This window comes from Coenobita brevimanus, chromosome 56 (genome assembly GCF_032717465.1).
Source record: "Coenobita brevimanus isolate Jiangsu-jjx chromosome 56, ASM3271746v2, whole genome shotgun sequence".
In the NCBI taxonomy this organism is placed as follows: Eukaryota; Metazoa; Arthropoda; class Malacostraca; order Decapoda; family Coenobitidae; genus Coenobita; species Coenobita brevimanus.
This window is the reverse complement of record NC_137009.1, coordinates 14,767,890-14,839,978: the sequence shown is the minus strand read 5'-3', so window position 1 is coordinate 14,839,978 and position 72,089 is coordinate 14,767,890. Positions and strand designations below refer to the sequence as shown.

At 41.3% G+C, this 72,089-nt stretch overlaps 1 protein-coding gene across 1 annotated transcript; it reads left to right on the top strand.

Moving 5' to 3' along the window:
- The first annotated feature begins 21,143 nt into the window (after positions 1-21,143).
- On the top strand, positions 21,144-43,690 carry LOC145401653 (glutamate receptor ionotropic, delta-2-like). Its single transcript, XM_080273844.1, has 4 exons — positions 21,144-21,656; positions 35,066-35,255; positions 38,384-38,565; positions 43,496-43,690. The coding sequence occupies exons 1-4, from the start codon at positions 21,144-21,146 to the stop codon at positions 43,688-43,690; spliced, it is 1,080 nt and encodes a 359-aa protein (XP_080129970.1).
- The last annotated feature ends 28,399 nt before the right edge of the window (positions 43,691-72,089 follow it).

Here is a 72,089-nt window from a genome sequence, read left to right as displayed (position 1 = left end):
TATTGCTTTTCTTTCCGTTACAGGTGGCTTTACATTGAGTGACAAGCCAATTGGTTTCCTGTAAGCCAAGAAACCATTTACAACGCTGGGTGGTAACCATATAACCAAACCATACGTGCTCTCTACGTGTCAAGTGGGTTGGTGGAGGGTTAGTGCCCCTACCTGTAATACAAATAACTCAGAGTCAAATAGCCACCTCGTACGGGATTATGGCGTGTGGCAATATATATATATATATATATATATATATATATATAAACTTATATATTTATATAGATAAATAAATAGATAGATAGATCGATAGATAGGTTTAGATGAAGATAAATAGATAAATAAATAAATAAATAGATAGATCGATAGATAGATGCAGATAAAGATAGATAGAGACTGATTGATATAGATATATAGATATATACATAGATGGGTAGAAAGATACTGTCAAAATCCTATCCTTTTCTGCACCATTAGTAGCGTGGAAGCCCGGGACTAGGCTCCTTGTTCTGACATTGAGTTCCCAGGGTTCATGTGCTGGACTGTGCTGGAAGGGTACAAAGCGTACCGCCGTCTGCCTATCGGCTCATAGACACGAAGCTCATAGGTCCCTATCCCGGGGTTCCCTTCTCAATTAACTTTCAAAAATGCCCAGCTGTGTCCTATATTGAGGACACTGGGGGCAAATAGGTTTAGGTGAGGGTGATCAGCCTCACTCGTCACTGAGTAGTGTTATGTGTGTAGTAAACCCCAACCTTTCCTGAAATGTTAACCCTTGCGGGCTGCACGTAAATAAACTGACTAATTTATGGCAAAATCATTACCATTGAAACAGCTCATCATGGTACAAAGCCGTGTAACATAACAGCTTCACACAGGAGTACAAGAGTAACGGTAAGGGAAAATAAAAATTAACATAAAGGATTGAGTGACATGGTACGGATACCTACGAAATACTGCAGGCACTAAACTGTGGGCAACGACCTGACAAGTAACAAGACGAAAACAATGCCACTGAGAAGCGGATGTCAGAGAGCTTGCACGGTGTTGCCCATTAGAGTTTATCTTCATAGTTTTCTATAGGTAAAAACAGGTCTATCTATCTATCTATCTATCTATTGCCAGACGCCTCAATCTCGCACGGGGTGGCCACAAGCAAATCGCCTCCACGTCACCCTGTCCTCTGTCATTTCACTGCCCTGCTCCCTACTCACACCCCCCTCTCTCATATACCTCTCCACTCCATCCCTTCATCTCATCCTCAGCCTACCCCTCCCTCTCCCCCCCTCCACCTCACGCACATACACTCTCCTCGTCAGTCTCTCACCCTCCATCCTCTCCACATGGCCAAACCACCTCCGTGTGTTCCTCATAACGCTTCCTATCACATGCACATCTACACCACAACGCTCCTTTATATCCTCATTTGTCAGCCTGTCTCTCCATGTGACTCCACAGGCTTCTCCTAAATAACTCATTTCCACTGCTGTTACTCTTGACTTCTGTCCTTCCAACAACGTCCAAGTTTCACTTCCATCCGTCAGAGCTGGTATCACAATAATGTCATGCAGCAACTTTTTTACTTCCATGCTCACTTCCCTGTTTCTTATCACTGATTTCATGGAACCAGCAACCTTTTTTCCTTGTTGCACCCCTTTCAAGCACTTCACCCTCCAAACGTCCATCCTTACTCATCACACTCTCCAAGTACTTAAACTTACTCACATTTTCCATTTCCGCACCAGCCAACCTCACTGTACATTTACTAACTTTACATCTCTCAAAGATCATCATTTTACTCTTCCCTACATTCACCTTTAGATTCCGTTTCTTACACACTTTCCCAAACTCATCCACCAAGCCTTGCAGCTCCCCTTCGTTTTCACTTAACAACACAGTATCATCTCCAAACAACAGTACAGGGAGTTTCCAAACACTACCCTCTCTCACTAGGGCCACTCCAACATCCACTGCCCTACCTTTTATCTCTTTTATTATCCCATCCATGTACAGATTGAACAACCATGGAGACATGACACATCACTATTTCAACCCAACCTTCAAAGAGAAAAATTCACTCAGTTCACCATCCACACGCACTGCAGCCTTAGCACCATCATACATACTCTTCACAGCATTCAGTAACTTCCCATCCACTCCATATATTCTTAATACTTTCCACAATCCTTGTCTACCCACCCTGCCATATGCTTTCTCCAAATCCATGAATGCCACATACAACTTCTTTCCCTTCTCTAGAAACTTTTCCACTAAAGATCTAAGAATGAATATCTGATCTACACAGCCTTTTCCCTTCCTAAATCCTCCCTGTTCTTCTCCAACTAATTCCTCTGTTATTTCCCTAACTCTGTCAATAAGTATCCTACCAAACATTTTTCCTATTACACTAAGAAGACAGATGCCCCTATGATTACCACACACTTCTTTTTCCCGTTTTCCTTTGTACAAGGGAATAATTATAACTGGCATCCAATTCACCGGGACTCTACCTTCCTCCCAGGCCAATCTGCACATCTTCCACATCCATTCTACTACTATCTCTCCCCCATGCTTCAGCATTTCACCACACACTCCATCAATTCCTGGGGTTTTCCCTATTTTGACTTTCTTCATTGCTTCCACAACTTCTGTCCTACTGATTTCTTCCTGTCTTCTCACCTCTCTCCTTCTCCCAGTCATTCCCCACCCACTTTATCTTTCACCCCCCCACTAACTTCACTGCCACTCTGTCTTACTCTCTTCACCTCTTTCCAGAACATTTTGTTACAGTCCCTCCACTTTACACTCAATTACCTTTGAAATTCCTCATCCACTCACTTCTTACTCTCTCTTACTAATCTTTTCACCTCTCTCTTCCTTTCTACATATAACTCTCTCTTCCGCCTCTCAACTTCTTGCGTGCTCCAGTTTCTCATCCATTCATTGTATACTTTCTTCTTTTGTGCCACAGCCTGTTTCACCTCTTCAGTCCACCATGCTGTTCCTTCCTGCACATAATCTTCTCTGAATATCTTGCACACATCTTCCACGTCCCCCATCTGCTCCAGTTCATATTTACCCAATCATTCCTCCACTTCTCTCTTATATTCTGCCTTTTTCTCATCCTCTTGTAACTTTTCCACTCTCCTTGCAACTACTCCTCCCTCCCGTCCTTCCCTTATTCCATTTCTCCATCTTACTTGGATCTTGATTCTGGCCACCACCAAGTAGTGGCCAGAAAGTCCACTTCCCCAACCTCTATAAGCTCTTGCATCCATTACGCATCTTCGCATCCTTTCATCCGCACACAGGTACCACGTTATATTCAATGAGTAACCTGTTGATTTTCAAAGTTTTATATATGTTGGAACTGGTCCCACACTGTGTTCAAAATGTAAACTGATCCAGCGTTATTTCACACGGGGTTTATGTGTCTGGTCTTGTTTGTCTGTTTGTCTGTTACCATTTTAGGAAAGTCTGTTAGGCAGAATTGTACTAAGTTTGGAATATGATTTAAGACAGAGAAGCAGGTGATTAATTTCGGAGAGCTAAGTAGTTCAATGGTCATGAAGCAAGGACCGTATCATCTTAGACAGTTCTGATCCGATTTTGATGAAACTTGGTCAAAGGGGTGATGGACATGGAATAGTTAAGTGGTTCAGTCTTGAGAACAGTAGGTCGGAGGCAAACATCACACTGCACTGCCAAAGCTGACGCTAAAACTCTGAATGGGACTTAAAGGAAAGGCTCAAGGTTAGTCGAACATGAAAACAGCTTTTATTTTCATAACAACAGAGAGAAAATCAGTGTTGTACGGTAAAGTCAAGTTCAGCTCTCTTCATCTGATTTAAGCCAAACTTGGTGGATGGGGTGAGGGTCAGAAAAATATGAATTCAATCGATTTTGAGGGTAGTTTGTCAAAGGTCAAGGGTACGGGATTGGGTTATATGACCAAACGTGATGTCCTGCCACACAGAGCACACCTGTCTTACCAAAGCACGTTACTAGTTTCCAAGCATGGTGACGAATCGTGCCCGATGCAGTAGGTCAGACTCAAGGAAGATTCTCCAATTCACTGCATATACGCGATTGTTTGCTAGCATTTTTCATTGCCAAACTCCAATATCATATGTGCCCACTATCAGTGTGAACGGTCTTTTTGACAGATTGTATGATGTAGGTGATACACTTTTTGAGTCTTCATGTTAACTTGTACGTTCAATCTCATAATATGCCAAGATTCTCAAATTCTTAAACGATCACTGACGTAAGAGTCAGACTAATATATTTCCTGATAGAAGCGTAATAGTTGAGGATTTACAGGTTTCCCGTCCTACTAAAAGGAATGAACCGAACAGTGGACGGCCTATTCTCGCAGGCTAACCAGAATGCATTTTAATCTGAGTGTTCAGCGACCGCATAGTGCTAATCATAGTCTTATGATGTGGTACTGCCTGATCAGTTTTTAGTACTTTTTACTCTAAGCTCAGCTCACAAAATCTCACTGCAGCATGCATTCTCCCTGTTATATACTTACATTAATCTCGGTATTGAAGGTTTGTTTTAACGTAAACATATTTATACCACAGAGGATTCGCTGTACACTTGTTGGAGTAAGTAAACAACAAACCCTAAAATCGTAAGTATATATCAAACTACTACTTTCTGTAGCCAATAAAAAATTGGTTTAATTTCACATTCCATACCTCAGTGACATGTCTCGGCAGAGGCAGTAATGTTGCGCACAATGGATGCCTGTGTAATGAAATAATTATGTCCTTTTTCTTCAGTTTGACGCGCTGATGTTTTACATTTGTTTAAACGAAGAAACATATACCAGTGGAATGCTCGTTCCGAAGAATTATCCACATTTTATAGAAAACTTGCATGCCATCTGATTAATAGTTACCATCGAGAGAGAGAGAGAGAGAGAGAGACAGACAGAGAGAGAGAGAGAGAGAGAGAGAGACAGACAGACAGAGAGAGAGAGAGAGAGAGAGAGAGAATGTCAACCAATTACAGGTTCCGTGCGTCACGTCAGGAAGGGTGAGTCAGGGTCAGCTACTATATAAGCTGGAAGGGGCGTGGGGAGAATCAGTTGAGGCCACACCCACGCCTTGGCCACCACACGTACACCTGCTGTTCTTGTGAGTATAGATGTGCGTCACTGCCACAAGTGTTACAGCACTAACTTATTGCTGCCCCCGGAGATATACAGGAGTGGGGAAAAGTACTGGAAATGACAGATCAGGGAATGCTAGGCAGCAGATGCAATAGCAACATTCGTCCAAACAACAGTTACTGATTCCTTAATGGGTGAATTACGCAGAACACCATTTTACCCGTATGATCATCAGTATCTGTAGCCCTGCAACGGTTGGGCTTTTGATCGATATTGACATAATCTTTTTTTATTATTATTATTAAACTCAGTATTCACTCATCACTCCCGGGCCATCCTATAAATAAATGGTTCACACCGATAACAAACGACTTCGTGGATTCATCAAACTATGGCAATTACCTTATATTCATTGAATTAAAAGTATTATTTGCTTTTAAATCTAACATTTTGGTATATACACAGAATAAAAATATCCTTGAAGTAAAACATTTTAAAGGGTAATTTATCAATCAATCAATCTATCTATCCATTTATTGCCAGAAGCATCAATCCCATAAGAGATGGCCACAAACAAATCGCCTCCACGTCGCTGTGTCCTCTGCCAACAAAGATATAGTAAGTAATGTTTCTTAGAATTATTTCAGAAACCCTTTGGAGATCAAGTGATAAAGTGAAACTCTTCACAGAATGCTTTACTGGTCCAAGCAGTACCCGCAGCATGAAAAACATGTCATTCTGTCTCCTTCATATAGTCGTCTACGTTAACCTTATTTCGATTATTCTTTAATTTCTTGGTATCTTTAGATTTTTATGCAGCTTAGGGGAGACATCTTGCAGTAGAGCAGTTAATGAAGGTCATACCTGTCCCCTAGATGTCGATAATCCTATCTTGACGTGAACACAAAATTATCTATAGAGAGCAAAGACAAAACCTTAAAGGAATACATAATCGAGCTAAATGAGTCAATATGTATCATATTAAAGACGTTAGACCATTACAGCAAGTCGGATTTTGCAGTGGCTTTTGGGTATGTGACCATATTCCACTTACTGACCAAACATCTGAGGGGACTAAAAATTAAATTTATAAAACTTTAGTTACTACCCTAGTTAATGAGATAATTGATAACAAAATCTGATTAATCGTACTGATATTACTAGCAAAATGATTGTAAATAAATAAATAAACCTTTGTCCATATCAATCATTGCCTGAAAAAAAGTATTTGATTCAGATGAAACTTCTTGTGGTAAGAACAGTTCCTATATTATCCATCAGACTATCCAATGCTAGACGCCTTAATGGTGGAAGGGGTGACTACAAACATATCTTCTGTAATACGCACAGTGCTACCCAATCAGTCTGTCCTTCTCCAACCTACACTATCCTCAATCACATGCCTCTCAACTTCATCCGCGAATCTCATTCCTAGACGAGTGCCCATTTGCTCTTCAGATAAACATGCTCCCGAACACATTCTTCCCTTCCACTGTACATCTGGCATGACAGGTTGAAGAACCCGTGGGCGTCCGTTGCATCAGATTCTTGCTGCTGCCAGACGATATTCCTCAGCTTGGGACAGGCTTCATTGGAGGGATTGGATATAGTCTTCATTAACTCCTTCACTCATAGGTGGCTTTCAGAGGATGTTAATGTTTTTGTTGTTGATGTTGTTGTTGTTGATGATGATGTTGTGGCTGTGGGTTCATCGAAAACTTGAGCCTAGTGGACTGCAGGACTATTTGGTCTTTCCCATTCAGTCAACCATCTTCCTTTCAGGGCACCAGGCAGTTAAATCGCGCAATAATGAAGGCGCACATCTCCAGGACCTTTCAAAGGATAAATGATAAAATCTGTAGATATTAACAACAAAGTAGATGAATGCGTTATCGTAGTAAACGAGGTAATACTTACTGTTTTTAACTGTACATTTTTCTATTATCTGTAGGGCCAATTTCATTTAAAGAATCACACTTCCAGTTGCGGAAATTCACTTGTATTCTTTTCAAGCCAACGTCATACGATTTTATTTTCGTAACAGTTCCCATACATGTATGAAATGGCATAACTATACAATTTTTACTCTAAATGGGCCTGAAAATGACACTTCACGATCTTGAATACCGAACTATAACAACAGATTACCACTGGAATAACATGCTAGTCACGAAGCAGTGATATGGGCAGGATGTAGAACAGTAGGACTGTCTTTGTGTCCTGCTGTGTTACGTGAAGTAAATTGAAGGAAGTATGAAAATCTTGGCTAATTTAAGGTGAACAAATAATAGTGCCATTAACATTCTCTTCGTCAGGAAACCTCTGGTATCATCATTTAAATAACCCCATCTGGTAGTTCTCATGACTGGAATGTCACACAGACATTGTAGAACTTCCTCCTATCAGAAATCTTTTATTCCCCGAATTGCATGTTTTTGGAGCTCGCTTCCCCGGTGTTGTTTCCCATAAACTTCAACCTACAGCTGTTCAAGTCCAACTGTTACAGATTATGTTATGCATGGAGGACACCAGTGATCTGGCGTATGAATAATATCTTTATTCTTTTTGTTTTTCCTTCCAATGTTGTGTTACTTATTAAAAAAAAATAAGTCACTTGAAACAGAGAGAGATGAGATCCTGAAATTGTTACGAAATTGCAACAGGTCATTTTCAATAAATTTTAGATAAGCCTAGTCTCAAAAGCAACAGCATAAAAGACGTGTTAAGGAACCTGCTGCCTCGGGGAGAATATGGCCAGATTTCGATAACTGTCTGAAATAGGATTGTTTCTAACAATATGAATTTCCCAAGAATTAACCTATTCAGTGCGTGTCTTTTACCTCATATTCTTTCTATCGATGTATTTATGCTTTTATTCATCATACCAATCATCTCTCAGTGATGAGATTAGAAAAATCTTTATTAAACATTCCAACATCTTAATGATACATTGTTTCGTATCATTCCACGGACCAGCAGGTGTCCCTTATCAATCTGATTCTCTGTGGCTGGCAAAATATTATTTTTTCTTAAACTGCATTAAAACACATTAAAACTGTACGAAGACCGTGCAGAATAATTGATAAATAATCCATTCCAGCCATGTGCCATACAAAGCCCTGCATTAAGTGGCCATGCCTGCCTAGTTGACCGGGAAGGTTGCCGTGATGCCGCCGCCTTATTTTATTGTCATGATTTTGTGTTCAATCGACATCTTTGGGAAGTCGGCGACTTCCCAAAGATGTCGATTGAACACAAAATCATGACAATAAAATAAGGCGGCGGTATCACGGCAACCTTCCCGGTCAACTAGGCAGGCATGGCCACTTAATGCAGGGGCTTTGTATGGCACATGGGTGGAATGGATTATTTATCAATTATTCTGCACGGTCTTCGTACAGTTTTAATGTGTTTTAATGCAGTTTAAGAAAAAATAATATTACAGATCCCACTTGGTACTCATGATCAATTCAAAGTAAAAGAAAGATTAAGTAAATCAAGGATTTGGGCAGCATCTTGGCCATGACTGAATGAGTGTGTTAATACTTTAGTCATATTTTCGTATACTGTAGTACATATTTTTCAAAGTATTCACTTCGCACTGTTTTCACAGGTAAAATATTTTTCTGGGAATCAAAAGGCACCTTTTGAACTATGCATTTATGACCGAGAGAGATTATTGACCATGTCAAAGAGTATTTCGCATGTTTGTGATGTCATTATCGTAGGAGAGTTTGCTGATTCACCATATTCGAAAAGAAAAGGTTGCTTATCCTCACACAGTCAAGAAGCAGTACGTGTGGTATGGCACTGCAGTTCTCTCTCTCTCTCTCTCTCTCTCTCTCTCTCTCTCTCTCTCTCTCTCTCTCTCTCTCTCTCTCTCTCTCTCTCTCTCCCTCTCTCTCTCTCTGTTCCAAGATAGTCTTTGAGATGGCTAAAAAATTGCAAAGTATGGTATACATCCCAGTAAATTAAGCTGAAATTGTCATAACGACTTACCCATTTAAACGACCTTTTGTAAACCTTCCTGAAAGAAAAGTACAACCGCTCACTATTATGATGACAGATTTAGACTAGCAAAATAATATTACGCTTTCAGTACAGTACTTTAAATTTATATGTGTCAGTAACCCCGATATGAAACTGTGCTGTTAATTAACTTTATGCTGGAACTTTAATATTACCCTCATGGCATGGCAAAGAGGCAGTAATGTCGCTCCTAGAATAGAGTGAACTGAGAGAATAGAAGAGTATCAAGACACAGTAAGTCGGAAGAAGAGTAGGAGAAAGGATAGGACGAGTGACTGGTAACTCGCCTTAATCCATTCAGGCCAGGGAAATGTTCTTCATTCTATTCTTCCCATTTCCTGGCGATTTTATTCAGCGCTGGAGAGACTCTTCAAACTGGGGGAGTCAGATACAGCTTTCATAACCCCGTGATCACTAGGAGGTCTTTTCTTATTTAAAAAAAAATCGTTTGGCATTAGCATGGATAAATTAGAAAATACAGTCTTGGACTGAAGCGATAGAATGTCTAGACTGAATGGCATACTTCAGGGACCCATATTCACCTTGTAGGGCATTGTAGGATTCGATGATGGAAAGCTAAAATAATCATAGTATAAAACATAATTTCTTTAGTTTCATATCCCTTTGAAAGTCGACTTAAAACATTCTCTTTCCAGCTCATCAACCATTTCATGTTGTTTCCTCCCACATTATATGAAAAAAGCTGTGCCACTAGTAGATGCAGACATTATCTATTCTGTCACCAAGCATGAAAATAAATTATTACCATATCCTAAATTATGACTGCGTAACGCTGAATGAAATTACTTGGAGATGAATCAAGAACATAAAAGAAGTCCACATTGCATTATTAAATGAGCTGAATGTGGCAACAATTGCAACTACAGTTAGCACAAACTTTAGTCTGTAATGATTACCATCCTACAGCTACAAGTGTACATCTTGATTAACACAGACAGAGAGGAAATGGAAAGACGAGCGAGCAGGGCGAAAACAGTGACGGCGAATCGCAAGCTGATCATCTGCCTGTGGCTGGCAGGTCAGTCGGCGATGGAGGTTGCCCTTGAGACAGGCGCCAGCATCTCAACCGTCTACCGCTGGATCCGACGCTGGCAGAGGGAAGGACCATTGGCTCTGAATTCTTACTCCAGTTATCGAGCCTCCCCAGTCGTATCCTATGACAGAGGCACATCTACTGCGTTCAGTGTTGTTCAGCCTCATTGTATAGGAGGAGCTGCACAGGGGTTTTATAGTTCAGGAAATCTCCACTTTTGATCGAGTTTCCAGTTTGAATCAGGCCTCACCATTTGTGATTTTACTGTTGGTTCTGTTGCTGGAAGACTGAGTGAAAAATGGCACCAATGTACTTCTCTAAATGCGTCCTGGGACGGCAGAACATCAGTGGCTTCGAATCACTACGGCAACTGTCAAATTTCTCCAAGTGTTGCCCGGAGCAGCAGCGCATCAACAGCTTCTGGCATCTTTAAGCCCAAATTTTGGCCAGGAGTGTGGCAGACATTTCATACATCACAAAGTCTCTAACGAAATTCAGTTTCCATAATTAACCCTAGATTAGTCAATTAGTCAATGGTATGTTTGGGACACAGGCTCTGAATCCCTAACCCAAATCAAGTTTATCCTGTCGTGTCCCATGAGAGCAATATATCAATGGCTTTCTGCCTTCACTACAGCCATGGGTCTCACCAATTGTGTAATGGGGCAGCACCACATGAAGGACCTTCATTGTCATGCATACTAAACCAGGAGGTATACAGGAGTTTTATACCGCTGGAAGTCCCCATTAATGCCTTAGCACATATGCAACCAACTACAGTAGAAATGGTAATGTCAAAAACATTCCCTTCAATGTAGATGTGCTCGCGCGGTGTTTTAAACTGATAGTGTTTCAGCCACCGCGTGCTTAATGTTACATACTTGTACATTCGACATGAACGAGTATAAGATTTTGTATAATGCCACGCACCCTAACAAAACGTTAGAAAACCAACGTAGGGTCTAAAAATGAGTAATGAGTATTTTTAGTAGTTCATTAAAGGCTATGTTACGATTTCGTATGACAGTAATACTTTTTTGTTAGATATAGCTCCATCACTAACAGAAAAAAAATGTTGATTAGACGTTCCTTAAATATGCGATATTGTTCTTAATATATACAGTATATAAAAAAACACGGACGAGTTAAATGCATGGAAAAGCAACTAGCACAATAAAGTAAATTTCAATTTTTGTGAATGAATTCCTTGTTAAAGTTTCTGGTACTCAGTAGCTGGACCAGAGCTCCTAAAATATCCTTGGTCACCTTAGTGGTCTCCCCAGATTTTTGGGAGAATACCTTTGATACGCCCTGAAGAGTTCTGCTTGATGCATCCCATGATTAACCTTGACCACCCCGGACAGACTAGTAAAAAAAAAACAATAACTAGATACGCCTCTTCACATACTTGATTAACAACTTTAGCAAAAATTTGCCGTTAAATACCAGTGTTTTCTCTCGGTACCTTTGCACATAATGTACATAAAATTTGATGTGTTATGATTTTTGTGAGGTGTCTGTACGCAACAGGAAGCAGACCTATGAATAGAAGCCTTAAAATTCGTCAGTACTGTTTTCCTGAAGCAGCAGTATACTCTTAAACCCATTTATCTATGATCTTAGTTCTGCTCTTACTTCCAGTATTTTCGTGGTTTGGCTTTTTTTTTTTTTTTTTTTCCAAATACAAAGCAGCTCTCATCATCTCCATGTTGACAAACACGGCCTCATGAAAGTTTGTGTATGTGCAGTCAATAAATAGGTACATAATTCCCATGTACTAGCTGTGGTATGACTTCTCAGCACCTAATTTATGTGAAATACGTGATAGATATGAAGTAGAAACATAACTTTTATCTCCTAAAAGCAACAGTTATTACTCTTTTACGATCCTCCATAAGAATATCTAGATATTTTGATAGATAGATAGATGGATACATATACAGACAAATAGACAGACAGAGAGGTATATTGATAGATAGATAGACAGACAAATATGTTTAAGGCTCTAACATGTTTACATTTATGAATTGTCGTGAAACTTAATTTGATATAAAAAGTATTATTGTGGTAGGTGGGGGCGCTCACAATCCATTCACTCGATGTAGTGCTGCTCTCGGGTGTCTGCCCTTTTCTCTCCTCCATCCTTCTTTCCTTCCATCCTCTTTTGTCTTTTTTTTCCTTCATTCTTTCCTCGTCCTTCTGCCTACGGGTGACTTTACACTCCCTCTTCCGTCTTTCTTTTCTTCATTCTTTCCTCTTCCTTCTGCCTGTGGGTGACTCTGTACTCAGTGACAAGCCAAATGATTTCTTGTACACCAGGAAACTATTTACCAAGCTGGGTGGTAACCATATAACCAAATTTTGGCGCCTGGTGGTTTAATGGGTAATTACGGCGCTCCAATCAGATTGAGCAGGTGAGGGCTTATATCCAAGGGCTTGTTGGGGTTTATTGCTCACGTAATGCCACTCAGGCATGAATGAAGCTGGTCACTTATCTTAAATGTCAGGACCAACTTGCCTAGCCCCGGGCTCCTACGCTTCTCATAGGACAATGTAGGATCGGATGATGACTGAATGAATGAATGATTGAAGTATACATATGTGAAGATACAGGATTGCTTAAAAAGGCCTATTGTCACTCTTCATTTTCATAATTTGTTTTCATCACTGGCGATGACACCCTCTTCATAAATGAACCGTAACTCTTTTTTCTTTTTCTTTTTTTTTATAGTACAGACTAGCCTCAATATCCCGTCACCCTTCTGGCATTTAATGGTGAAAGTGAATAAAGCTCGTACCTGCTTATTCAGTGATTTGCTGAGATACCTGTCATCTCCCTCAGGTAACGAGAGTGTGGCAAGCCATGAATTCCTTTAGAATGAATAACCACCGTGGTCATGAGACTTAATGCATGGACCTACAAGTACCTTTTATTGTTGCTGTTGTAAAACCCTAAATAGTTCTGCACTTTCAGTTTCATACAAAATATCCTCTTATTTGTTAACTACTATTAATGTTAACAATGAAATATTGTGAATATGTAAAAAAAAATGTAATGTTTGCTTATAAACAATGCAAAAACAGGCACAGAATACTGATTGACGTTTACAGTGTTAAGGGAAGAGAACAATGAAAGACTTTTTTTTTTGACAGCACAATTATTCAAGCCATGCAAATGTTTTTTTTTTTAGTCTGATTTCCCGCTTTGAACATCTTTTTTTATTATTATTATTTACTGACTGCGAAGAAAGATAAATATTGAAACTTGGCATGATGCTTTGCATTAATTCTAGGGCTAGACGGGCTACTGTTATTACAGATATATAATACGAGGATGTTTCGTAAGCGTTTCCCTGTGCATGACTCCTCCGTTTCATTGCTCTTTGTTGCTATGGGAGTGCTTAGGAGACGTCGACTGGGACAGCTCTTCTCAGTAGGGTGGAGTCAAAGGCTATTCGTTTCATCAACTCTCCTCCTCTTTCTGGCTCCCTTCAACCTCTGTCTCTTGACCGCACTGTTGCAACTTTATCTCTTTTCTATTGCTACTTCAATGGTCACTGCTCCTCTGAACTGTCTGCTTGCATCCCTCCACCTCTATGGTGGGCACGTAGCACCCGTCTAGCAACAAACTTTCATCCCTTTGCTGTCCAGCTTTCTAATGCAAGAGTTAACCGTTTCTCCCGGTCCTTCATTTATGCAACAGGTCAACTCTGCAACTGTCTCCCTCTGTCTGTATTTCCTACTCCTATGATCTCCAGTCTTTCAAACGCAGTGTGTCCAGGCATCTCGAAATGAATGGATCTTGAATTTGGCTCTTTTTTGTATTGTTTTTTTTTTCTTCTTGGAAGAAACGTTCATGCAAGCTCAGCCTTTGGTTCCCTCTTCCTCGCATAAAAAAAAAAAGTGTTAGGGAACTCTCATAGGCTACCTTGGTGGGCTCTGCAATAGAGTGGGGAGGTTAGGTTATTGGGTGGACGTTGCATTTGCGACTCTCGAGGTGGTTCTGCTTTCTCTTTCCTCCCTAGGAATCTGTCACTGCCTCGATTAATTTTGCAAGGTCTTTTTCATTTGCCTCTTCCTTCCCATTTCTCCTATGTTATCTATCATGTCTTTAGCATTAAATTGTGTAGACATTTTCAGCAGAATTCTAGTCGGTGGCCCTTACAGTGTTGCAACAAGAAGGCCTAGAATGTGCCCGTGGGCAGTTGATTTGGCCACTTGTTGGGACCATGGTGTTCGACACAACTCCAGGGTGTGAAGCTCTACTGAGTTGCAACTGCGAATCCATGGGTGCTGTGATTTTGATTTAGGACTCTCGGCCATCGGCTGCTAGCCCAGCATGGTGATGTGGCACTCTGCTTACCACAGTGTGTTGCTATCCTCTTCAGTAGGGTTGGGAATATTATGTTCGGAATCTGATACCTGGTTGGGTCATTGGAAAGCCCTTTTGACTCCAGGTTCCACCCACACGGTCCTTTCTGTTATTTGACAGTCACGATGAGCCTTTTTCTTTTAATGTATGATAATGCAAACTGTCTCAAGTTCCCCCTCACCTGATCCTGCTGATCTTTTGACTTCGATGACGACCCCGGGTCCTCTTCGTGCTACTTCTCCGATTCTCACTACTTATTCAAAACATCCATTAATATCTACTGTTCACATTTACCTACACCAGCTCCTATCTCACGACCACTTACATCCATGACTGAGAAAGGACAAGGTGAAGTATGCCAGGGAAATCAATAAGTAGGTGGAAGGCTGTTTTCATGCGAATGACCTTCGACCAGCTTTCTGAGCCCAGAAGCTCCACTCTCAGTCTGGATGGCAGAAAAATGGCTCTTGTTGGGAGCTAGTGAGTATAGGGATCGTTGGGCTGAGTGCTTTGAACAGCTGTATTTGGCAGAACCTCCCAGTGATGTGCTTCCATCAGCTGATGTACAACCACTGACTGCTCTTCCACCATTTTACAATACTGTGCTGTCTCTAGAGGAAGTCAAGAAGGCAGTGGATAGGTTGAAAAGTGTAGACTATCTAGTGATTGCAGCATCCTGGCAAAACTGATCATAGTTGTGGCCATAATGAAGGCATTATATGCAGTCGTAAAAGACATTCGGTGGACTGATATTGTTCCTTCTGACTGGACAGGGGATTCGGTTACCCCTATCAAGAAACGGGAGGGAGACCAACACTTTTGTACAGTAGTAACTACAGTGGTATTACAGTCCTCTGTGTACTGGGCAAGGTACTTGCTCACATTCTCCTGATGCATATCCAGGACCTTTTACTAAAGTTTCAAATGCCTGAGCAGTCTGGATTCACGCTCAAGAAGTCTACAGTTGACTACATCCTGGCTCCTCGAGTTCTCATGGAACACCACTTTGAATATCGACAAGGTCTGCTTGTAGTGTGTGTCGATTTCAAGAAGCTGTTTCACAAGCTATGTTGGGAGGCACCATGGGATCTTCTGTGATTGTATGATCCCCGTGGGGCTAATCTAACTGACTGCTGGCCTGTATTCAAACACTGTTGTCAAATGCTGAGGCAGAATATCGGACTTCTTCCCAGTAAGTACTGAAGTAAGACAGTTATGTGACCTTGCTTCCGCTCTTATCAACACATGCACGGAATGGGTACTTGGCCGAACTGTGAGTCAAAGTTACTGTGGTGCATCAGGTGGGAATTTCAAACTTACTGACCTTGACTTTACAAATGATGCAGTTATCCTAGCAGAGTCGCAGGAGATACTTCTCAGTGCCATTAAGGAATTTCACGACAATGCTTTGGCATTGAGATTAATGGTCTCTTAGACCAAAACAAAGGTCCAGGCATTTGGTTTCATGTTGGATGAAGCAGTTCAGTCTGTCCAAGTATATGGTGAGAATGAGGACGTCTTGGTAGATTCACATATCTTGGTAGTATTGCAAATAAGAGCGGTATGTCAGACAATGAGATTGCTCATTGCTTCAGGCTGGCCAATGGGGTTATAAATTTACTGAATTCGGGTATTTGACAGTGCCGTTATTTGTGTAGAGGTGCGAAAATTCTCATCTTCAAGACATTGGTGAATGCTGTTTTACTCCATGGCTATGAGACGTGGGCACTAAACAGTGACTTGAACGGGTGAATTATCTCCTTTAATGTTAAGTACCTTCGCATGATCATGGGATATCACTGGTACGATCAGGTACTTAATGAGTGACTACTCTGTGAGACTGAGCTGAGGCGTTTTAGCCACATGATACGTCAGTGACAACACCAGTTATATGGGCATGTGGCCCGTTTTTCTGAGGCTGACAAAGTTTGTCTTGGGTGGAGATCAAGCGGAAGGCCAAGATCTGGTGGCTGGGCAGGATGACCATACATGTTGAGAGATACTTAGAGGGGGAAGATTTACTCCCTGGAGGGTTGCACCAGTGGGCCCTTGTGGTCGGAGTCAGTGGCTGAGTGAGACTGTGTGCACCACCATGGCTTTTTCCCCCTCCCTCCACTGCTAATGAACAAACATCATAGTATTAAACCCTCAGTTTTTCCTTGACACACCTCGACCTACCTCAGTCGTTGTTAGGAGACTGTCCTTGCTAGTCTTCGATTGGTCTTTCCCACTTCACTCAGGTTACTTAATGAGCCAGAATCTTCAGCTGCCTCATTCACATTGTAACTGTCGCATGCCCATCCGTCACTTTTCTTTATTGCTCTACTGCTTTCCAGCACTGCCTCTCAGCTATTCCCTTCCTTTTCTCACTACTTCGACCCCCACTGATTATTGAATTCCTAGATTACTCTTCCACCATTTCTCATTCCAGCATTATCACTTCTCTTAGTGCTCTTCAAATCATGCATTCAATATATTTTCCTGCTACTGCCTTCTACCATAATGCCATACAGCCGTGTTATGGCCGGATGATACTTCTTCATTATTTCTTCCTTCCTTCCTTCTTTCCTTTTCTATGCATGAGAGAGAGAGAGAGAGAGAGAGAGAGAGAGAGAGAGAGAGAGAGAGAGAGAGAGAGAGAGAGAGATTCTTTCCCCCCTCCTCATATAAATGTTATTACTTTATTATTTCCCACCTATTACATAGATGGAGACTATTGTTTTTGCTGGTATTATTAGTATTCCGGCTTCAGAGTCTCGGGACGATTTCAGGAGAACCGGAGCCCGTGAGAAATCTAAAGGGCCAAGGTTATGTGTCATGGCATGGGTCATTGCTGATAGGAAAAAAAGTCCTAATCCTTTATGCACACTGGAAGGGCATGCCAGAAGATGTCATACCAGTAATATGATGTAAACGAGATAACTTGGTCATGTCTACTAGAGATATTAATGGACCTGCACAAGGAATCTGAATTACCCTGGTTATGTGTCCTGGTATGGGCCATTGCTTAAAGAAAAAATCCAAATTTCCCCAATGGGGTCAAGGTCATTGTAAGAAACAGTAGATGGAGACTAGTGACTGTCTGCAGGAGAGTTATCGAGATCTAGTTATATATTCTTTTTATCTAGCTGTCAAATGCATCGATTTATACAGAAACCAATAGAAATAACATATGACTGCAAAATATTTCTAGTTCCTATATTTCTATTATAACGCTAAATACCTGGTGAGAGAGGATAGTGTTTGGAAACTCCCTGTACTGTTTGCAGATGATACTGTGTTGTTGAGTGAAGACGAAGGGGAGCTGCAAGGGTTGGTGGATGAGTTTGGGAGAGTGTGTAAGAAACGGAATCTAAAGGTGAATGTAGGGAAGAGTAAAGTGATGGTCTTTGAGAGAGGTGAAGTCAGTATATAATCATCATCAGCCTTTTGAGTATCCACTGCTGGACCGGCCTATCCTGACCGAAGTCGGGACGATACAGCCAATGTATCTCTACCAAATGGCTTATGCTGTCTAGTAGAGATTGTATGTAGGGTGAGAAGCCCTTGTAAGTGTAATTGTAGTGTTGGAGTGGCTTTGGATGTGTGTGTAGTCTGTGAACCAAGTGTAATCGGCCCACGCAAGCCGACTGGGTGCAAGCATACTTTACAGCATGCGACACTGGTTCAACTACAGCACCCCTTGTGTCCGCCAATGCAGTAAGTGGCCGGGTGAACACTCCCAAAGTTTATTACCCTGGCGGGGCGCGAACCCTGGTTCACCCGTGTACGAAACGCACACTCTACCACCGTACCATAGAGGCTCCATATATATATATATATATATATATATATATATATATATATATATATATATATATATATATATATATATATATATATATATATATATATATATATATATATATATATATATATATATATATATATATATATATATATATATATATATATATATATATATATATATGATGAATAATCTACTATTTTATCTTGTTTGTTTGGCTTTCTTTTCGATGAGTGTTTGTGTTAAATTATCTTCTTTACAGGCTATTTTATGTCGCCATATGTTATTGCTTTGAATCGAGAATAGATGCACCTTGGAAACGACACACAAATATTAAGAAAAAACCAGGGATGGCCTGATCGGGGGGGGGGGTGTGGGCCCACCCCCCTAATGTGTGTTCTGAGTTGGTCAAAAAATTACTGAGTTGGTAAAAAATGGAGTGTGGAGAGTTTTTTTTTTCATACATAAAAGGGGAGGTATCCGAGAGGACAAAATATTTTTTTCCATAAGTTTTTCTTTATATATATATATATATATATATATATATATATATATATATATATATATATATAGATATATATATGGACAGAGAGAGAGAGAGAGGACAAAATACAAAATAATCTAGTTTCCTTCCTATCAGGGGAATAGTCTAAGCCAAAATCAAGTACCATACAGTAATTAATCAAGGTGACTGGACCTGGACCCCCTTCACCCATGGAATGGTGGCAAGGAGGGGGGGGGGTCATAAATTTGGTTTGTTTACATCTTTTTAGTTAGTCAAACCGTAACGCCAAAAGGATCAAGTTGGTCACACTTGTCCTCCCCCCTCCCCCCGATCACATATTCCTAGGGCCATCCCTGGGAAAACTACAACTCTCAACCTATTCTGATAAACAAAGTAAAATAGTACACCTGAGTATATGGCAGACATACTATCCCAAATGACAATATCCTGCACCGATTATATTTTTCTAACAAAGGCGTCCCCTACACCAAATAAATGATAAGGTGGTATAAGGAATTAAGCAAGTAAAAAAGGCATATTATTAAAGGGGGATGACTTTTTCATTTGTCTGTGTATAGTATGCTTGTTCATATTTGTTCAAATTGAATTTTTTTATAAGTATTTTTTTTTTTCATTCCTTGCATATTGTAGGCGTCCATTAATAATTTACTGTTCTAAATTATTTCAAAGGCGATATAACCTGTACCCACTAACGATAATTACGCGCTACAACATAATCATTATCCGTTACAGAGAATGCCAGCCATTTTCTTGAGCAGGAAAACCTTCACTATATTATAATTATATTGTACAGTAACGTATTCTGTTGGTGATAAATTTCTTATGCAATGCTTCTTCTGTGGAACATTGTCATATGTCCTTTATTACAACGCTAGCTGGAAAGGGATTGGAAGTTCGTGCTTAGAACTGAGGTAGAAATATGAGATCATCATTGTTAAGTGCGTCTTTTATGGTCTTCCTACTCTTTCAGTTCAAAATGTTAAATTGTAAGACATGACTGATTAGATTTTCTTTTTGTTAGATACACCCTGAAAATACTGTTACTCTGAGGCATCCCTGATGCAGAATGGTAACAAGTCCGTACATATTGTACTTTAATAGTTCAGGTAGCTAAAAATTTCTCGGGTCAGGTCACTTCAACCTTGTAAGGCCAGCTTGAGTAGTTTTTAACAACTTTACACCGAACCTTGTGGGAGGGCTGTGGATAAGAACCAAGGATTCGATTTTGAGATTACAGAGAGAGGTCAAAGGTCGAGCCATCTTTCGGTGATTTGCTCCAAAATTGATGGAAAGATTCAGTATAAAGAAGAGTTTGACCTTCTTTTTTAATTTAGAACAGTAGGTTAAGGTCACGTACAAAGGTCAATAAGTTAACAAAATGGTAAATTTATGTAAAATGGTTGTTTTCAAATTGTATATACCATTCACGACTGACAGTAGCAGTATTAGTTTGGGATGTAAAAACACTTAATTAATTACCAAATCTTGTCACATAACATTTCAGTTTTGATGTAGTGACCAGACAACACACAGTGCCGAGGCTGAACTGGTAGAAAAGTGGTGTACGTAACTCACCTCGTTGGGGCTCATTACTTCAATTAATTTTGTAAGGAAAGATGGCTAAGAAACACATCAGTTTATAAAATGATATTCTTTTAACTAATTCTGATATAATCACGATAATTAAATTTCATTAAGCACAGTGAGTTAATATAATTTCATTAACTGTAAGAACTCACATGGATGCTTAACTTTTATCTTGCTTACATTATACAGCTGTAAATTTCTGCACTTTTCAGCCTTCATATTGTCATGGGAACACCGACTCATCTGGCAGTTGCAGTAATGATTTGTCTACTTATAGTCAAATCATCAGCAGGGCAGCGGAGTCTTGCAGCTACCGTGGGTAAGGTGGTGGATAGATCTGGAAACAAGGAAGCCATCCAAGCATCAACAGCAATGAACCTTCTTGCTGAACAGTACACCCCAAAGTGTCTCAGAGCTGTGATACTGCCTGAAGAAGGTAATGAATCAAACCCTTGGTCAGATAATGGAACAAGCATATATCCAGAATATATACTACTTTCCCGACAAGTCAACCCTTATACAAAAAATTCAATTGATAACATAGCTGTAGACCAGGCAAAAACAGATGTGAAAATTATCCTCAACCAGAAAGTTTCCCACCAAATTCATGAAACACTGAAATACATAAAGAAATATACAGCCAGAGTGACTCCATACTCCTGCATAACGTACATGATGCCAAAACCACCCGACTCGCAACTGCTGGGTTTACTAACAGACGCTTCCTCCAACAAGCTAACACAATACTTCCTCGTCCACGCCAATGACACCACTGAGGCTAAACGTTTCCTCCTGGACCAACGCCTGCGGAAGGAGCAAAATATGGCAGCCATCATCCCACAAACGAATCAAAAGAGTACCTACTGGCGTGTATTAATCCGCCAACTCTTGCACCCTTCAGGCTCCCCCAGAATTATCGATGTAATCAATTGGTCCAGTGACACGGGCCATGCAAATACCAATGACATATTCCCAGACCAGATGGCTGATTTCTACGGAAGCAATCTCATAGCCTCCGCTTTGCAATACAGACCACTTGTGGACTATGAAATTGTTGAAGGATCCAGGGTGGTGATACCTAAACCATCCATTGACATCAACATTCTCGACGCAATCTCTTACAAACTGAACTTCACCTACGACATCATCATGCCTGCTGACGGTGAATATGGAGTTCTCAAGGAGGATGTGAGTACTGGAAAGTCTCTCTCTCTCTCTCTCTCTCTCTCTCTCTCTCTCTCTCTGTGCGTGTGCGTGTGCAAGAGTCCTCTGTTTCATTAATCTTCTTTTGATCACTTACTTGTGAACATTGTCCTCATAAAATTTTAGTGTTTTATAGTTTCGATTTTCTTTTACTTGAATACCGTAACATTCTTAGCACATTTTGATCAATATTGTTTCAATACTAGGGTGAACTGTTGTCTGTACCTTCAGTATTGACTTGCTATAAATATAGTGGTCTAATGACAAAAGAAAATTTCGAAATGTTGATAAATTTATGTAATAATTTTTTGGCTTTGGGTTTACTCTTTAGTACTTTTATATTTCGTCTCCCACATGAAAGGTCTTTTGTATATTCAGTATGGGCAGTTTCTGTAGAGGTAGTTACATCACACACAGCATGTAATCAAGTTCATTGATTCAGATATATTGTCAAAACAGGGGCAGCTGTCGTCGACAACTTATCTTTCATCCTACGTTCGTGTGTTTGAAAAGTAAATACCCGTAAGAAAGACCGTAAGCCAAGGGCGACAGGAGTGGAAATGAATTATATGAAAGGAGCAAATGGAAAGATACATATAGACAGAGAAACAACTGAGGAAGTGAATGAGCAATGTGGTGTTGATGTGGATGTGATGGAAAATATCAGAAGTACCATGAGATGGTTTAGCCATGTACAGAGAATAGAAAGTGTTTGTGAGTGAACTGCATAAGGGAAGGGCAAGAGGAGTACAAAGGAGGACAAAGGAAAGCAAACAGTAACAGATCTTACGGTCCTTTCGAGGCTGTTTGTTACAGAGCAGACTATGACTGTGGGACCTGATTCTACATGCTGAAAGATAAGGGTAATAAAGCAAGAAGGCTCCCCCCGCCTCCAAACCCTCCAGTTAAAACTGGCAGGAAAAGGTGAGAAAAACCACCATGCAGCATGGAAAAACTGCCAGGGAAATTTCATAAGAAAGACTGAAAAGGAAAAGTTACATATTATAATACTTTATCTACTAGGTACCAGTCTGAATAACCTGAAAGAGAAAGTAGTAAAGTAAAAGGAACAATCAATAAATAAATACTAACGCTTGACATAATGTACAGGTACGTTGAGTTAATGCGGCTTCTGTAGAAACAGTGTGGAAATTGCACAGTGCACAGTGTGTATGTTCGGGGTGGTGCAGCAGCCTTGCCTGGCGTTTTTAAGGTAGGTAGCAGTCAATCAGGCCCCAGCTCCGTTCACTCCACTGAGACAAGGAACTTTCCCATGTGGGACAAGCACATAAGTCACCTCCTGAAGCAGTAACCCTTGGTACATTAAAAACAATTTAGACGGTGGTTCTATCAGGGACCCTCAGGTCGAAAGTAAGAGTAGTGACCATTTACTCAGGGCTATCTGTGTATGTCCTAGTCTGTGCTTATACTTTATTCACGTTTAATAAATTGATCCAGGCTTGAGGGAGGAGGAATTATATATAAACAAGCATTTTCATCAGGAATGAACATATTACGCCATATTACGCTGGGGTTTAGACGACATACTTATCTTTTAAGGTTAATATTGCATTACAGTTTACCACACTGGAGGGCAATTTGTTCCATATATTCACAACTCAATTAAAGAAGAAATTCTTAGCTTCATGTGACTGGAATCATTTGCCAGTTATTTTATGCTCATTGCCTCTAGTATAATTCGAGTGATCAACTGTGAAGTATTTATCGACAGCCACGTTATCATGTCCTTTGAATATTTTGAAAACTTGAATTATATCACTTCGTAACCTCCGTTTACTTAGAGTATAGAGATTCAGGGCTTCTAAACTTCCTCGTAGGGTTTATTTCTCAATTTAGGTATCATCTTTGTCATCCTTGTCTGTACTCCTTCAGGTTTCTCCATATCCTTTTTAAAATATGGTAACCAAAATTGAACGCAATACCCCAAGCGCTGGCGTACTAAGGAATTTTACAAAGTGAGGACGATATTTTCGGATTTATATTCAAATGCCCTACCTATGAATTCAATAAATTTATTGGCTTATTTCACAGCTTCTGTACATAGTTTGCTTGGTTTCAAATCGTTTGTTATTATAAATCCTAAGTCTTCTTCATGGGTTACCCTATCAAACTGGACGTTATTCATGTTATAACTAGCTCTTACATTTTTTATTGCCAATGTTTAGCACTTTACATTTACTGATATTGAAATCCATTTGCCATGCTTGGTCCCAGTTAAACAGTTGATCAAGACCTGTCTGAATTGCCTGCCTTTGCAGTGCTGTATCTGCTCTGTTACCTATTTTAGGATCGTCAGCAAATTTTTAAGTCTTACAGCATAACCCTTCATTATTATCATTTATATATATTCAAAAAAGATAGGACCTAACACTGAACCCTGTGGCACTCCACTTGTAACGTTTATCTAGTTTGACTCTTTTCCATTTACTACAACTCTTTGCTTTCGTCCGGTGAGCCAATCTTCTATCCACCTGAGAACTCTGCTTCTGAAGAAGTCTTTTGTGTGGCACTGTCAAAAACCTTTTGAAAATCGAGGTAGACAACATCAACAGATTTAGTTTCATTGTTCATGTTCAGTACATTATTGAAAGAGTCCAACAAATGCGTGAGGCAAGAACGATTATTTTGAAAACTGCTCCGAATCTTTAATGTGATTGTTTGTTTCTGTTTCATAACCTTGTCTCTGATAATAGTTTCAAGCAATCTGCAAACCACCGATGATAAAATAATTGGGCGGTAGTTTTCTGGTTGTGCTCTGTTGCCCATTTTGAATATTGGGGTTACATTAGCGATCATCCATTCATGTGGCATCTTGCTGCTCTTAAGTGATAAGTTAAAAAGTTCTGATAAAGGCTTTGATACTTCATTATGCAATTCCTTTAATACACGTAGAGATATTTGTCCGGTCCTTGTGTTTTATTCTCTTTTAATTTGCTAATTACAAGTAGCATGTCATGCTCACTAACTTTAATATCACTGATTATGCTGCCCTCTTCTAAAGGAACTGGGGAAAATAGCAGGAATCGTATGTATATTTTCTGTTGTAAATACTGACACAAAGCAAGTATTAAGAATTTTCGCCATCATAGTTTCATCATCAGTGTGCTCACCGTTATCTGTGATTAAGGGACCGATTGTTGGAGATATCATTTTGCTTCTTATGTAACTGAAAAATTCCTTGGAATTTGATTTACTGATACTTGCAATAATATGTGCCTCAAAGTTTTTCTTATTGCACTTGAAAAAATGTTTTGGCTTTCCATCACAGGCCATTGAATTTATTTTTATCACTTTGACTCTTTGTGTTATAATTTTTATATGCAAATTTTTTTCTTCCAGACAATGTTTAATGTCAGAGTTCTACCATTTGGGCCGAAAAATTTTGGCAGACCTTCTGTTGTGCATTTGAATACATAATCTAACAGAACTGTTGAGAGTTTCTGTAAAAAAAATTCCACACATCATTGATATCTAAAGTTTCGACGATGGGATGCCAGTCACCTGCCTTTAATTTCTTTTAAATTTGCCGTCTTAAAGTCAGGCACTTTCTCGCAACTGGTCCTGACATTGTCTTCACTGAATTTTATGTTAAATATAACTATGGAATGATCACTTGTACTAAATTCTTCTGCAATAACGTTACTCGCTAAATTTTCTGATGTAGCTAAGGCAAGATCTAGGATGTTAACTCCACGTGTTGGGTAGATTACAAACTGATACAAGGAACTTTCCTGCAAGTTTGTATATAGGTCTAACCCTGTGTGTGAGGTAGGGCTGCTCTCCATTTTGGAGGTGGCAAATTAAAATCACCAAATATTTCAGTGCTTTGCATACAAGAGATTTCTGCATTTTGATTGTAGATTACATTGTCGATGTTGAGTGGCTGACCAGGTGGACGATAAACAAACCCAAGAGTGATTTTATGATAAGATTCATTTCTAAGCTGAATATATATAGTGTCAATGTTTTCATTATATGGCTTGGTAATTACGACTGGATGAAATCCTGATTTAATGTATAACAACACACTGTCCCCTGCTCTGTTCTTCCTTTCACTATTGAAAATGTGACGGCCTGGTAAATTAAACTATGCTAGAAAATATCTTTCCTCAGTATTTAGCCACGATTCTGTTATACCAATTACATCATAATCTTCAGTAACGACAAGGGCCTCTAAATCAGAAAATTTATTATGCAAACTGTGCATTTACCAGAAGGGCATTAATGTGTTTATGATGATGGAAGCCTCCATTACATACTGATTTACTGGATCACATGATGTCTGCGTTCGCCTGCCATAATGCTTTTTTTTTTTTTTCACCAGAAAAAAATTACTGCATCACCAAACAAACGACCGAGACGGGCAGAACCAACAACATTCAGGTGTAATCCATCATTTGCAAATAGTTTGTGCTGCTTGTAAAACTGGTTCCATATGTCGATGAACTCAACTCCTTCCTGTGAGCAAAGTGACTTGACTCTTTTATTTATACTAAATGATCTGTTGAAGAAGGCATTCCCTGTATTAATCCATGGGATTATGCCTGAAATTAAAATATGGTTAGTTTTCTCCTTGTAATGTCGGATCAACTTTCTGTACTTCTCCATCAGCTCCTCTGATTGGGTTCGCATGACGTCACTGGGAACTGTATGAATGATAACAAGGCTGTAATTTTCCACATTCTCAAAAACATCATCCACAGCCTCTGTTACATCATCTGCTCCTGCACCTGGATTACACAACCGCTTTCGTTTACAGGATGCCCTGCTGCAATATTCCACCAACTGAACAGGGATGATGGAGTCCCCCACATGGGGTTCTTCCTCTTCTTCTGAGAATCTGAAATTTATTGTATGTGGTTACTGCAATGATGCTCCTTTTTCTTACAAGCCTGGCACCATTCTGTACTGGCTGGAAGTCATTCTTTATTGTGGGGGTAGAAGTAACTACAGTGGGAGAAGGATGGTCAACCTGGACAGTGGTTGGCCAAGCGGTGGTGCTATTATCCACTATGTGTCCAACATTTTTCGCAATGAACTCCAACACTTGTTGAACGAAAGGCAATGATAGACTACGTGTGTGTGGATGAGCGAATGAGAAGACAAGTGTTGGATGCAAGAATGTGGAGAGGGTGGGGGAATGGAGTCTCGGACCATCACTTAGTGATGGCCAAGGTAGAGCTGCAAAGAAAGTGGTTGAGGAGACGAAGGGGAAGACAGGAGGAAGCAGCTCCAGTGAGAAGAGTGGAGAAATTGCAAGATAATGAGAAAATGATAGAGTATAAGAGCATAGTGGAAGAAAGATTGGGAAGGTATGAGCTAGAGCAGATGGAAGGGGTGGAAGACGTATGTAAGATATTCACGGAAGAGATAGGAGCAGCGTGTGAGGCGGTTTGTGGAGTGAGGAGAAGATGCAAGGGTGTGCAAGGGACAGCATGGTGGAATGATGAGGTGAAACGAGCTTTGGAACAAAAGAAGAAGGCATATAGTGAATGGTTAGCGAGTAGAGGTAGGAGAGAAGATGAGAGAGAGAAGAGAGAGGTATATGTGAGCAGGAGAAGGGAGGTTAAGAGACTGGTGAAGGAGAGTAAGAAGAAAGTGGATGAAGAGTTTGGGAGGAATCTGAGTCTGAAATGGAGCGAGAGTAAGAAATTGTTTTGGAAGGAGGTAAAGAAAGTAAGGCAGTGTGAAAGGGGAAATAGTAGGGAAGTGAAAGATAGGAATAATAGATTGTTGGTGGAGAAGAGAGAGAAATTGAGGAGATGGAAGGAGCACTTTGAGGATTTGTTGAGTGTAGAGAGTGAGAGCAGTGCGAATATAAGTGGCTGGGGAATGGCTGGGAGAAGAAGAGATGAGAGAAGGGAGGAAGAGATCAGTAGGGTGGAAGTAGTGGAAGTGATGAAGAACATTAAGTTGGGAAAGGCCCCAGGAATTGATGGAGTGTGTGGTGAAATGCTTAGGTATGGGGGTGAGATTGTTGTGGAGTGGATATGGAAGTTGTGTGGATTGGCTTGGGAAGAGGGAAGGGTTCCAGAGGACTGGAAATCAGGTATAATTGTTCCTTTATACAAAGGAAAAGGGGAGAGAGATGTGGTAACCATAGGGGTATTTGCCTTCTTAGTGTGACTGGTAAAATATATGGTAGAATACTCATTGATAGGGTTAGGCATATGACAGAGGAGCTAGTTGGAGAAGAACAAGGGGGATTTAGGAAGGGAAAAGGGTGTGTAGATCAGATATTTGTTCTAAGATGTTTAGTGGAGAAGTATCTAGAGAAGGGAAGGAAAGTGTATGCTGCCTTCATGGACTTGGAGAAAGCTTATGACAGAATAGATAGGCAAGGTATGTGGAAGGTATTAAGAATATATTGAGTGGAGGGGAAACTGTTGAGTGCTGTGAAGAGTATGTACGAGGGAGCTAGGGCTGCGGTGCGAGTGTATGGTGAGCTGAGTGAGTTCTTTGATCTCAATGTGGGACTGAAACAGGGTTGTGTGATGTCTCCATGGCTGTTTAATATATACATGGATGGGGTTGTAAAGAAGGTGCGCGGTAGGGCAGTGGATGTGGGGGTGGCTCTAATGAATGAGGGTGAGATTTGGAAGCTTCCGGTGTTGCTGTTTGCTGATGATACAGTACTGTTGAGTGAAGATGAATGGGAGTTGCAAGGTTTGGTGAATGAATTTGGGACAGTGTGTAGGAGGAGGAATCTGAAAGCTAATGTAAACGAAAGTAAAGTTATGGTGTTTGAGAGGAATGAAGTCACAGAGTGTGCAGTGAGATTGGATGGTGAGGATATGGAGAATGTGAGTGCATTCTAGTACTTGGGTAGTGTGATGAATAAGGATGGAACTTTGGGGGATGAAGTGCGTGAAAGGGTACAGCAGGGAAGGAAGGTTGTTGGTACACTGAAAGCAGTGATGAGAAGTAGGGAGGCGAGTATGGAAGTTAAGAAGTCATTGCATGATAGTATTGTGACCCCTACCCTGACGTATGGAAGCGAGGCATGGACCTTGCAAGAGGGGAACAAGTCAAGAGTGAGAGCAGTGGAAATGAGTTACTTGAAAGGAGCATGTGGAGTGATGTGGAGGGACAGGTTGACGAATGAAGAAGTGAAGGAACGCTGTGGGGTGGATGTGGTTGAGAAGATTAGGAGAAATACACTGAGGTGGTTTGGACATGTGAAGCGAATGGAGAATGAAAGACTGACTAAGAGGGTGTATGTAGGTGAGGAGGAGGGAGAGAGAGGGAGAGGTAGACCGAGGATGAGGTGGGGGGATGGAGTTGAGAGGTACGAGTATATGAGGGAGGGGGGGAGTGAGTTGGGGGGAAGGTAATAAAATGGTGGGTGACATAGCGACTTGGAGGCGTTTTGTCTGCGGCCACCCTTTGCGGGATTAGGGCGTCGGGCTATAGATAGATAGATAGATAGAACTCCAACACATCAACTTTATGGGTCAGGCTGTTAATTTTGTTTGTGGCCTCGGTCTGCATATCTTCCAAGCTCTGACGTAATTTACACATCCTCCAAACAAGGAATGGCCCGTATAAAAGGATCCAGTGAAACTACCAGAGCAGGCTACGCAAATAATGTTCCGCGGCATTCTGAGGTTCAAACTTACTGTGAAGACTTATAAGAGAAGCAGAATCAAATATTGCTGATTAGCACCTGGAAAAGATACTGGAACAATAATCAGTTACTTTTACAAAATCTGCTAGCAAATCAATTATAATTTATGCAATAGTTACAGGTGATGGTTTTGCCGGTGGGGGTCTTGTTGCTGTTTAAAACTGTACATGAATGACTACCTTACTGGTTAGTAGTGTACATGCAGAGTATTTATCAGTAATATGTTACAGTGAATGAGAAGCTAATCGTTACCTGGAATGAAGAAATAAAATTATACCAGAATCTGAAATATAACAACAATAAAGTCACAACACAGTCATACGCAACACAAACAAGTTTATTATCTCCTGAAGAGTTACAACATACGAACATACAATTATATCTTACCTTTAAAGACGTGGAAAAAATATATCACTGTAAAAATTAGTGCAAGTAGAAAAAAAAGACTGACTAAGAGGGTGTATGTAGGTGAGGTGGAGGGAGGGAGAGGGAGGGGTAGACCGAGGATAAGGTGGAGGGATGGAGTTGAGAGGTATATGAGGGAGGGGGGGTGAGTTGGGGGGAGGGGAGTCAAATGGTGGGTGACAGAGTGACTTGGAGGCGTTTTGTCTGCGGCCACCCTTTGCGGGATTAGGGCGTCGGGCTATAGATAGATAGATAGAAAAAAAAATGTTGGGCAATAACAGCAAGACTTACCTGGTGTTGAAAGTGTAAACAAAGGCTGATGTAATCCCCTGTTTTGCTAAGTTATCATTTACAATGAGACTTAGGAGACCGAGGATGTGGGGGCGTGATGTGGTGGAAAGTTATAGGACTGAGGGGGTATTGAAGAGAAGGCAAAATGATGACGGAGTACAAGATGACATGGAGGCGACTCGTTTGTGGTCAGTCCTTCCTGGATTAGGCGTCGGGAGATAGGTCGATAAATGGATGAAAGAATAATGCATGCCGACACATGAAAATAATCACACACACTGAGGTGAAATGAGCATTTTAGAATCGTCAAAAATTTAACTGCATAAAAATACCGTACCATCAATTTCCCCATGAAAAGAGAGAGGTTGAATGTTTAGAAGGTAATCGGGTAACCTAGTTAGCACAAAGTATTTTTGTATTCATGGCACCTTTGAGAGGACATTTTGAAATGCGTTTCGTATAGTACCGTTTTTGTCAGGCTACCTTGTGTGTGTGTGTGTGTGTGTGTGTGTGTGTGTGTGTGTGTGTGTGTGTGTGTGTGTGTGTGCTAGGAAGAAGGAACCAAAGGCCATGAGCCCGCAATAACTGTTCCTTCCAAGCGAAAAACAGAATACAAAAGTGAGCCAAATTCAAGATCCGGTCATTTCGAGATGCCTGGACACACTGCGTTTGAAAGACTGGAGATCATAGCTAGCAGGAAATACAGACAGAGGGAGACAGTTCCAAAGCTAACCTGTTGTATAAATGAAAGACTTTGAGTAACGGTTAACTCTTGCATTTGAAAGTTGGACAGGAAAGGGATGAGAGTATGCTGCTAGACGGGTGCTACATGCCAGTCGTAGAGGTGCAGGAATGCAAGCAGACGGATCAGAGGAGCAGTGACCATTGAAGTAGCGATAGAAAAGAGATAAAGATGCAACATTGCGGCAAAGAGACAGAGGTTGAAGGGAGCCAGTATGAGGAGGAGAGTTAATGAGATGAAAAGCCTTTGATTTCAGCCTATTGAGAAGAGCTGTATGTGGGGAGCCTCCCCACACATGAGAGTTGTACTCTACACAGGGGCAGATAAAACCAGTGTACAGAGTCAACAATTGTGCAGGGGTAAAGAAGGAATGGAGTCTGGCTTAGCACACCTAATCTCTTGGAAGCAGATTTTACAAGAGATGTAATGTGATCTTTCCAAGATAAGTCCCGAGTGAATGAAACCCCAAGCATGTTCAAGGATGATGCAGGATTAAGCTGAATATTATTAAACATTCGTTGGTACACCTGTGGAAGATTTTGTCAGGTTGATAGGTGTAAGAACTGAGTCTTTGATGCATTATAAATAACAAGATAATTTTTACCCTAGTCAGAGATACGAGCCAAGTCAGACATTAGGTGTGCCATAGCCTCATCCCTTGTTTGCTGAAGTAACTGCTGAGATGGACGTTGCCGGAACCGAATGGAAAGGTGAAGGGTGGAGTCATCAGCGTATAGTGGATAGAGTTAGATGTACAGCTTAGAAGGTCATTGATAAATATAAGGAAGAGAGTTGGTGATAGGACAGAGCCCCAAAGAACACCACTTGTTAATAGATCTAGGAGAAGAACGATGGCCGTCTACAACAGCGGCTATAGAACGACCAGAAAGGAAGCTAGAGACGAAGGCACAGATAGAAGGATAGAAACCGTAAGAGGGCAGTTTGAAATTAAAGATATATTCCAGACTCGATTGACGGCCGTTGAGATGTCAAGCGCAATGGCAAAGCTTTCGCTAAAGTCCCGAAAGAAGGATGACCAGGAGTTTGAAAGGTAGGTGAGAAGATCGCCAGTGGAACGTCCCTGACGGAACCCATACTGACGATCAGAAAGAAGTTTATGTCAGGAAAGAAGCTTTAAAATTTTTCTATTAAGAATTGACTTGAAAACTTTTGAGATACAGGATGATAAACCAATTGGACGATAGTTAGAGGGTTGGGAATGGTCACCCTTCTTTGCGACTGGCTGAATGAAAGCAAACTTCCAGCAAGAAGGAAAGGTTCAAGTTGACAGATAAAGGCGAAAGAGTTTCCCTAATCAGGGTGCAAGCACAGAAGCACAGTTCTTGAGGAAAACAGGAGGGACTCCATCAGGCCCATATGGCTTGTTAGTATTGAGGCCTGTGATGGCAGAAAATACATCAGCTGAAGAAATTTTATTGTCAGCCATGAGAAAGTCAGAGTGGGAAAGTGATGGAGGAAGAGCACCGGAATCGTCTACGGTGGAATTGGAGGAGAAAGTCTAAGCAAAGAGCTCTGCTTTATCAGCAGAAGAAATAGGTACACTGTGTGTGTGTGTGTGTGTGTGTGTGTGTGTGTGTGTGTGTGTGTGTGTGTGTGTGTGTGTGTGTGTGTGTGTGTGTGTGTGTGTGTGAAGATATCAGTTAAACGAAATATTCTAGCAAGTCCTGATTTTCAGCATATTTAGTACAAAAGATATCAATAAAGACAGTCTTGTTTCATGACATCGTACAGGACATCCTGAAGCAGCAGTTTGGCTTGCTTGACCAGTTTCTGGTAATATATTTAATTCTCCTACATAGTTATAATGGGGAAAGCCCCGGGAATTGATGAAGTGTGTGGTGAAATGCTGAAGCATGGGGGAGAGATAGTAGGGGAATGGACGTGGAAGATATGCAGATTGGATTGGGAGGAAGGTTGAGTCCCGGAGGATGGGAAGTCAGATATAATAATTATTCCCTTTACAAAGCAAAAGGGGAAAAAGAAGTGTGTGGTAATCGTAGGGACACTTGTCTTCTTAGTGTAATAGGAAAAGTATATAGTAGGATACGTATTGACAGAGTTTGGAAAATAACAAAGGAATTAATTGGAGAAGAACAGCGAGCTTTTAGGAGTGGAAGAGGTTGTGTAAATCAGATATTCATTCTTAGGTATTTAGTAGAAAAGTTTCTAGAGAAGGGAAAGAAGTTTTATGAGCCCTTCATGGATTTGGAGAAAGCATATGACAGGATGGATAGACAAGGATTGTGGAAAGTATTAAGAATTATGGAGTTAATGGGAAGTTGTTGAAGGCCGTGAAGAGCATGTATGAGGGTGCTAAGGCTGCAGTGCGTGTGGATAATGAACTGAGTGAATTTTTCTATTTGAAGGTTGGAATGAAACAAGGATGTGTCATGTCTCCATGGTTGTTCAATCTGTATATAGATAGGGTTATAAAATAGATACAAGGTAGGGCAGTGGATGTTAGACCGGCTTTATTGAGAAAGGGCAGTGCTTGGAAGCTCCCTGTACTGTTGTTTGAAGATTATACTGTGTTGTTAAGTGAAGACGAAGGGGAGCTGCAAGGCTTGATGAATGAGTTTGGGAGAATGTGTAAGATGTGGTTTGGCCATGTGGAGAGGATGGAAAGTGAGAGACTAACGAGGAGAGTGTATGTGAGTGAGGTGGAAGGGGGAGAGGGAGGGGGAGGCCAAGGATGAGATGCAGGGATGGAGTGGAGAGGTATATGAGAGTGGGGGAGGGTGAGCTGGGAGCAGGGCAGTGAAATGGCGGGGGACAGGGCGACATGAAATGCGATTTTTGTGGCCACCCCTTACGGGATTAAGGCGTCTGGCAATAGATAGATAGATAGATGGGTAGAGAGTTAGCCTCAGTGCATACAGTGATGAGTAGTTACTTAAAGGTGTACCTTGATATTCGAGTAAATATTTACTATATAGTATAACACAGCAGCTGCATCATACTTTAGGTGCACCAAACAAACTTTAGCTCCACCAAACATTAAAGACAACAAATATGCATTAGTGCATCAAACTCTACCTGCACCAAAAATTAACTGCATCAAACTGTACTTGCACCAAAATTTAGCTGCACCGAATTAATATACATCAGCTGCAGCAAATAATAACTGCAGCAAATAATAACTGCATCAAACATTAGTTGCACCAAACAAACATTAGCTGCACCAGACATTATCTTCACGAAACATTATGGTTGGTGTTGAGTTCGCATAAGCCGACCCTTGCTTGTACTTTGGTCATGAGGCCAAAAGAAGCAAATTCAGTGGATCCCATTATTTTCTTTCTTCTGTTACTTGTCCAAAAGAGTAACTGACTTTTGAAGATGGATGACACAAAGTATGAATAAATCATGTGTCTTGCTTAGCCATTGAACGATAAAATCCTAACGTTCTCAACCGGCCTCCTTTCTTTATCTCAAGGCCAGTTGAATAGTCATGGTTGATGTCGACCTCGGAGGAGCCACCTTCTCTTTATGCCTGGTTATGGTACAACAACGAACAAATTCACTGGTCCCTATCTGAGTTGTTGCTGATGTTCTGTCTACGTTAAGCACTCGAAAATTTTACAAAATACTAGAGGCTTGCCTTCTTCTTAATTCAAGTTTAAGGATACGGCCATAAGACCTGAATTGGTCTCTTCCTTCATTTTCGGGGCCAATGGATCGACATTATAAGTGACGATGAATGTTATGCCACAAAGTAAGAACAAACCATGTGAGTCAATTCCATCATTCTCAGTCTGTATGCTCTCTTCTCTCATTTAACAGGTCCAGAAAATGTGTTTCTCACATTAAAATCATTTCCTTTGGCCTGGCCATTATTCAAAAGCGACCCAGTTCATCGGATCTTGCCGTGTCTCATCTCCCATTTTCAGACTTTACTTTCCCTTTCACTGTTTAAGTTTTAAGTGTTTGGTAAATAATTCCCGTTCAGTCTTGCCTCACATAAAGAATGGCCATTGCACTGGCGTGACGGGTGGCTCTGAAGCAAGGTTTTACTTGTGCATGGCATGATATCAGCAAATTCACCATACTTCTTTCGCCTTCACAAGGTCCAGATTTATCGTCATTTTTCGGCTTATTTCCAGTAGCTCAGTTGCTGAAGACAACACTACGCTTTTCCATTGCACTTTTTCGTAGCTAGCACCATATTTCAGCATTAATCTGCGGTTACAGTTCAGCACTCGAAATAAAGCTATGGCAATTTTAGGCCAAGTTAAAGTAAAACATGCTTAGATCCCATCGTTCTCTACCTATCTCGTCCATTCCCAGGGCCATTGGACTGGAATAATGGGTGCCGTTGAGTCTGGGAAGGCAAACTTCTCCTTAAGCCTAGCCATGACCCAGGAGCGAGCCAGTTCACTGGATCCTACCAAGATGTACTTCATGGACGCCCTCACCTTCATCACAGCCAAAAGTCCCCCAAGTGCGCCCTGGCAGAAGCTCATCACTCCTTTCCAGCGTGAGTTGCAGTAGGATGTTCAAAATAACCATTATTGTGGATTGTGCCTCGACTCGTATTCATTCTGGAATTCACCAGCTAATTCATCCTCTATTCCTCTCTATCCTTAAGACTCAGCAGCAAGTCTCTCAGTACTCTGGTGCTCTTCTTTTCAGTCACGTGTGTCAAAGTAAGTAGTTCAACCTCAAAGTGAGGACAAATCGGTATTTCCAAAGTGGGTTAGACTAGGCCATTTCAACTCAGTGACAGCATAAGTCAGACTAGGAAATTTCTGCGTAAATCGTAGTAGGAATTTTCCAGAACGACAGCGTAAGATTTTTCATTGTAAGTTAGTACAGGAAATTCCAGTGTAAGCCAGTGACAGATTTCCCACTTAAGTCTATCTAATTATCGACCGTATTGCCAGATGCCTTAATACGGTAAGTAGTGACCACAAACAAACTGCCTTCTTGTAGCCCTGTCCCCAGCCATACCACTGCCCTCCACCCAGCTCAAACATCCCGCTCTCAAATACTTCACTCCATCCCTCCATCTCATCCTCGGCCTCCATTCCATCTCCCACCCTCCACCTCACTGACATACACTTTCCTCGTTAGTCTCTCGCTCTCCATCCTCTCCAAATGGCCAGACAACCTCAATGTATTTCTCCTTACACTTTCTATCGCATCCACATCCACACCACAACCCTCCTCCACCTCCTCCTTTGTCAGTCTGTCTCTCCATATAACTCCACATGCTCCTCTCAAATAACTAATTTCCACTACCCACTCTCTTGACTTATGTCCTTCCAACAAGGTCCAAGCTTCACTTGCATACGTTAGAGTTGGTATCACAATACTATCATGCAACAACTTTTTTTTACTTCATGTTTACTTACCTATTTCTTATCACTGCCGTAAAGGAACCAGCGACCTGTCTTCCATTTTGTATCCTTTCGAGAACTTCATCCTCCAAAATATCCATCCTTACTCATCACACCACCCAAGTACTTAAATGCACTCACATTTTCCATTTCCTTTACATCTAACCTCACTGAATATTTAGTGACTTCTTAGCTCTCGCAGACCATACTTTTACTCTTCTCTACATTCACCTTTTGATTCCGTTTCTTACATACTCTCCCAAACTCAGTTACCAAGCCTTGCAATACCCCTTCATCTGCAAACAACAATGCAGGAAGTTTCTAAATACTGCCTTCTCACATTAGGGCCACTCCAGTATCCACTGCTCTACCTTGTGTCACTTTTATAACCCCATTCATATACAAACTGAACAACCATGGATACATGATGCATCCCTGTTTCAGTCCAACAGTCCAACACTATCGACATGCACTGCAGCCGTAGCATTTCATACATACTTTTCACGGCATTCAACAGCCTCCCTTTTACTACATATATTCTTAATATTTTCCACATTCCTTGTTTGTCCCTTCTATCATATGCTTTCTCCAAATCCATGAAGGCCACATACAACTTCTTTACCGTCTTTAGAAACTTTTCCACAAAAGAGCTATGATGAATATGTGACCTACACAACCTCTTCCCTTCCTGAAAACCTCCCTGTTCTTTTGCAATTAATTCCTCTGTTACTTCGCTAACTCTGTCAATAAGTATCCTACCATATGCTTTTCCAATTACATTCAGAAGACAAATGCCCCTATGATTACCACACTTTTTTCCCCCTTTTCCTTTGTACAGTGGAATAATTATACCTGACTTCCAATCCTCCGAGACTCTACCTTTCTCCTAGGCCAATCTGCACAGCTTGCATATCAATTCTACTGCTATCCCTCCCCAATACTTCATCGTTTTACCTCACGTTAATCAATGTAGGAAAATTTTATGTTAATGCAAATAATTCCAACATAAGACTGTGTACAATTCTTTAGTTCATTTATGTAATACCAACGCAGATCGGTGTAGGAAGTGGTAGCATAAGCCAGTGTCAGACTTCAGCGTTAAGCCAGCGTAGGGAACACCCAATTGAAACCAGTGAAGGAATTTCCAGCTTGAGTCAAGGTGGGAAATTCTTTCATACTTTTAACGTACGTCAAAGTGATAAATTCCTATCATAATTTCGAAGTGAACCGATGTAGGCAATCCCAAAGTGAGTCAAAGTATTCCAGCATGAGTCAAGTAGCTACAACTTTGAAAAATACACAGTTCAAACACAAAGACTGTCTCAGTTCTGCGCAGTTTCAATATTGGTCATAGTGTATATTTTCAACATAAGTCAGAGTGCGCAATGCAGATGGCAATACATGAGCCCATAATACTATTACCCCTCTTTGTGATGTAGGTGGCTGAGGGTAGGCAACTATTTTCCAGCAGTAACAAAATTAAGAGTCCTTCAACAGCCTGTTTCCAGTGGTGAACTATATGGCCGTACAACTTCAGCCATCCCATATCTTTTGATCACATACTTACATATCCTGTCCAGCCATCTTTGTCTTGGTCTATCATGCCTGAATACCATGAAAGACCAAGATGAAGATGGATGGGTTTGATATGTAATTGTTTGAAGAAAATGGTCCTGTGGTTGTGCACACAGTACAGCTCGCAAAGATATTCCTCGCAGAGGAAAGGGCAGCTCAACATTGATCCGTTGTGGCCACTGAATTGCATTTTATTTTATCCTATCCGAACATAATATGTACCAGAATCTTTTCACGTGCCACGTTATATTACTACATTTAAATGTGCTAATCTCAGTTACTTTCTTTACTGCAGATTTAACTCGATGTACTTTAAGTGCAGGTGATGTCCGAATGTGTGTGGCGGTAGATACGTAGGATGAAGAGATTTTTACAGCAATTTATCTATGTACATCAGTTTTTTATTGCATAATAACTTGTTAAACTTCCATTCCAATGAACGTATGGGAGTGTGTGGTAGTGTCAATCTGCAGTGGAGTTCTGCTCTATCAGTTTTCTACCGCATTCAGACCTTCATAATCATATTCATTTACACAATACGCCCTATTAAACTTTCCTTGCAGTGATGGTGTGGGTGTATGTGGTGCTTTTTGTGACGGTGTTCAGTTTTAAGTATCGTTACCGTACTTTATCATTATTTTATGTTCACTTATATACAATACACCAAATTAACTTCACACATTCGGTTCAGTGAACGTTTGGGTGTGTGTGGTGGTGTCTGTGTTTGGTGGGGTTCTGCTCTACCATGTCTTCTACCACATTCAAGCCACCACCTCCTCCTCCCGCCTCCTGGATTCTCACGCCTCCATGCGCATCCTGGCTTCCTTTCTCAGCCAGTCCCTCTATGGCTACCTCTGGTTCTCTGCGGGCAGAGTGAGTATGAGCCACACCACCTTTTCATCTCCAGATGTTTTTATTTTGCGCTCACCATTACTTAGGATATAGTCTCTCTCTCTCTCTCTCCCTCTCTCTCTCTCTCTCCCTCTCTCTCTCTGTCTGTCTCTCTCTCTCTCTCTCACACACACACACACACACACACACACACACACACACACACACACACACACACACACACAGGGATTCAATCTAGGCGGACGTGTGACACCGGCGCTCCGTACCAAATCATCATGGCCAGTGGTATTACCTAAATAGTATCTTTGTATGAGTCAAGCTCAGTACCAGGTTAGACTAAATGATTGTTCATTATAAAAAGGAAAAAAATAATAAGTTTAAACAAGACTTGTAAAAACAGGAAATAGAACCAAGACGAAAGAATACGCTGAGTCATCGCTGAGGTTTGTTTAGACTACAACAACAAGGAGATTGTAAGTACATGCTTTGCACTTTAAGTATTGCAAAATGGATACATACTTCAGTAAAACAAATTTGGAAAAGAAAAGAGATAAAGGTAAAAAGCAAAATGATGATTTCTACCAAGAACTGGTTGAAGTAGAGACCCACAATAGACTGGTTGAACGTGTAAACAAACTAGAAATGGCTTTCAAAAATGAAATTGATGAAATAAAGAAGCAGATGCACTTGCAAAAGGAAGAAATAGAAAAACTAGGAAGGGAGGCCAATAAGAAAGACACAACCATCAGTGAACTAACAGTGGAATTGAGTACACTTAGGAAGAAAATGAGTGAAATGGCAAGTACAGTAGTCAATCACGAGAGTGTTATGGAAGAGTTCAAAAATGACACAGAGACAATTAGGCAAGTTAGCAGTCTTATTGACCAAAGCAGTGATATTGAGAAGATAACACAAGTGAATGAACCTGTGCAAAGCTACAAAAATGATGTAGAAACCACGTATGCTGAAATGGTGAAAGTAAAGAGAGACTTAGAAACAAGGGTGGAGGAAAAAAGCATTAAAAAGGAGGTGAAAAGAATAATCCAAAACAATCCAAAGTTAGTCAGAGATTCAGTAGAGATAAACAAATCAATAGTAATCACTGGTATAGAAGAGGAAGAAATTAAAAACAAGATCACAAGAGACAAAAAGGAGATGGCAAATGTAATGAGCTTACTGAAAGAAGTATCAGAGGAAACCTGTAGTAAAGACATAAAGGAACACAAAAGGTTAGGGAAATACGAGAAAAGCAAGACAAGACCTCTAAAGGTGACTTTCCAGAGTGTAAACACTGTGGAAGAGATACTAAAAAATGCAAAGAATCTTAAGGAAAAAGAGGAGTTCAAAAATGTATGGATAAAAAGATGCCTAACACAAGAGGAACTGGAATTACTGAAAGAGAAAAGGGAGGAAGCAAAAACAAAAAATGAGGGAAGATCAGAAAAGGAGAAGAAGAATTTTTTTTTACAAAGTAATAGGATTGCAGGTACGAAAGTGGTACACAAACAGGATGGAAGAAAAAGAAGGAAGGTAGTAGAACCATGTCATGACAAGCATATAAACAAGATGATAAAGTTGATGTACTCAAATGTGGATGGAATGGTATCTAAATTACTAGAGATGAATGATTGTCAGAGAAAATGAACCACAAATAATATGCCTAACTGAAACAAAATTAATACCAAGGATATCAAATGACATACTAAACTTTGAGGAATACAATATATGGAGAAGAGACAGATATTTAAAAAAAGGAGGAGGAATTATAATATTAACTAAGAAAAATCTAAAAGTCAAGGAAATAAAACTAGATATACCATCACAAGTAGAACTGATTGCAGTAGAGATCGACACATCTGAAGGTAAAGTAATTGTAGCCAATTTGTACATGCCACCCAGATCAAACACATGGGAAAGAGACGAATATGAGGACCTGATAGACAGTACAATTCAGAGTGTAAGATCATTGCTACATAAAATGGAAAAGAAATCGGAAAGAATTATACTAACTGGGGACTTCAATACAAATATAAATTGGAATACTCTAGATATAAATAGCCAAGAAAGCTGTTGGGACCAAAAGCTCCTGGATCTCGTACAAGAGTTTTTCTTAACGCAACATGTGAGGGAAACCACCAGAAAAAGAGGACTTGATGTACCTTCAGTGCTAGATCTAATATTTACAAGTCAAGAAAATGATATTGACAGTTTAATATATCACCCTCCACTCGACAAAAGCGATCATGCAGTACTAAATTATAACTTCAGGATAGCATATGACATAGTAAACAGCAATGATAGTTACAAAAAGAGCCTAAACTATAAAAAGGGAAATTATCAAGGCCTAAAGAAGTACTTCTTAGAAGTTGATTGGGAAAATGAGCTTAGAGGACAAGATTTAAATGCTGTATATAAAAAAATTTGTGAATTTTATGAAATAGGGGTCCAGAAGTACATCCCACAGCACAAAGAAGCAGATAAGAAAATACAGAAATAGTTCAATACAGAATGTAAAAAATCAAAAGAAAGAAGCGATTTGTTGTGGAATAGATACAGAAGACACAATAGTGAAAGGGCGTATAATAATTACAAACAGGCAAGAAACGACTATACAAGAATAAGGAGGGAAGCCCAAAAACAGTTTGAGGAGGATATAATAAATAAAAGTAGTGATCAACCAAAGCTGTTTTACAGCTATATCAGAAGCAAAACTAAAGTAAAAGATATAATACAATCCATTATGGACGAGGGAATCACTTATACACAAGACAAAGATATTTGTGAAGCACTAAATAAGAATTTCCAATTTGTTTTTACAGAAGAAAAAAATTTTGAGAGGGACTATGTGGAACACGGATATCCACACATACTACCAGATATACAAATAGCAGAAAAAGTAATAGAGGAGGAGTTAAGTAGATTAGACAGAGGAAAAGCAAGTGGTCCTGATGAAATTTCATGTTGGGTATTACGAGAATGTGCAAAGGAGTTATGTAAACCATTATTTTTAATTTTCAAAAAATCCTTGAGTCAAGGTAAACTACCTGATATTTGGAAAAATGCAAATATTGTCCCCTTATTCAAGAAAGGAAATAGACAAAATCCACTCAACTACCGACCAGTATCACTGACCAGTGTTGTAAGCAAGGTATTAGAAAAACTCATAAGAAAAGCTTGGGTAAATCATCTAGAAGAACACAGTATGATAACAGAAAGACAGTTTGGTTTCAGAAAAGGAAAATCATGTGTTACTAATCTGTTGAGCTACTATGACAGAGTAACAAACACAATCCAGGAAAGGGAAGGATGGGTGGACAGTATCTATTTAGATTTCAAGAAAGCTTTTGACACAGTACCTCACCAAAAACTTTTATGGAAACTGTACCATCAAGGAGGAATTCGAGGCAAACTGTTTTGTTGGATGCAAGACTTTCTCATAAAAAGAGAAATGGGGACAGTACTAAGAGGAAACTACTCATCATGGAAAGAAGTGACTAGTGGAGTACCATAGGGTTCAGTGCTGGCACCAATTATGTTTTTAGTGTATATAAATGATATATATAGTAACACTGGAAATGAAACCTATCTAAATATGTTTGCAGATGATGCAAAAATACAAAGGAGAATTACTAACACAGACTCTTGTAAAGAGCTACAAGAAGAATTAAATAAACTTCATGAATGAAGTAGTACATGACAAATGGAATTCAATGTGGACAAGTGTCATGTAATCAAGTTTAATAAAAGTGGAAAAAGACCTGATTGGGATTATAAGTTAGGAAATAAAACCCTATACACATCAGAAAGAGAGAAAGACCTAGTTGTGATTATTAATAACAGACTATCTCCGGCTGACCACATCAGCGAGAAGGTACTGAACATGTATACACTGCTTGCAAATATGAGAATAGCATTCACATACATAAATGAAGACATGCTAAGAAGGATAATAACATCATTCATTAGACCAACCCTGGAATATGCATCAGTAGTCTGGAGTCCTCATCTCAAAAAGCACATAGACAAGATTGAAAAAGTTCAAAGGGCCGCTACAAGATGGATACCAAGCTTAAGGGACCTAAGCTACGAAGAAAGACTAAATAAACTGAATCTACCAACACTACAGGAGAGAAGGAAAAGAGGTGACATGATAATGCTATATAAATGCATATCAGGAAAGGAGAAAATAGACATAAATGATTACTTAACATATGGAGAAGCATCAGCAAGAGGACACTGCAAAAAATTGCATAAGAAGAGAGGTGATAAAGACGTAAGGAAATTCAGTTTCCCAAACAGAGCAATTGATCAATGGAATGCACTACCGAATGAAATAGTGTGTGCCAAAACAATTCACAAATTTAAGGATATGTACGATAAATATGGTTTAAGACACGGGACAGTACGAGCTTGACTCATTCCTGTAAAGATACAATTTGGTACAATTAGGTAAGAACACAGACACACACACACACACACACACACACACACACACACACACACACGTCAAAGGCATACACTCAATGGTCACTTTAGAAACTGATCATAGCCGGGTGCTTGGTAATGTAATCCGTTTTCCAAGTAAATAATGGAATACATACCATACTTCCCTAACGCTTCATTGATACTAAAACTTTTCGCAATCTGTAATTACGACACTAATATCTGATCACATAGTATAGTTGTACCGATGGTAGGAAGGTTATTACAAACTGTTCAGTGCTGAGTCCTGCAGATTTATATAACACTGCCATCATGGTCAGGTGTTCATTTAAAAAGTCATGATGTCACTATGTCAACTTAGAACGGTCCTAATCAAATTTCATGTTTATACACTGATTTGGTGGCACGTAAAAATGCAAAAGACAAATCCAGAAAAAAATGAGAGGTAATGAAGAATATTCATAGCATCACTATGAAAACAAGTGTAGCAGCTGCCATCTTTCTCCAGGTGTTTCTCGGGTTCTGGTTCCTGTACGTCTTCTTGGTGACGACCCACTACAAGACCTCCCTCACCAGCAATTTAGCAGTGCCTTTCATTCCCCCACCGCTAGACACACTCCAGCAGCTCCTTGGGTCCAACGTGAAGTATGGTGTAACTGACATTAATGTAGGTATTCGACAAAGAGACCAAGACCTGAATTGATTTTAACTACTGGATGAAGAGCCTTAAAATACTTTATTTTATCATCTTTCAGTAAATATATAACATAATCTACTCTCTCAGTCATTAGGTTAATATGATTTGGCACAAACATTAGTTTTTAGATAGTTAGGATTACCAGACAGCCAAACCACAAGGGAAAAACCTCATACCCATTTTCGTTGAAGGCAGGGGTCTCAGTGCAATTTGTGTGTGCACTTGTGTGCTTGTGGGGGGGGGGCGGAAAGGAGGAAATTTGTACAGAGTAACAGAAAGGTAACTGACCAGTATTTGCCTTCTTAATTCTCTCAAGACAACAGTAATCCTAACTGCCAAGAAAGAGTAGACTGTAGCACCAGTCGAGCAGGGCAGTACTCCCGAGGTGGATGGAAAGCTGATGACAGGGAGTGCTGGAGCTCCCGTTTCATCAGCCCTCAGGACTAGTTCCTGACCATCCCCCTTTGCTGAACTTTTTCAGTGTCTCAGTTACACAGAGAGTAGGCCAGCATGCTCTCCAGTACAAATTTCTCTATCTATCTTCACCAAACTACATGCACAGTACACACTACACTTCCTATTCAAAATTTACCAAAATGGCGTCAATTCACCTAGCCTCGGAGTCCCCAGGGGGGGGGGACCATAAATGCCTCCGCCATCTGCCCCTCTCCCGGTGACGACTCGAGGTGCCTGGAACCACTGTCTGACTCTCTTCTTCTTCATTTCTGCAACATTCGCGGCCTTTCATCTAACTTTCGCTCTGTTGAGCACCACCTCTCCTCCTCTAAACCTCACCTTCTTTTTCTAACGGAGACTCAGCTGTCTGAGGCAACTGACAGCAAACCCTTTTCTGTATCCTCCTACTTTCTCTATACTCATTTCAAAGCCAAAGGTGGCTGTTGTGTATACATACGCAACGACTTATCTTGCTCTCGTGTTCCTGAACTTGATTCTTCTGAATTCTCCACTCTCTGGCTTCGGCTTTCCTGTCATTCTCTGACTAAATATATCTGTGCTGTTTACTTATCCCCTAATTCTACTGACTATCAAAAATTCTTCGACTATCTTACTTCTACGATGGAACACATTCTGTCCATTTCTCCTTTCTCTGAAATCTCCATTCTTGGAGATTTCAATGTTCACCACCACCTTTGGCTCTCCTCTCCTTTCACGGATCCACCTGGTGAACAAGCCTACATCTTTTCTATCCTTAATGACCTAGAGCAGCTTGTACAGCACCCTACCCGTATCCCTGACCGCCTTGGAGAGAGCTCCAACATACTTGACCTCTTCCTCACAACTAATCCTTCTGCTTACTCTGTTAATCTTTTCTCTCCGTTGGGCTCCTCCGATCACAACCTTATTACCTTAACCTGTCCTATCGCTCCAGTATGGCCTGCGGACCCTCCAGGGAAACGTCGTCTCTGGCATTTTGGAGCTGCGGACTGGGAGGCCCTCAGGCAGTACTTCTTTGATTTTCCCTGGAATGATTATTGCTTCCATGGCCGTGAGCCATCTGAGTGTGCCTTGCGCATTAAGGAGGTTATTCTCTCGGGCATGGAAGCATACATTCCTTTCTCATATCCTTTGACTAACGCAAGAAAGCCTTGGTTTAATCACGCTTGTTCTAATGCTGTCCGCAACAAGGAGAAGGCCTACAAAAGGTACCGGAGCCAACCCACCCCTGAATTACATAATCTTTACGTTTCTGCCCGGAATCGTGCTAAGTCTGTTCTTCGCTCTACTAAAAATAATTTCATCCATACTAAATGCTCTCAACTCTTCAACTCGAATTCTTCCCGCTCCTTCTGGCACCTTGCCAAAAATCTTTCTAACAACTTTACCTCATCATCCTTCCCTCCTCTTTTCTACTCTGATGGTTCTGTAGCTATTTCTTCTACTGATAAAGCAGATCTCTTCGCACAGACTTTCTCCTCCAATTCCACCTTAGACGATTCCGGTGCTGTTCCTCCATCACTTCCCCCTCTGACTTCCTCATGGCTGACATTAAAATTTCTTCAGTTGATGTATTTTCTGCCATTACTGGCCTCAGTACTAACAAGGCATATGGGCCTGATGGGGTCCCTCCTGTTGTTCTCAAAAACTGTGCTTCTGTGCTTACACCCTGCCTAGGCAAACTATTTCGCCTTTGTCTGTCAACTTGTACCTTTCCTTCTTACTGGAAGTTTGCTCTCATTCAGCCAGTCCCAAAGAAGGGTGACCACTCCCAACCCTCCAACTATCGTCCAATTGCTTTAACGTCCTGTATTTCAAAAGTTTTCGAGTCAATTCTTAATAAAAAAATTTTAAGGCATCTTTCCTATCACAACCTTCTTTCCGATCGTCAGTATGGGTTCCGTCAGGGACGCTCCACTGGCGATCTTCTCACCTACCTTTCAGACTCCTGGTCATCCTCCTTTCGGGACTTTGGCGAAAGCTTTGCCATTGCACTTGACATCTCAAAGGCTTTCGATCGAGTCTGGCATAAATCTTTAATTTCCAAACTGCCCTCCTACGGTTTCTATCCTTCTATCTGTACCTTCATCGCTAGCTTCCTTTCTGGTCGTTCTATAGCTGCTGTCGTAGACGGCCATCGTTCTTCTCGTAGATCTATCAACAGTGGTGTTCCTCAGGGCTCTGTCCTATCACCAACTCTCTTCCTTTTATTCATCAATGATCTTCTAAGCTGTACATCTAACCCTATCCACTCATACGCTGATGACTCCACCCTTCACCTTTCCATTCGGTTCCCGCAACGCCCATCTCAACAGTTACTTCAAGAAACAAGGGATGAGGCTATGGCACACCTAATGTCTGACTTGGCTCATATCTCTGACTGGGGTAAAAATAATATGGTTGGCTTTAATGCTTCTAAGACTCAGTTCTTACACCTATCAACCCGACAAAATCTTCCACAGGTATACCCACTAATGTTTAATAATATTCAGATTAATCCTGCATCATCCTTGAACATGCTTGGGGTTTCATTTACTCGGGACTTATCTTGGAAAGATCATGTTACATCTCTTGTAAAATCTGCTTCCAAGAGATTGGGTGTGCTAAGCCGACTCCGCTCTTTCTTTACCCCTGCACAATTGTTGACTCTATACAGGGGTTTTATCCGCCCCTGTGTGGAGTACAACTCTCATGTGTGGGGAGGCTCCCCACATACAGCTCTTCTCAATAGGGTGGAGTCAAAGGCTTTTCGTCTCATTAACTCTCCTCCTCTTACTGACTCCCTTCAACCTCTGTCTCTTCGCCGCACTGTTGCATCTTTATCTCTTTTCTATCGCTACTTTAATGGTCACTGCTCCTCTGAACTGTCTGCTTGCATTCCTCCACCTCTACGACGGGCACGTAGCACCCGTCTGGCAGCAAACTCTCATCCCTTTTCTGTCCAACTCTCTAATGCAAGAGTTAACCGTTACTCCCAGTCTTTCATTCATGCAACAGGTCAGCTCTGGAACTGTCTCCCTCTGTCTGTATTTCCTCCTGCCTATGATCTCCAGTCTTTCAAACGCAGTGTGTCCAGGCATCTCAAAATGATCGGATCTTGAATTTGGCTCTCTATTGTATTTTGTTTTTCTCTTGGAGGGAACTGTTACTGCGGGCTCATGGCCTTTGGTTCCTTCTTCCTCGCATAAAAAAAAAAAAAAAAAAAATGTAAAATCAGCTTTAGATGAGGTGAAAGAAAGAGAGATTGTCCAGGTGCTTGAGGACAAAAGTAGATGTATGTGAGTTAACTGAAATTAAATGGGAGGTAAGAGTGTGAGAGAATCTGAGTATGGATGGGGTATACTACATGTGCGGAAGTAGGTGAGAATGAGAGGGCCAAAGAAGGAATGTGTATTGCTGTGAGTAACGTATGGAAGGAGAATATCAGTGAGTGTGGATTAGTTGGCTCAAGGATTGTGTGGGTAAGACAGAAAGTTGGACTACAAATGTAGGCGATTGTGTGCGTGCATGAGCCACGCAAGATCGTGCAAGCAGAGTGAGAGAAGAGGTCTGGACAAATGTGGAAGCTTGCATGGAAACGTTTGAAAGGAACGAGAGAGTGTTTTGATTGGAGATATGAATGGAAAAATAAGGAATGGGAAAGTGGATGGAGTAGTTGGTGAATGGGGTGTGCCTGCAGAGATGGTTGAGAATGGCAATGCTTTAGTGGACATTTGTGGTGGGAGGGGGTTGGTGATAGCTAATACCATCTGCAGGCACAAAATGATCGACATGAATATGTGGCGAGTGATGAGAAGGGTGGGTGGTGAACTGAATGAACGGAAGGCAACGATTATGTGTATGTGGATGAAAGGATGAGGTATGTAATGGGTACAAGAGTATATAGAGGTTGGGGAAATGGACTTTCGGATCACCACTTGGTGGTGGCCAGAACTGAAGTCCAAATAAAACTGAGAAATGGAAGAATGGAAGGACAGGAGGAAGTAGTACATACAAGGATGGTGTAAAAGATAAAAGAGGATTGAAAAAAGGCAGAATATAAGAGGGAAGTCTAAGAGCGATTGGGTAAATATAGGTTGGATCAGATGGGGGACATAGAAGGTGCGTGCAAGATATTCGCAGAAGAACTCTGTGCAGTATGTGAGGTAGACGAAAGAGGGTGCAGGAAACAGCATGATGGACTGAAGAGGTCAGAGAGGCTGTGGCACAAAAAAAAAGAAAGCATATAGTGAGTGGATGAGAAACAGGGGCGTGGAAGAAATTGAGAAACAGAAGAGAGAGTTATATGTTGAGAGGAAGAGAGAGGTGAAAAGATTAGTAAGAGAGAGTAAGAAGAGATTGTATGAGGAATTTGGAAGGAACTTGAGGTTAAAGTGAAGGGAATGTAAGAAAATGTTCTGGAAAGAGGTGAAGAAAGCTAGACAGGGTGCCAAAGAAGTTAGCTGGAGAGTGAAAGATAAAAATGGTAGATTACTAGTGGAGAAGGGAGAAAAAGTGAGCAGATGGAGAGAACACTTTAAGGAATTGTTGAACACAGAGAATGAAAGTAATGCAAGCATAAGCGGTTGGGGAATGGCTGGGAGAAGGAGGGATGTGAGAAGAGAGAAAGAAATCAGTAGGGTGGAAGTTGTGGAAGCAATGAAGAATGTTAAAATGGGGAAAGCCCTGTAAAGTGTTGGACTGTGTGAGGAAATGCTGAAGCATACGGCGGAGAGATAGTTGTAGAATGGATGTGGAACATGTGCAGATTGGCCTGGGAGGAAGATAGAGTGCCGGAGGATTGGAAGTCAGGTATAATTATTCTCTTGTACAGTACAAAGGGAAAGGAGAAAACGAAATGTGTGATAATCATAGGGGCATTTGTCTTCTTAGTATAAGGAAAAGTATATGGTAGGATACTTATTGACAGAGTTTGGGAAATAACAAAGGAATTAGCTGGATAAGAACAGAGAGGTTTTATGAAAGGAAAAGGCTGTGTAGATCAGATATTCATTCATGTCTCTTTAAAGAAAAAGTTTCTAGAGAAGGGAAAGAAGTTATATGCAGCCTTCATGGATTTGGAGAAAGCATATGACAAGGTGGATAGACAAGGGTTGTGACAAGTATTCTATCTATCTATCTATCTATTGCCAGACGCCTCAATCCCGTTTGGGGTGGCCACAAACAAATCGCCTCCAAGTCGCCCTGTCCCCCGCCATTTCACTGCCCTGCTCCCAACTCACACCCCCCTCTCTCATATACCTCTCCACCCCATCCCTCCATCTCATCCTCGGCCTCCCCCTCCCTCTTCCCCCCTCCACCTCACTCACATACACTCTCTTCGTCAGTCTTTCGCCCTCCATCCTCTCCACATGGCCAAACCACCTCAGTGTGTTCCTCATAAGGCTTCCTATCACATCCACATCAACATCACAACGCTCCTTTATATCCTCATTCGTCAGCCTGTCTCTCCACGTGACTCCACAGGCTCCTCTTAAATAACTCATTTCCACTGCTCTCACTCTTGACTTGTATCCTTCCAACAATGTCCAAACTTCACTTCCGTACGTTAGAGTTGGTATCACAATACTGTCATGTAGTAACTTTTTCACTTCCATGCTCACTTCCCTGTTTCTTATCACTGCTTTCAAGGAACCAGCAACCTTTCTTCCCTGCTGTACCCTTTCAAGCACTTCACCCTCCAAACCTCCATCCTTACTCATCACACTACCCAAATACTTAAACGTACTCACATTTTCCAATTCCTCACCATCTAACCTCGCTGTACATTCACTAACTTCACCTCTCTCAAAGACCATCACTTTACTCTTCCCTACATTCACCTTTAGGTTCCGTTTCTTACACACTCTCTCAATCTCATCCACCAAGCCTTGCAGCTCCCCTTCATCTTCACTTAACAACACAGTATCATCTGCAAACAACAGTACAGGGAGTTTCCAAACACTATCCTCTCTCACCAGGGCCACTCCAACATCCACTACCCTACCTTGTACCTCTTTTATTACCCCATCCATGTACAGATTGAACAACCATGGAGACATGACACATCCTTGTTTCAAACCAACTTTCAAAGAGAAAAATTCACTTAGTTCACCATCCACACGCACTGCAGCCTTCGCACCATCGTACATACTCTTCACAGCATTCAACAACTTCCCATCTACTCCATATATTCTTAACACTTTCCACAATCCTTGTCTATCCACCCTGTCATATGCTTTCTCCAAATCCATGAATGCCGCATACAACTTCTTTCCCTTCTCTAGAAACTTTTCCACTAAAGATCTAAGAATGAATATCTGATCTACACAACCTCTTCCCTTCCTAAAGCCTCCCTGTTCTTCTCCAAATAATTTCTCTGTTCTTTCTCTAACTCTGTCTATAAGTATCCTACCATACACTTTTCCTATTATACTAAGAAGACAAATGCCCCTATGATTACCACACACTTCTTTTTCCCCTTTTGACAAGTATTAAGAATATAATTATGGAGTAGATAGGAAGTTGCTGAAGGCCGTGAAGAGTATGTATGAGAGTGCTAAGGCTGCAGTGCATGTGGATAGTGAACTAAGTGCATGTTTCCATTTGAAGATTGGATTGAAACAAGGATGTGTCATGTCTCCATGGCTGTTCAGTCTGTATATGGATGAGGTTATTAAAGGGATACAAGGAAGGGCAATGGATGTTGGAGCGCCCCTAGTGAGAGGCGGCAGTGTTTGGAAACTACCTGTACTGTTGTTTGCAAATGATACTGTGTTGTTATGTGAATACGAAGGGGAGCTGCAAGGCATGGTGGATGAGTTTGTGAGAGTGTGTAAGAAACGGAATCTAAAGGTGAATGTAGGGAAGAGTAAAGTAATGGTCTTCGAAAGAAGTGAAGTCAGCGAATGTACAGTGAGGTTGGATGAGGAGGAAATGGAAAATGTGAGTAAGTTTAAGTTCTTGGGTAGTGTGAAGAGTAAGGATGGAAGTTTAGAGGGCGAAGTGCCTGAAAGGGTGCAGCGGGGAAGAAAGGTTCCTGGTTCCTTGAAAACAATTTTACGAAACAGGGAAGCGAGAATGGAAGTGGAAATGCTACTACATGACAGTATTGTGATACCAACTCTAACGTATGGAAGTGAAGCGTGGACATTGTTGGAGGGATAGAAATCAAGAGTGAGATCGGTGGAAATGAGTTATTTGAGAGGAGCCTGTGGAGTCACATGGAGAGACAAACTGACAAATGAGGAAGTGAAGGAGCATTGTGGTGTGGATGTGGATGTGATAGGAAGCATTACGAAAAACACACTGAGGCGGTTTGGACATGTGGAGAGGATGGAGAGTGACAGACTGACGAGAAGAATGTATGTTAGTTAGATGGAAGAGGGGAGATGGAGGGGGGAGGCCAAGGATTAGATGGAGGGATGGAGTGGAGAGGTACATGAGAGAAGGGGATTTGAGGTGCGAGCAGGGCAATGAAATGGAGCGGGGGACAGGGTGACATGGAGGCTTTTTGTTTGTGGCCACCCCTTACGGGATTAAGGCGTGTGGCAATAGGTAGAAAGATAGACTTTCCATTACGGCTTGGAACACCAATTCTCCATATCCTTTATCCCAGTGTATCAAAGGGTGGCCTTGAACGTGCCGTGTTACAACGACAAGAACATCATATAATTGACAAACATTATATTATTTTCTTTTACTACATCTTCTAGATACATGTTACCTCCAATTCCACCCTCCCTGGCGTGGGAAAGAGAAGCCACCACGTTGTGGCACTGTAATAGCAGAATGGTGAAGTTGTCCGATCAATCAGACATCCCCTAAATCCTTGCATATCATATGAAGGGAAGAAGGCGGGCTGCAGGAGAGGGCTGCTTCAGCCTACAGTCTACTGGGTTCATATTCAGATTAACCTGGGGCTACAATAACAACAACAGCACCTCCCCTACAACCAATAATACCAATACACCAGTCCTGTATGAGACAGCCCCAGCATGTATTCAATCTGGATGATAGATGTTAGCACCAAAGTGGTGACATGTAGAGAGGTGTATGATATGTAGGAGGACTACTGAACTTTGAAAGCGGGCTGTGAAGCTTATGCCCAGAGTCGGACACCTAAAAAAAAAAATCTTGTCATCATTAAATTTATTCTGCATTCTATCATATAATTTTGTTCAGCATTGTAATGGCACCTTGTAATGAATATGATTAAGGGTATTTAATATTATACACAGTTCAGACTTCATCTACTACTCTTACCATCAGGGAGCGGAACACTACCTCTTCTCCACATCCCACATCCCACTATACCAAAGGCTGTGGAAGGACATGCAATTCCACAACGATGAAAACAGCATGCACATGGTGGTGGAGGGCACGTTCTCTTATATAAGCTACCGTACCTCTCTCGTGCTGCAGATGTTGATGCACAACAGCAATCCCAGGAGAAAGACTGATCTATATGTGGCCACGGATGGGTTCTTTCCCACCGGATCCGCGTGGTTTTTGCCCAAAGTAAGTAAAAGATCAAGGAATTTGAGTCATTTCTAGCCTTCTCTTCCAGCTATTGTCAGATTATTTTCTCTGCTTAGACAAAGACGTAGAAACTCAAGATGAAATGCACAGTTACAGTACATAAATTCTACAGCACTGTAAGTATGGAAGTAACATACTGTACTGTATAAGACAAAAAGAGGAGCCTGTTGCAGATATTCTATCATTCAATGACAAGGACGACGAGGAGTGAAAAGGTACGTACCTTGTTGGAAAACATGGTAGTGTTAAGCCAGCCTTTGATTGGTACGATAGTCAGTGAAGTTACTGCGAATAACAGTGACAAATGAGTCGTGTAAAGAACCAGTTATATGGTGTCATTAGCTCAACATACTAATATATTAACGATTTACAGCCTTATGTCACCCAGTGGTGACGGTTTGGGTAATTTTAAACTCTTATATAGGAAGAGAACTCTGACGTAGGCACCTGTAAGTTTCGCAACTATGAGCCGATAGGTTAGGGCGATACGCTTAGTCACTTCTTCCCACCAAATACAATGTGATGGATTCCTGCGCTCTAGAGGGTTAACACCTGCGCACCTATGTGGGTGTTATATTTTTATTTGTGTGTGTGTGTGTGTGTGTGTGTGTGTGTGTGTGTGTGTGTGTGTGTGTGTGTGTGTGTGTGTGTGTGTGTGTATGTGTGTGTGTGATCAAAATGTCTCCAAGAGTTTTTATATGGTTTAACAAAACATGGTGAAATTGTTGTTGGTCAGACGTGTCAAAGGTCAAGGTCATTGGGAAGAATCAAAAATTGACAAAACATATCCATTTTCTATCCAATTTAAACCAAACATGAGGGAAGGACTGAGGGTAAGGGAAAAGTGAAAGAAATACTTTTTTTTTAATCAATCAGTCAAAGGCTAAGGTCAAAGGGCAAGGTCAAAGTTTGGCCCTTGTGTCCTTGCATGAACAAAATAAGTAAAACAGTGTTGATCTCATATCGACCGAACCTGGTGGATGGATTAAGGACCAGATGAAGGGTTGCTTTATTGTTTTTGAGAACAATATGTCAAAGGTTAAGGGTACATGGCAAGGTTACCTTAAACCAAACTTTGACGAAGGGTTCGGGGAAAAGGAAGGATGCAGAGCTTCCATTATGTGAACAAGTTGTCAAAGGGTCAAGGCCAAAGCGAATGTTCAAATATCAAGGTCAGAGGGCAAGGTCAACTCAGTCAGTTTAGAAATGCTTTGGGCCAAATTTCATGACGGGGTTAGGATCAGGTAAGAATGAATTAATTCGTCTTAAAGAGTAATTATTCGAAGATGAAGGCCTCAGGCAAAGTCAGATGTTAGGCCCTTAGGGTAATTGGTGGGCACGAGTGTTGCACTCACTATATGATGCATCTTGTTTCTTAGGCATCCTTATTGTCAAATACATGTAAACTATTATTTTGCTTGTGTATTTATTAATATGCATTATTATTACCTCCGCCAACGAAAGTGGAAGAGGTTATGTATTGACCTATGTTTGTCTGTCTGTCTGTCCGTCTGTCCAGACCATATCTCCAAAAGTTCTCATATGGATTTCGATGAAAATTTGTGGATGGGTGGGCCATGGGCTAAGAAAGAAATGATTAAATTTAGGGGAGGATCCGGATCCTTTTTATGTCAATAACACCGACGGAGGTATGCACTCTCTGAGCACTTTCTAGTTGTATTCTGTGATGAAGCGTGTGTTGGCTGAGGGGAAAGAAAAGGCAAGGCTGCATGATATAAATGCTTTTTAGTGGGAGGCAGGAGGGATACCGGACCGTTTCTTGGCTGAGGTTCGTTAAGACTGTGAGGTGGTTTTGACAGCAGCTGGAAGTGAGGCAGAAAGAAGTGGTATATGAGTTATCATTCAAAATTTTAGGTATGCATGGTTAAATCCAGATTTGTCCACAGAAACCTTGCATTGGTTTGCACCTTTCAGATTATTTTGTTGTTTGGTTCAGGGTGCACCTTATCTGAAGAACTTCAACGCAGTGATGTGGCGGTGTGTGGAGGCTGGCTTAATCAACAAGTGGCTATATGACCTGTTCGCCGATTATGTGAGGGAATACCAGGACCAGAAGTCATCACAGGAGCAGGATGACACAGCCGTTGAGAAGGACACCAGGCTTGTAAGGTTTAGATGAGAGAGAGAGAGAGAGAGAGAGAGAGGAGGATTAATCTTGTTGTACGGTAAATTGTTATCTTTATATTTTTATGGCTACATCCATACTGCTTTACTCAACTGCGTAAATTTCCTGTCTGACAAAGGTTTGAGTATAAGTAAATTTTTTCTTTAAAAAATCTCAATAGCCTACTTTGTGCCAGCCAAGAAGACATTAGATCCACATCTTTTCATAAAATCGGCACTAATTGGCATGGTAATTATCGTGCTGCATACAGAATTGTGACCTACGTCATATAGTATGTTCATATATATTTGTAAATATAGCGACAATGTTCCCCGCCTCTTGGATGATATCTGAAAGTGAATGACGCTGTTGTTAAGCTAGTGACTCGGAGTATTATGTAGCTGTGAACTGATGCCTAAAACAACCGTGTATATTTTGATTCCTCAGTGTTTCCTCTTGTCCAGGTTGTGTTCACCTTGAATCACCTGCAGGGAGCTTTCTTCCTGTTTTTCCTCGGTCACGGGTGCGGGCTGTTGCTATTGTTTCTGGAGCTGCTGCTGGCTGTGCACACCTCATCGCCCTGAAAATAATTAATGTATAATGTCCTCAATCAAATGAAGTTTTTATTGTATTCACTCCCTCTCTCTCTTCAGGAGCTTATATCCAGGTGTCGAGATTTTGTTACCGGAGTGGTTTGATACAGCCCTCATTAATTGCACCGTTACTGGTGCACGCTAATAAGCCTTGTAAATTTTTTGACTTCTGAGAGAATAATATATGAATAGGCTAAGAGGTCATCGTCTCGAATTTCTAGAATAAAGAAAAATATTCTGAAACAAGAAAATGTAGCAGATAGTTTCATTAGGTACAATGGAAAATAAAGATAAATAAGTGAAGAATAAATAATAGAGTAACAGAAAAGCTTTGATTACTCCTTGTATTTAATTGATTTATCCCTTCATTTAGGTGACATCGTCTTAAGCTTCCTAACCATTCTTAGATGTTTTAGGTTTAAAGGTAAGATAATAAAAGCATTGTCCAATTCCTGTCAAATACTTGATGACCTACATGCAACAGAAAAACTGAGACGCACCATCAAACTTGTGCTCTGTTGATTGTACAACAGTTTTAGCTGACCTGGATCCCTTTCAGATATGAATAGAGACGGAACATATACGTACTGTAATATACAGTGAGGAGAGAACATCAGAATGAGAACGACCATCCACATGATTAGCCAGAGCTTGTCATTTTCACTTTGTCTTATCATCGGACGATTTTATTCAGGTTAAGTTAGAACTGTTGAACTGGAGGGGTTTGATACACTCTCCTGCAAAACCTTCAGTACCAAGTGTGTGTGTGTGTGTGTGTGTGTGTGTGTGTGTGTGTGTGTGTGTGTGTGTGTGTGTGTGTGTGTGTGTGTGTGTGTGTTTTAACTGAGTCTAATGGTTTGGAAGGTAATAGAGTAAGCTACAAAGAGAAGTCCTTACACAGTGTGGGCCTTATTTTGCGTTCCATTGAAAACTCACTTTTCAGTATCTTATATGTCCCGAGGGATGCCTTGGTCTGCTGGTGTGGGCGTGGAACAGAGATTCGAATGAATGAAAAATGCAGGATAGCCACTGATAATGCTGACCGATCTGCTCCCGCAAAACATGAGAAGTTGCCCGGTGAAGTGTAATAGAAGTGCTATATATAAACCACCCTGCATTAACCCTAAAACTACTGCGAGTTTGTCTCAGCTTTAGAAAACGTCAGTCGTGACCTGAGTTTAACATGGAGTTCCATGTTCATGGTAATCTCCATATTTTTTTAAACATACTATAGTTTAGTCACTACCTAGGCGGAGTTTTTCGTCTTTTCGCAGTCTATTTACCTTAGCTTAGTGGCTGAATGACACAACAGTACAGCTCTATCTCCATTCGTTAATATTTCATTATTAGTACGATATTCTGGTGATCAAGAAGGCTTCATCCAACTCCTCCAGTTCGTAGTTTCTCTTGTGCCAAACAAAACAGGCTGTTATTTACACCAATAATAATCCGTCTCCGTAATGAATGGACTAACATATTATGAAGTTTAAGGTGAATTATTTTGTTAACGATCACGCACACCGGTCCAACTTAAACCTTGCACTGTGACCACGACCTTTGCATGATTTTTCGCAAAACTGAACGACATCATTCTTGCCTTGCTGTGATCTCATTGCCTTTCAGAGCTTCGTAGGGTCCGTTTCTCAGTGGGATAAATAGTCTTATTACCTTCTTGTTACTGATGCAAATTATGTCAACGTAAAACACAATACACAGGTGTAATAATACAAAATTTTTCGCTTAAGAAGGAGTATTAAATCTCCTACCACACGTGAAATATGAATCCCTTGGATAACTGTGTAACATACAATAGTGAGCGAAGCAAGAGAATGTATATATTTAAATATGTTGTTGCAGTCGTGACTCAGATTACCTGTTTACTATTGTATCTTGATTTACTGAAATACCAAATTCATAACGTGCAAATGATAATCAATATTGAAGTGAAAATATGATACAAAATATGACATCAGATAAAGGCCTATTGTTAGGAAATGTAATAATCTATAGGGAAAAAAATACCATCTTATATAAATGCAAACCGATGAGACATGAAAGTGGGTGAAGGGAATGGTGGAAAGGTGTTGAGATAGAAAGACGGACAAGAAGCTGTTGAGTACCAAGGATGAATAGTAAGGAAATAACAAGGTTCTGAAGAGGGCAGCCTTCTCATTGTGCTGCCGATGCACTCAAACGGAGGACGTGTCCAACTGCAAAAATTTTCTTCAACTTCCCTCGCCTCCCGAAAAGGAGGACGTAGACTGCAGCTTTAGAGTTCAGCAGTCGACTGGCATCTCGTTCCGATGAGTCTGGTGAGGTTGCTACTACTACTACGGTTGCTGCTACTGCTGCTCCTCCTACTGCAGCTATTACTACCACTACTACTAATACAGCTGCTGCTGCAACTACTACTACTTCTACCACTACTACTACAGTACTATTACTACTGTTAACACTACTACTACTCCTACTACTATTAACACTACTATTACTGCTATTTCTGAGAGTGCTACTACTGTTGCAATTGTTGTTTTTGCCGCTAGAAAAATGCAAGAGATGACTTCTGGGCTAGATTCAGAAATAATCTCACGACCGATACAATGCTGTATCTGTGATTTGCTTTCCCTGGTGGACTGAGAAAGAGAATGCAGAGCCTTCCGACGTCTTTTCTTTCTCCTGCAAAGACAAGTTTTCGATAAGAGGGGAAAATTACTAGTTTTACATACAGGGTGATTTACTACTTCTAGGCTCAAGTATAATTTTAATTTTATTACTGAACTGTTTGAAGAGAATGTGGGTACAGGAACTTATGTCTTCAAGTCATTCCAGTTTATCAAGAGTTGCATCAAGCTTTTAGAGCAATTTTCTTCAGCGTTTTAACACAGCTGAATCCGTTGTTCCAAATGAGCGAATTCTGGGTACACCTTATCCACTGAAAATGCTACATTTTCACAGGTTAGTATTCCTTAGTTATTATTCTTTTAATTCAGGATGTGAAAACCCAGAGTCAGTCAAAGAAAAATAGTTGTAAAACAAGTGGTGCCAGGCATAAGAAACCTTGAACGACAACAGTTCTTTGATTGCTGTTAAATACTTAATCGGGACTGCCATTTAGTGTCAGTACACATTTAAAGTCTAAGGTAATGGCGCAAATGTTTTCAAGTTACGCCCTTTGAAAATTCGTGGCCTTACGTTTGGCCTTTTAAGGTTACTTATGGTCACAGGTCGTGCCAAATGAGCGCCCATATGAGATTTCCTATATCTTGATAATATTAAATATCTACGTCATCAGCGAGTTTCGAGTTATAGCCCCCTGATTATCCTGACCTTGAGTTTGACCATTCAAGGTCACAGCCAAAGGTCATAGTACCACTTAAATACCCTTTTGGGTCTTCCTGTATGTTGACATTAGTTAATATCTTCATCGTCAACCAGTTTTGAGTTATAGCCCCCTGAATATCCATGACCTTGAGTTTGACCTTTCAAGGTCACCCAAAGGTCAAAGGTCAAGGTGCCAAATGAAAGCCCATATTATGCTTACCTCTGTTATCAATTAGTAAATATCTCTATCTTCAACCGGTTTCAAGTTCTAACCCTTTGAAAATCCGTGACCATGATTTTGACCTTTCAAGGTGACTCAATTACCTCCAAAATTTAATCACTTACTTTTGGGACCAGTGCCACATGTGATGAAAGTTTCATGTAATTTCATCCCGCCGTTTCGCCATAATGTTGCTAATAAACAAAGAAAACAATCAAACAAACACTCAAACAAACGACCAAAAACAATATGTCACTGGACTCCGTCCAGGCGAGGTAATCATTGAAATTATATATATGTGGTCAGTTATAGAGTATGTCATGATCACGGGATCAAGGCAGTTGCCAAACTGACGCCCACTCACGTCGTGCTGTTGGGAGATCATTTCTGGCTTCTCTTTTAGATTATATGTGGGCATTTCTCAAATACAGTGTATGATGGAAATAGGATGAAGTTTGTAAGTAAAAATTCGTTCATGAATAACATATTTATTGACGTTATTCTGAGACCTCAGGGTAGTGAATCACAGTATATTTGTTTTAAATTAAAAAACTAGGAAGAGTTATGAATCTTATCATGCCTCTACTTCCTACACAAAGTTACGACAGGGGACCGATCATGAAAAAGAAAAAAATGAGTATTCCATCTCAGCACGGTTGGAGACTAGGATGTAAATTCGATTGTTAAGTGTAGAGTAGGACTTCCGCATAATTATTGCCATAATGCAGTCAGTTGGCATTAGCCTATTTTTTCCTGTTCGTCTATGGACAGGAGGAAGGAAAGGGAGTGTAGAAGCAAGTATAACAGATGCTAGAGTGTTCGAGGGAATGAGAGATATAATGGGTGAGAAAAAGTAACTAAAATGTACTCATACTTGCGGTAGCGGTTTCACTCTCAGAACAATTCCTTTTAATGGCAAGTAATTCTCATAAAAAATCTGAGAACGATGATGTTGTCACCGTTATCCCTCCCATGATCAGAACAACCACACGTAATACCAGACCTTTTTTTTTTCCCCCCTCAGTAAGAATGCGTAATAAATGCCTGAAATATAGAGAACCAGGTTTTATCATACATATTTCATATCAAGTCTGTATATAATAATGGGTGGTCTCTCATTTTAAACGAAAGCTTTTTTAATAAACATCCCTACTGTACACAACCCAAGCTTCACACCCTTAGCACTTATTTTTCTCGAATAGCCCAAGTTTCTTTTCCCACCACTTTACTAATCGCATATAACTCGTTTCTTTCCCTGCCGATTTTCTTACCTCAGATAACCCAAAGCTCATTTCTCCACTACATTAAGCAACCAAAGTAACATCCTACCAGTTCCCATATCACTTCTCATATCTTGTGACTAATTAAAAAAAAAATGTTTAATCATTTTTGTTGTTATGCTGTCCAGAACAAGGAGAAAGCCTTCAAAAGGTACCAACCCACTCCCGAATCGCATCTCTTTTATGTTTCTTCCTGAAATCGTGCCAGGTCTGTTCTTTGCTTTGCTAGTAATATTTTCATTCGTACTAAATGCTGTGATCTCTTCAACTCAGATTCCTTCCGCTCCTTCTGACCTCTTGCCAAAAACCTTTCTAACAACTTTACCTTATCATCCGTCCCTACTCTTTTCCTCTATGATGGCTTTGTAGCTATTTCTTCTATTGACAAAGCAGAACTCCTTGCTCTGACCTTCTTCTGTTGTCCTCAAGAACTGAGTTTCTGAGTTTACACCCTGCCTAGGTAAACTCTCTCGCCTTTGTCAACTTGTACAGTCGCCCCAAGAAGTGATGGCAGAGTTTCAGGTTGCTTCGGTCACTCTGCAGTGCCAGAGGTTCAATGAAAACTTAGTGAATATAAGGTAAAAATTCTATGCCTTCATCATGTCATATCAAATAGAATATACATCATGGTAGGAATTATGTAAAATGAATAATATGAGGCAGTGATAGATTAGAAATTAACAGTTACATACGTTTCCTGATTTGAATGATGTGTACTGTACTACTTCGTGTACGGCACTCAGTATAACTCCTTGTTCCTGATGTATTTGCTTCCCATGATTTCAAATACAGATGCTCTAGTTTCAACGACCAGTTAAGGAATACTCTTGTGACTGCAATACACTACCTTATTTTCAAATGCTATGGTGATGATAGAGCAACAGTAAGAATGCCACAACGATGAAATTATTCTTAGTAGGTTAATGATACCCAACCTGTGGTGGAAGCAAGACAATTCTGACTTTTGTTCCTTGTATTTCCCTTGCTTATAATAATTGTATTTAGATACAATATTCCCAACTGATGCAAAATTATTTTCAGTTGTAATGAGGTATGACAGCCTTTACCCTTGTTTCTTACACTAAGCAATAGAGAGAACCAAAATATGAGTTTATAAAGTCTTGCAATGCACAGGCAAATACTTTTTGCTCTATCTTTTAATCTGTAATGTCTCTTTTTAAATAAACCACTGTGTCCTGCTTAACTGAAAATGCTAAATTAAAAGTTTTGAACTCCGTGATTTGTGTATGAGCCTCTGCACATTATTACTCTTGTCAATGGTTTATGCACTGTGGATATTTCAGTAGGCTGTGACAAGTTGGCGTTCTCCGAAGATCTCTGACTCACGTAAAATTTTCAAAGTTCTTTCTTTATATTTAATTCACTTATAGTCCTCAGGCTTATAATAAATTTTCCAGAGATTATTCATAATAAAATATTGGGCAAATGCAGTGTAATAACTGCCTGTCTTTGAGTAAAAAAGTATTTCCTTTCGTGATTGTTCATTGAGCCATGTAAAATAGCCTGCTAACCTGAGCTGCTTTCCCGATTTCTTTCGTCGTCCATGGAGACAACAGAAATAGAAATAAATGACTTTCAATTATTCCATAGTTGTAATGTAAATTATTTTATAATAATAATTACTGATTTTAATTGTTTATTAAAGCACTTCTCTTCTCAATCTTAAGCTATTAAACATTACTGCATGTTACCATATTATATTTGAACTATACAAATTATTCCTGACTGTCCTTGAGCAATAGTTCTGCAATTTCAGTTACTTCCTTTGAGGATTTCCTATTATTGTAGCTACCGCACTGCTTCCAAAAATAATAATAATAATAATAACTTTAAATATACTGGTACTTCAGCATTTACTTATTGTTTTCATTAAGAGTTATACGTAATAGGTATCACTTTGTAAAGATATAAAGAAGTGTGTGTACATTACTGCTGACCGAAATCTGGATACTCTGCCCTCACTTATTAGGGTGACAGTACCTTTCCTTCTTGCCGGTTGTTTTCCCGCATTCAGCCTGTCCCCAACAAGGGTGACCATTCCCAGCCCTCAGACTATCACCTAATTGCTTTAACATCCTGTACTTCAATAGTTTTTGAGTATTTTCTTAATAGAAAAAAAAAAAAGTATCTTTCCTATAGCAACCCTCTTCCCGATCATCAGTATTGGTTCTGCCAGGGATGCCCCAGTGGCAATCTCCTCACCTCCTTTCAGGACTTTGGCGAAATCTTTGCCATTGGACTTGACAGCTCAAATGCTTTTGATCGAGTCTAGCATAAATCTTTTATTTCCAAATGGCATTCTTACGGTCACTGTCCCTAAAAATCATCAACAGAATTATTAATCAGAAGTGGGCCTCAATTATGAAGATATATATAACCACATAAAAACATCCTGGGAAAAAGTGAACAAAATATGTAAAGAATAATGAATTAATATGAAGAAATTAGCCTCAAAATATTTACTTCCATTAACCCATGGCATCTGGGTGTCATGTATAGATGACCGCCCACAGACGTCCAGGTAGTATGTATACATGATCTAGTGTTTTGTGGCATTGTTTGAATAATGAAAGGGTACAGTAATTACCACCACAGGCAAACACTGGCAATCCTCCTGCATGCATCCAAGTCACTACCCAGTTACTTGTGAACCTCTCATATGGACAGACCTACGCAAAAAGTTTTCCCTATGCCCGGTGAGATGTCAGCCAGCCTGCCTCAAGGTCATTACTATATTGACTGCACTACTCTGCTCACACTACTGCACACTCACACCACACTTCTCAAAGCCTACACAGAAATGATGTTTATGGATGACTGGTATTCTTAGAGTATTTTTTATATTTTGGAGGACTAGTGTAAGCCTTACTTGTGTCACCACACCGCAGTCATGCATACGGCCACAGCCACAAAAAACATCAAAAGTTATCCCAGTTCCAAAGGCTCTCTCTCTGACTTTACACACTACCCAGACAATCTGAGACCATAAGCTTGAAGTCCAAGGATTGGTGAGTATTAAGACACTTAGGTTTTTTTTTTTTGCCTACTATTAACAGATGTATTATGGTAAAATAAAAATGGTGATTTTCCAGAAATCCCTGGCTTGGGGAAGGTCAGTGGAAATAAATGCCAGACGCCATGGGTTAATATTTCTTTCAATGTTTTGCTTCCACAATAATGCAACTTTTTTGTATGGAAGAATTGTACTCACATAAGGATTAGTTGTTTTTTGGGTAGGTATTTTACTTCCACCCCAACTTGGATCCATTCATCCTATGACCGCTTTGTGTTTACATATGTTTACGTTCCCTGATTAATCGTCCTTGAGGAGGTTTCGGCTCATGTCCAAACTTATGTATTTCCACTTTAAATACGTTCCCATATGTGAGTTAAATTCTTTTGGTTTCCCATGTCTTTGTTTTATACCATATCACAGGCTACATATTGCACAAAATGATACATATTAATAGTATGTCATATGGTCTTGACTTAATATATGCAATGTGCATATGCATAGAGTCTTCATTATTTTCAGGTATTTCTTCCATTGTACTGGTATATTGAATCACCGCTGAGGGGGGTCACCTTGACGTGGTGGCGGGGCTTGAAGCGTGGCTGGCAGTGCCACCTACTTTGGAGGCATGCCTACCTTTGTAGGGTTCGGCATTTGTCAGTGTCGTGGACCAAGCACCCCCTACATCACTGGTAGAGGAGGCCTACTGGTGATGTGAGTCCCTGCCCATTTGCCATCTAGGGCGGGACTGTTGCCTCCCCACGTGTTTGCCGTGCGTGGCGTCCCGTACTGCTGGGAGACGGGAGTCCTGGAGGTTGAGTGATGCTGCATGGTGCGCCCTGCAGCTAGCAATACACCTCTTTGGTCCCTTATTCTGGCTAGACGGGTGGCCTGGTTGGGCCCGACCAGGTCAATCGGCTGGTCACTGGCTAGCCATTCAGGCTAGTCACCTAGTGGCTTTAGGGTCAAGCGGGCACTGGGGGCCTGGTGGCTCCTATCGTCCTGGAGTCACCCTTATCAGGGTCCCTTGGTGGTTACCTGCGTATACTTCCCCACTACCTCTGGGGTCGCCAGTGGTGCTTTCCCTGGCATATGGCCTCCCCTTGTTGGGCTCCATGGTGGGTGGAGGGGTGGGGGAATGAAGGTGGTTATTATTATATATGGCTTCCTTTACCATTGTTACAGCTGACGACCCTGGTTCCGTCCCTGACCATCCTTCAGAGTCTCCCTCCTGTGCGCCTCATGTGCCTCTGGCTGGTGAGGCCCACATTGCCACCTTGGAACCATACCTGCCTGGTTCCAGTGGTTTGCGGTCAGTGGCCACAACAAAGAAGAAGAGCCGGCAACAGACAACAACATCTTGTGGACTTGCCCGTGAGGTCCTGCCAGGTGTCTATGAGAGGGTTGATTTCCCAAGGTACTACACCATTCGTACTTTGGATGGTCAGCCTATTGGGAATTTAGATATTTTTACGGTTCATCGGCGCATTATGTCAATCTGTGGGAGAGAGCCGAAGATTTCACCTCAGGGGGATGGTAGCCTACTAGTGGAGGTTACATCCCCTGAAGAGGGTTCCCGGCTGGCTGCCCAGTGTAAGGACCCGGATGCGCTATTTACTTGTGTCCCTCATGCTTTTTTCAATCAGAGTCGAGGTGTTGTTTTCTCAAAAGACTTACTCCGCTACAGTGAAGAGAAGCTCCTTGAAGAACTCCAGGTCCACAGGGTGGTTAAAGTGGAGAGGTTTCAGAAGAAGGTTGATGGTGTACTTACCCCAACTCCATCCTTGTTGCTGACATTCGACTGTAATGTTCTACCTTCATCCATCAAGGTAGCTTGGTTGTCCCTTAGGGTCAAACCCTTTGTACCAAACCCACGACGCTGCTACCACTGTCAGATGTATGGGCATGTTGGGCGAGTCTGTCGTCGTTTGCAACAGGGCCTCCCAGTGGTGTGTGTCAGTTGTGGAGAATCCACTCATGCAGGACAGGACTGTCCTGGACCTGTTTGTTGTTTGCACTGTGGCGAGGCACATCCTGCTTCATCTAAAGACTGTGCCCGGTTTTGCTTGGAAAAGGAGATCCTCCTCATCCGTAATCGTGATAAAATAAGCTTTTCTGAGGCCAGGAGTAGAGCCATGTCATTTGTTTTCCGTAACGGAGTGTCTTATGCGTCAGAGTTGTCCGGTCATAGCTGTCCTCATCGTCCTGTCCAGCAGCAGACTCGAGTTCCTCCAGTTGTGTCAGCTCCTATGCCTTCATCTGTTGATACCATGCTAGTGCAACAATCTCCCGCACTTGCGACGGTTGCCGCTACAGTTCAAGTCTCAACCTCTACGTCTATGGTATCCCCTAGTAGTCATCGTGCACATTCTTCATTTGCTAAGCGTCATCGTGGTTCCTCAGAGTCTTTGAGTCTTGAAGATCCTCCAAGCAAGGTGTCGGTCGTGGAGTCCACATCCTCTGTAGTTAGTCCATCTGTGCAACAGCCCTCGGACCCTGCTTCTGGGTCTTCGGGGGCTTCTGGGGTGTCAGGTCAGTCTGGCACCTCTTCCTCCGGGGAATCGGATGTTCCTCCTCCGGTTACCTCTGAGGATCCTGTCCTGCCCCCTCCACGTTTGGAGGCCAGGACCCCAATCCCTCCTGCTCGACCTCTTGGTTCACTGGGGGCCCCGGGCAGGGTTCGGAGTAGCTCTTCCTCTCCTGCTGGGCAGCGACGGGTGTCTGTGAAGTCTCCCAACACTTCGCAGACCCCAGGCCCTCGTTCTAGCCATGCTGCTGCCCGTGGCAAGCCCCTTAGTGGGCGTATCCACATTCCCAAGAAGATTGTCCCCCAGGCTCGCTCAGTGGTTTCCACTAAGTGACCCTTTCTTTTGTGTATATAGTTCCTCCATTTTAATATTTTTAGTATTTTTTTATGGTTTTCTGTTTGTCCCTCTCCCCTGCCCCTTTTTATTTCAGTAGTTTTAATGGCTAATATTATTCAATGGAACTGCCGTGGTTTACGAGCCAATTGGGAGGAACTCCGTTGGCTTCTGGCTGAGTATTCACTTGTGTGTGTTTGCCTACAAGAGACAATGGTTGGTGATGCTGCGCCTCCCAGTCCACCTGGTTACCAGGTTTTTTATTCAGATCCTCTTCCTGGACAAGGTCATGGTGGGGGTGTGGCTATTCTGGTACGCAGTGACATACCTTTCACTGCTGTGAATCTTAACACTCCACTGCAGGCTGTTGCTCTCCAGATTTTCCTTCCCCATCGTTATACTGTGTGCTCTTTGTACCTCCCTCCTAGTGCCACTATTGAGAGGGTTGATCTTGAAAATCTTATTCGTGCACTTCCCTCACCCTATTTCTTGCTGGCTGACATGAACAGTCATCATCCCCTGTGGGGTGGCTCCACAGCTGATGCTAGAGGTACTATGTTAGCCTCCATTGTGGAGGATGTGGACCCGTACATTTTAAATTCTGGTGAAGTTACTTACTTCCATAGTCAAACGGGTATTTTTACTTCTATTGATTTGTCTCTGTGCTCTGCAGGGGTAGCCCTGAATTTTACATGGGCTGTGTTACCGGACTTACATGGCAGTGACCACTTCCCTATTTTATTAAGATCGACACAGAGTGCGCCTCGGCATCGTCTTCCCCGCTGGCGCTTGGATAGGGCGGTCTGGCTGGTTTTTGAGGAGCTGTGTTCCCCGAACCGATGTGTGGAGGATTTTGTCAGCACTGATGCTGCTGTTGAGTATTTCACAGACTTACTACACTCGGCAGCACTGCAGAGTATTCCGAGAACAGCTGGTCACTTTCCTTGCCGTCCAGTTCCCTGGTGGACTGATGAGTGTGCTTCTGCTGTTCGGGCTAAACGTGCTGCTTTCTCCCGACTTCGTCGTCACTGAGGTGACCCTGGTTACTTAGCGGCATATAGGAGGGCCCGAGCTCATGCCCGGCGGGTTATGAAGGAGGCTAGGAGGAAGTCTTGGGCATCATTTGTTTCTTCAATTTCTTCACAGACTCCTCTCACAAAAGTGTGGAAACGGGTGAGGAAGATTTCAGGGAAATTTCCTGTTCCCTCTCCTCCTGTTTTATCTCATGCAGGTGTGGTGGTGGCTCATTCTTTGTCTGTTGCCGAGATATTTGCAGCTCATTTTGCTAATGTCTCTAGGAAGGACACCTCATCCCCGTCGGCACGCCGCCGATGGCACCTGGAATCTTTGGGCATTAGTTTTCCATCTACTGCGGAGGAGTCATATGATGTTGCTTTTTCTGCTTCTGAACTTCAGATGGCATTGTCGCAGTGTCGTGACTCGTCTCCAGGCTTGGATGATGTCCCATATGCCTTCTCACACCACTTGCCTGATGCAGGCCTTCATTTTCTGTTGTCACTGTATAACAGAATTTGGTGCAATGGTGGGTTTCCGACCTCATGGGGTGTTGCTGTGGTTCTCCCCATCCCTAAGCCGGGTAAGGATCACTTGCAGGCCACTAATTATCGCCCTATCTCTCTGACATCTTGCCTTTGTAAGGTCCTCGAAAAGATGGTGAATAGTCGGCTCATGTGGTACTTAGAGAAGGGTGGTTACTTGTCTCCAGTCCAGTATGGGTTTCGGAAGATGCGGTCGACCACAGATGCTCTCCTTTCTTTAGAATCTTCCATCTGCCAGGCTTTTGCAACTAACCAGCATCATATCACAGTGTTCTTTGATTTGGAGAAGGCGTACGACACTTCCTGGCGTAATGGTATATTGCAATCTCTTTATGAGTTTGGTCTCCGTGGGCAACTCCCCACTTTTATCCGGGAGTTTTTATCTAATCGTTTTATTCGGGTCCAAGTCGGGAGTGAGCTGTCTACTGCACGTCCCCTTGAGGATGGTGTGCCACAAGGGAGCATACTAAGTGTTACCCTTTTCGCAGTGGCAATTAACAGCGTTATTTCTGTGCTCCCTGATGGTGTTCGTGGCTCTCTCTATGTTGACGATTTATCAATCTCTGTCACTGCCTCACGGATGTCAATGGCAGAAAGGAGGATGCAGATGGCTCTCAACCGTGTCTCTAGATGGGCTGATGAACGAGGTTTTCGATTTTCCTTCAAGAAGACCGTTGCCATGCATTTTTGTCGCGTTCGTGGAGTCCACCCTGGCCCAAACCTTTTTTTAGATGGGCGTCGTATTTCGTGTTTAAAGGAAACCAGGTTTTTAGGGCTGATTTTTGACAGCCGGTTGACTTGGGTCCCTCACTTGAGGTACGTAAAAGCTGAGTGTCTCAGAGCATTGGGGCTCTTGAAAGTTTTAGCGCACACATACTGGGGAGCTGATCGCAAGACCCTCCTCCTCTTGCATCAGTCTCTGATTTTATCCAAACTTCATTATGGATGTGAAGTTTATTCCTCTGCCTCAAAAGCCCGGCTTCGTATTTTAGATTCCATACATCATGCTGGTGTTCGTCTCGCCACTGGGGCATTCCGATCTTCCCCGATTTCGAGTTTGTTGGCTGATGCTGGTGTCCTTCCTCTAGACTTGCTCCGCTCTTCCCTTTTGATGAGATGTTGGTATCGCTTATCTCGTCTCCCAGACTCCGTGCCCTTTCTCAAGGCCTCTCAAGATTCTCGGTCACCTATTTTTGCCACTCGGCCATCCTTTCCAAAGCCCTTTGGTTTCAGGGTGCAGTCGATTATGTCTAGCTTCTCTGTTCCTTCTATGCCGATCACTCCCCACCGTGTCCCAAGGGTGGGCTACTGGCTTCTCCCCAGGGTGACATTTTGTCGTTTCTTCTCATCCAGTAAGGCCTCCCTTCCTTCTCAGGTTTTATTTTCTCTGTTTTTAGAGCATGCCTCTTCTCATGGGGACTCCATACCAGTTTATACTGATGGATCTAAGTCTGATGCGGGTGTGGGCTTTGGTGTGGTGTTTCCCACCTTCTGTCGAGGTGGGAGCTTCCCTGTGACTGCTTCTGTTTTTACGGCTGAGCTGACTGCTATTTTATTTGCCCTTCAGATTCTCTTCACTCTCCCCCACACTGCTTTTACTGTTTTTGGTGACTCACGAAGTGCTCTTTCTGCAATGGAGTCTCTTAATCCCTCTCATCCTTTGGTTTTATCCATTTTAGAGTGGCTTTTCCTTTTAGGGCGTCGTGGACGTCGTGTAGATTTCTGTTGGGTTCCAGCTCATGTAGGAGTGGCAGGGAATGAACGAGCTGATCAGCTGGCCAAGGCGGCAGCGGCTCGTCCCCCTCTTGCAGAGTCCCCTCTGTATCGTCTGCCTGCTGCAGATATGCGCTCCTTTATTGCCTTCAGGGTTTGGTGCTGTTGGCAGGAGCATTGGGATGCTGTGGGTCCCAATAAGTTACGCTCGATTTGCCAGAAAGTGGGCTCATTCAGTTACCAGGGCTTCCCTCGTCAATGGGAGACTGCTTTGTGCCGCCTCCGCATTGGCCACACCCGTTTCTCTCACGGTTTTTTAATGGAGAGGGCTCCTCCTCCATTCTGTGATGACTGTCTGGTTCCCTTGACTGTTCGGCACCTGTTGGTGGAGTGTCCTAGTCTTGAGGATTTGCGGCGTCGGTTCCTCTCTGACCACCAAACGGATGGAGGTGTGTATCATCTTTCCTCCGTGCTTGGGGAGGATGCCTGTGCCTTGAGAGGGGCAACCCTCTCCTTTGTGAAGGAGGCAGGACTTCTTAAAGATATTTAGAATTTCTCCTTTTTTATTGTGTGGCTTATCCTCTATTTTTTGTTTTTTGCTTTTTACTTCTTTGTTATCTGGCGGCATATGACCCTGGCAGTTGCGCCGCCATGATTATTATGAAAAAAAAAAAAGTATATTGGATGAAACACGATGAATTCAAGACAACTGCACTCTGCAACTTGTCAATGGGCTCAGGATTTGACCTTACACTGTGACCATTGGCTGAATTAGTTAATGCTTGATGTACTGCTAGCCCCTCCACTGAGTTTGGCTTAACTAGGGTAAAAACTGTTTAAGCTGACCTTGCTATGTGAGCTTGACCTTTGACATACTGTTCCAAAATCAATAGGTCAGCCTTTTGATTGACCTCAGTTTTTCCAGCAGGTTTGATTCAAATCAGTTCAAAAGTGTTCAAGTCATTTTATGTAGTGCCACACATCTGATATTCATGTATGTGTTTAGTAGTGCTGTATTTTTTAAGTTAGATAGGGTGTAACCTGAATATTAGTTTATAAGTTCCTACCCTAAGTAGTAATTCGTATGTTGATAATTACTGTAGGGTTAACTCTATTTTTATATGTATGTATCTCTGTATCTATGCAGTGGGTGATGTAATTGTGGATGTTGAGCTATGGGAATTCCCCGTCTCGTGGAGTAACGAATAACAGACAGATGTGCCAACTTTTCTTGTCGTTGTTGGGCGCCGAGTTTAAACCTTAAACAGAGTAATGATGAATATACAATTCTTTCCGTAACCTAGTTGTGAAATGTTTGCTAATGAAACTGCTAGAACACAAGTATGTAAGATTAGCAGTCCAAAAGGCCTAAATAATGTCATTTGTGAGGATTTAAAGTCCCGTTTATCTTGGCCGTCACTAGATGGCATGAGCTGCTTTCAGATTCAAATTGAAATAGTGATAGAATCAGTATCTAAATTAAGTAAGGAATAAATCCCAAATTTTCCCCAATTCAATCAAAAGTCCTGGCGTCATGGGTACACTGCTAAATAAATTGTAAAGAGAATTGAAACCCACCATATTTCAAAAACATCATCTCATTTGACAAGCAGTGGCTGCCCGACAGAGTCACTCGAGCTCCAGTCATCGTATCTAATAGACGTTCGTTCAGTCCCCCAGACACCGGCGACGTCCGTGTGAGCATGCCGTTATTTCCACAGTATTGCCCATAGACTTTTACACTTACACTACCCACGAGTTATTTTACAAACCGAAGGTAGTTGATGTGTTATTAATGATCCTATCAAGTGAACTTCTTTTTTGTAGATAAGGAATAGAAATATAAAAGTGATATGTTCTGTAACGGAAAGGAGAAATTCAAATTCATTAACTGTTCTCTTTCTTTAAAATTAGTTTATTAGAAAAAAATATAATCAGGAGCGTGGAAGGGAACTTACTGATTGTGAGCAATAATGTGATATTTGAGTTATACCTCGAGGCTAAACAAGCCCGAGTGATTGGGGTGTTCCTGGTGATTATATTTCTTTTTTTGAATTATCCCTCGAGGCTAGACAAGCCCGAGAGATTATGTATTTCTAGTGACTATATAACATTGTTGATGATGAACTGTAAATAATACTGACTTGGTGTGGGAATCGAGAAAATTACATGAGGAGAATATATTATATGGGTGAAAGATGAACACAAATAATCATTCTTATTGATTCGAGGCTATGCCAGCCCGAACAGACAGTTCATACCCGTAAAAATGTCCCTGTCTTGAGGCCATTGTTGAGCCCAAGAGTAACGGCCAAAAAGAAAGTAAAGTACAACAACTCCACACCTCGCGTGTATCAAATTGTTTCGTCTGGTAATAATGTAGAGGAATGATCACCCAAAAACCTTGGTAACATATACAATCTTCTCTCATACTAAAAAGGGTCATGTAATTAGGAAATAAAAGAAATGTTTTTGTGGAAATTAACAGAATTATTAAAGTAGAGTATATATCATTTTTCTTTTCTTTATTAGTATACCTAATCAAGGAAATTATGTCCTCAAGCCAAATTCACTCCCCTTCCAATTCAAGATTCCTTCGCTGAGGGAACGACAACCACCTGTGGTACCGACTAAATCTAAACTCGGCCAAAAACTACAAACGCTACCATAATATTTCATAAACATTTACTATAAACTGTTATACTAAGTCGAGTACCACTTGT

What these genes read in the sequence shown, in the direction of transcription:
- LOC145401653 (XM_080273844.1), top strand. Translation starts at nt 21,144, where the DNA reads ATGCCAAAACCACCCGACTCGCAACTGCTGGGTTTACTAACAGACGCT. An exon ending in ATGGAGTTCTCAAGGAGGAT is followed by an intron (nt 21,657 to 35,065) that starts GTGAGTACTGGA and finishes GTCCATTCCCAG; the next exon opens with GGCCATTGGACTGGAATAAT. An exon ending in GCTCATCACTCCTTTCCAGC is followed by an intron (nt 35,256 to 38,383) that starts GTGAGTTGCAGT and finishes CATTCGGTTCAG; the next exon opens with TGAACGTTTGGGTGTGTGTG.